Below are 53,949 nucleotides of genomic sequence, written 5' to 3' on the forward strand. Positions count from 1 at the left end.
CTGAGTATCTATGGGTACGTAACTCGGTAATGTTCGGGTATCCCATAATAGGTTATGGAATGAGTTCAGGTACTACTTTTAGTACCCGACTTAGGTTCGAGTATCACCCTTAGGGCACCCTAAACTTGAACCCGATTATATTTATTTCAGATATTAATGGATACTTGGTACCGGTATAACCCAATTATAGTTATATTATATATAATGTTATAAAATTTTGTAACTAGTGAAACTTTAACCTTTGTTCTCTTTATAAGTTAACTATCTCAACTAACTTACTTTTTTATGAATTATTGACAGTAAAATAAATTTATATTACTTGAACTATGCTGAAAACTTAAATATATAAAATTTTTATATTAGCTGAACTTGTAAATTGATAAATGTAAAATAAATTCATATTACTTGAGCTATTATGAAAACTTAAATATATCAAATTTTTATATTAGTTGAACTTGTAAACTGATAAATGTAAAATAAATTTATATTACTTGAACTATAATGCAAACTTTAATATATAAAATTTTTATATTAGTTGAACTTGTAAACTGATAATTCTAAAATAAATTTATATTACTTAAACTATGATGCAAACTTAAATATAAAATTTTTATATTAATGGAATTTGTAGATTAATAAATGTAAAATAAATTTATATTACTTGAACTATGATGCAAACTTAGATATATAAAATTTTTATAGTAGTTAAACTTATAAACTAACAAACGTAAAATTAATTTATATTACTTGAACTATGATGCAAACTTAATATATAAAATTTTTATATTAGTTGAACTTGTAAACTAATAAATGTAAAATAAATTTATATTACTTGAACTATGGTGCAAACTTAAATATATAAAACTTTTATATTAATTGAACTTGAAAACTAATTAATGTAAAATGAATTTATATTACTTGAACTATGATGCAAACTTAAATATGTAAAATCTTTATAGTAGTTGACCATGTAAACTAACAAATGTAAAATTAATTTATATTATTTGAACGATGATGTAAACTTAATATATAAAATTTTTATACTAGTTGAATTTGGAAACTAACAAATGTAAAATAAATTTATATTACTTGAACTATGATGCAAACTTAAATATATAAAATTTTTATAATAGTTAAACTTATAAACTAACAAATGTAAAATTAATTTATAGGAAAAATATACATAGCCCCTCAACTTTCAGTCATTATTTCACGTGGATCCATTAGCTTTCAAAAGGAACACTCCACTCTCAAAAAATATCTCCGTTAGATGCATAAGTCCAACCGTTAATCAGCTCCATTAATTTGATGACATGTCAATAATGAAAGAACAATTTTACGCTTCATTATTTTTAAAAATTACAAAATTATAGTTTTTAAAAAAATTCTTTATATTTGTTGACCAACCACTCTCGTCAAGATGAATGCTCCCTAGGAGGAAATGATCTAGTGTTCCATGGGGAGCACCCATTGTGTAGCTTCTTGGAGAACATCGAGATCTATTGTTCTCTAGTATGTTCCTTAAGGCGTACCAATCTAGTGACCAATCAAGGTAAGTAAACGTTGTTGGCCAACCAAAAAGAAAAAAGTAAAAAATAATGAAAGACATTTTAGATATTTCATGTTTAAGTGTTAACATTGTTTATATGTTTGGGGTTAGGTGTTCATTTTGAAAACTAATGAACCTGTGTAGAATTATGACTAAAAGTTGAGAGCTCTGTGTATTTTACCACAATTTATATTATTTGAACTATGATGCAAACTTAATACATAAAATTTTTATATTAGTTGAACTTGTAAACTAATAAATGTAAAATTAATTTATATTACATGATGCAAACTTAAATATATATAATTTTTATAGTAGTTGAATTTGTAAACTAATAAATGTAAAATTAATTTATATTACTTGAACTATGATGCAAATTTAATAACATATCATTGTTTTGTTTAATAAACAGTTTAACCTTTTGGAAGTAACATATAATATTTTTTCTTAATTTATGTTTAATTTTTGTTAGAGTAACTTGAATTATCTTTTTAACTATTTTAATTTGATTTGGTATCTTATATCTATTTCCTTCCCATTTATGATTTATCTACCATATATAAATAAATACTAGATAATCATATTAGATATAAAAATTTTACAGTATATCTATTGTCTTAATTTTTTATTTTAGATAAGATAAAATAACACTAGGAAATAGATATAGGATAACATAATATAATGAATAATAAATAACACCATAATTCCCTTAAAATGATGCTGTTTTGCACCATTCCTTCCAACAACCCAAACTCTAAATATATACCTTTCCCTTCCCTTTCTCTTTCGACCCTACCTCTCTCTTTAGTCTCTAGCAATTACTATAGTGGCACTTCGGTGCTTCAGTTTTTTAATGTCGAGATAATATCCTGTCATTTCAGGTATATGGCATAATGTTTTTAAAAAAAATTAAGAGAGAATTCTTAATTCTTTTTATGTTCTTTTCTAGAATTTTTTTCCTAGCTGTTTACTTTGATTTTTTCATGCTTTGTTCTAAGTTTTTGAGAAGGAGTTTTCTCTGTGTGAGTTTGTTTTTTTTTTTGGACGTTCTAAGTTTTTGGGTCACTCTTTACAATGATTTTTTTATGAGTCAGTGAATGTCTTTTGGTACTTGTTCTTAACTAAATCCGAAATTCTTAAGAAGAAGTTCATTAGTCCTCAAAGTCATCAGCCATGACTAAGGCTAAAATTCTTAGGAAGAAGTTAGTTAGTCCTTCAGAATCTAAATTGACAAAAAAGGTTGAGTGGGAATTTTGCTAAGGGTTAAGAGCAAAACTAACCTTATAGAATTGAATGTTGTGTATGTGACCTAGTGTTGTAGTTAAGCAAAGAGTAGAGTTATTGCCATTAGTTAGTCATTACAATATAGGCATATACATACATCAACAAGAATTCTGAATTACTCTCAGAACTTAAGTTAAATTAAGTGTTACTTCTATAATTGATTGAATGTGTAAGAGTAGTGGCAACTCTTTAGTTTTCCTGAAGCTACTGTAATAACATTTAATCTCACTAGAGGTTGGATTTTAAATATCAATTAACCTATTTTCAGTTATGAGTTACCAAAAAAAAAGACCTGAGAGATCAAAGAGATTTTGGCAGATCATGTTCACCAAGAAATGACTTGAAATTTTATCTTGGTCTATTTGATATTGTTCTTTTTAATCATAATCAAAGATGTTTTCTTGTCTCTCATTTCTTTTCTAAATATGAAAATTTTTTCATGTTTTATCTTTTCAATTTTTACTCCTTTAATTCTTTTGATCCTTCATGATTTCGTAGCAATAATATCTTGTTAATATCTTATCACTTTTTATTTATTTTTCTTTTGACAATGTATGGATTTTTTGAAGAATATCGACAATCAAAATAAAAGGTGAGAATTATAATGGTTAAAATTATAAGAATGTAGACAATCTATCTTCGATGGATACAAACTTGTCTTGTTTGGAAAACTCACCTATAATAATGAAAACTTCTAATGCAGCATCTACTATGCCTAGCTCAACTAAACCTCTATTAGTTTTTGCTGTTACAAGTGTAAAATGTCATAAGTTAACTTCAACAGTTTGAGGTCACTTTGAAAAGAAAAGCATAAACAGAGTAGATACGGCAATTTGCAATTATTGCAACACTTCTCTTAAGGCTTCTAACAATAATGGAACAACATCTTTGAAAAATCATATGAGTACTTGTCCAAGAAAATTTTTTTAAGCATTCATGAATGCTTTAAAAAGTAAAAGCCACTTAGTGTGGGAATGCAAAATGATGGAAAGTTTCAAGTAAAAATTTTTACCTTTGATCCAATTGTTTCAAGACATGAGTTGGCCTGTGTTATAACTTGATATGAGTATCCTCTTAGTATTATTGAACATGTTGATTTTAAAAGGTATAGTAGTAGTCTTTAACCCCTTGTTAAGTTTATTTCTTGCAATACGACTAAGGGATATTATCAAGGTTTATAACACACAAAAAGGCAAGTTACAAGGTACATTTGAAAAGTTAAAAAGTAGAATAGCAATTACGACATATATGTGGACTTCAAATCAAAAGAAAGGTTACATGTCTGTCATTACTCATTTTATTAATGATTCGTGGGCATTGCAAAGTCGTATCTTGAGGTAAATAATATTTATTTTTAATTATATAATATGTGGTACAAAATTCATTAATGTTTTTATAAACATACTTGTAACAAATATTTATCTCTTAAATATGTAGATTTATTGATGTGCCTACACCTCACACCATGGATGTTCTTACACAAGAGCTATTAGATGTTTTGACTTAGTGGAATACAGAGAGAAAAATCTCTACGATAACTATGGATAATTGCAGCTCAAATGATAGTATGATTTCAATTATAGTTGATAAGTTATATAATAAGCTTTTACTTGATGAGAAAATCCTCCACATAAGATATTGTGCATATATTTTGAATTTGATTGTGATAGATGAGGTCATTGAAAATATTCATAATAGTGTAATTTTTTAAACAACTAGTCCCTCTAGAGTGGCAAAGTTCAAAGATTTAACTCATTACTCAAAACTGTCATATTCTAAAAAGTTAAAACTTGATTGTAAAACAAACGAAATTCGACTTACTTAATGCTTCACACTGTTTTGCTATAAAAAGATATTTTCCCTAAGTTGAAACTTAGAGATAAATATTATGTTTTTATATCTAGTGAGGAAAAATGAGAAAGGCAAAAAAAACTGTTAAAAAGTTAAAATTGTTTTATAATGCCACTGAATTGTTTTTTAAGACAAAGTATCCTATTGCAAATTGTTATTTTGTTCAAGTACGTGAACTTCAAAGTTCAATAGTAAGTTGGATGTGCTCTAATGATGTTACAATTAGTACAATGGCAAAAAATGTTGGACAAGTTTGATAAGTACTAGAAAGTTATTCACATTGTGTTAACTATTGCGGTAATCCTAGATGTAATATAAAGGCAATGGAGTTTTATTTTTTAGAGGTTTATGGTCATTATGCAACTTATGAGATTGAACAAGTTAAGAGAACATTTTATGATCTACTTTTTGTATACCAATCTAGATCATCTAAACCAAAGTCTCATTCTTCTAATATTTCAACTAAGACATCACCATCTATTCAAGCAACAAGTCAAAGAAAATTACCTTTCAATTTATTGCATATGTGAGTTTTTCTTCCAGTGATGGGAATGTGAAATTATAATTGGATCACTATTTAGATGAGGTACTTGCACCATGGATTGAATATTTGATATTTTGAATTTGTAAAGGATAAATGGGTTAAAGTAATGACGGCCAAAGATTTTGATATTGTTCTTATTTTTATGATTGCATCCGAGTCAACTTTTAATACTAACGGGAGAATGGTGAGCAAACATTGAAGTAAGCTTCATCCAGAAACTTTGTAGGCATTAATGAGTAGCCCAAATTGGTTGAGAAATGAAATAAAAGGTAAATAATATACTAGTTTATTTTTTTCTTTTGTTTTATAAAAATATTTATTATATTTCAAATTACACAATTTTTCATCATTTTAATTTGTTGAGGATCTTCACTTGGAAGTGAACTTTGCATAATTGATGATGAGGAAGAAAAGGAATTCAAATGAAATTTATGATGTATTTATGTTGTTGTATGTTACATTAAATATGATGTTTGATGTTACACTTTTATTGTTTTTATGTTGTATTGTTGTTGATTTTGATTGTGGAATAGTTTTTAACTGTTAGTTAATTATATATGAATTAATGTAAAACAATTTTTATTAACGTTTTGGGTTTTTGGTTCAAGTTATTAAATGGTACCTAAATGCTAAAAATTTGCTTTGAATAATCAAGTAATTAACGAATTCGAGAAATTAACGAGTAGTGACATATTAATAGAGTTTGATTTTGAATAGTTATTTTTAGTTTTATCTGAGTTTTTATAAGGTTTGTGTATTTTAGTATTTAAACGGTTTCGGGGTTGAATACCTAAAAAATATCAAGTACCATACCTATTTACATCTCTAATTTCATCCAACCATATATCATGCCAAAAACATTTTGATTTCTCATCATCTACAACAAATCCCGTGTTAGTTGAAACCTACCAAAAGAACTTATTTGTAGGTGATAGAGAAAATAAATGTTTTTCAAATATTAGAGTATTTATGACTCACAACAAGATTAGGCAACAAGGCACGTGGATCGTAGTCATTTTTTGCAATCACAATGCATATCCATAGGTTAGGTAGACTAATCAACACCAACTTTAGTAAAATGACTCTACCTTTTAATGACAACTATTTACACTTTTACCTTTCCAACATTGCCTAAAATTGCTCTAACATTGGTTTCCAAATATTCAATGATACTTAATTAACACCCAATGACAACTCCAACTATATAGATGATAAGACACCTACTTTTACAATGAGTTTTAATAGCCTACATATTCAATTCTATCACATTAGCCAATACCTCTATGAGGTTACTTTTTTGAAAATTGATTTTTAAGACAACCACAATTTGAAACCATGTAATACTCGTTTCATGTTAAGAAAAACTTAAATTTGGTTGATAAAAAAGTAAGGTATCATCTGTATATTATAAGTGAGAAAGGGTTAAACTTCGATCACTAATGGATATATCATTACAGATATTTTCCTCCTTTGGTTCATTCATGAGACAACTAAAAACTTCAGCGACTATACTAAACAAAAAGGAAACAAAAGACACCTCTACCGCATGCCTCTTTACATTTTAATTGTTTTTATACTTGACCAATTCACAAGGACAATTATTGAGGCAGTCGAGATGCATTCCATTCCATTTCTGCCACCTTCACCAAAAACCATTTTCTCCAATGTCAATTCTTGAAAACCCTAACTTACACTATCATATGCCTTCTCATAATCCACCTTTAACAGTAAAACATGAACATTGTTTTTATTTAACATATCCACCATCTTATTTGCTACTAACTCACGATCCATTATTTGTTGACCTTTTACGAAAGCAAATTAATGAATGCCAATTACCTCTTCCATTACTTACTTCAAATGGTTTGCTAAAATTTTGGCAATAATCTTATAAACACAACCCGCCAAGCTGATTGGACGATACTCCTAAATAGCATTTGGATTCTTAATCTTTGGAATCAAAGTAATGAGACTTTTGTTTACTACATGGCCCAGTTGACAAGTATTGTAAAATCCAACAATGAATTTCATGACTTCCCTTTTCAAAACTACCGATTGTAATTTGAAGAAATTAAAATTAAACCCGTTTAGCCCAAGCATGTCACATCCCATTTCTAGGAAAATGATTGACATAAAGACCTAAACAAGTATAGCTCACTAAACCCAAGCACAACTCTTTACTTTCTTAGTTAAGTTGGCATTTCATAATAAATATTTATTATTTCAATAAACATAATGAATATGTTATTTAGTGCCATCATAGCATGTTGGATTTCTACATCACCATGTCTGGAAATGCAATACATTATATATCTCAAATTTACTATTCATAACATCATGCATTTGCATCTTGGTGCTTAATTAGGCCCTTGGGCCATCATAAGCATTCATCTATTTAATATTGTAAAGAAACATGATACTTAAATCAATTTACAAAAACATAAACATGTCTAACAACACATAAACATAACATAGAGACAGATTCATTAGTGGAACATGGCATGACCATTTAAGTTGCAAGCGACTATTAGAACACCTACAAAAAAAAAACAGATCATGTCTCCGTGACACTGGCTGCTAGCTACTCACTGATTTATAAAACAAATACATTTTACATGTTTAAGTCACAAGACTTTGTGAGTGGATACAAGAAAGGGATAAGCCAAAGTAGAGTAGCTTTTGCTTAAATAATGACTTTAACTAAGCATGCATGTGGGAGCTTTAAATACTTTGCCATAAATTTTGAAAGTAGTTTATATCAATCTTGAAAATAGGTATATTCAAAGCCTTTTTTTAAATTTCAAGTCAATCTCGAGTTTTCATAAACTTTAAAACTAAAGCTAAAGTGGAAAACTATTGAAAACTCATAAAAAAAGCTAGAATTATTGTTCTGTACATGAAGTCTCGATACTTCCTTAAAGGTATCGATACATTTTACTTAAGTCTTAATACCACCACTAGGAAGTATTGAGACTTTCAGCACAAAATGCCTTTCATGCATTCTGTTTTCACAGTATCGATACCTTAGGTCAAAGTTCGATACTTTAATCTTATAAACTTAGATTTGGACTATTTTCAGCACATTTTGACACTAAACGTCCTCTTATGCTTAAGATTCATTAAGTTAAACTTTTATTCATATCTAACTAAGAAACATCATTGCTTGTATAATTCTAACACAATTTACATTTCTAACCATATCATAACACTTCAAACATTAACATGTCTAAAAACACTAAACTTATCTATAACTGATTATAATGGAATCATCCTTATTATCCTTATATTACCGTGATAATGGTTTAGTCCCCATTATCCTTAGACTCACTGATGTCAATAGTTTAATCCCCATCATCTTAGGATTTCTGGATTATCCTTAGACTCACTATGAGTGACATTCCTCTTTACTCATATTGGGGACAAGGGTACCTTTCTTATTGTCTTGGATTTTATTGTGTGTGTGGTATATGCCCCACATCTAGCTCTCATATGTATAAAAGATATAACATCCATAATCAATTATATCACAATACATGCTCATACTGTAGTATTTCTCATATTCATAATCATGCTTAACTCATGAGGCATGTGGAACCACATCACATACATGTTCAACTAGCATACAATATATGCTATCTCAATTCAGCTCATGATTTCAACTTATCATGCATGCTTACTATCATTCATGCTCTTAGCAAATACATAATCAATTCTTATAAATGGGTGGGAAACATATGTCCATCTTACTTATTGTCATACTATCATGAATTTCATACTTATCACATCATCACTGAAGATTTTAAATCAAAACATTTCAAAGGACTTGTCCCTTCTTGTTGAAAACTAATACATAGTAGGAGATATATATTGTCAAACTTTCTTAAAACTAGGATTTATACATAAGCACATTTTGTGAGCTTTATAATTGATCTTTTGTTTTAATATGACAAAAGTTAATGATCAAAATATGGAATGCTTAGTGCATTTAGACTTTAAAGAAAACCCCATAACTTTGATTAACAAAGAGGCTGGGTACTTATGTTCAATATTTCTTAAGAGACTAAAACTAATTTAAAGTATCAAGACCTCGAAAGAGGGTATTGAGATTAATTTGTTTATGTATGCCTCAAGAAACAGTCGAAGGAAAAAGGTGTATCCAGACTACTTTGAACAATATCGACACTCCACTCAAGAAAAGTTATATTTTCAGAGAACAAGTATTGAAGTATTGAGAACAAAAGCATCAAGTATCGAGACAACTTCTTAATAGTGTAAAATTTCAAAAAGCAAGGATTTGTGTATCAAGACACATTTTCAGAATTTTGATACTTTGCCTTCAAACTTTATATTCCAAAGAAGTAGTTCAAATGTATCGAGAAGGAAGATCTTCAGTATCAAGACAACACCTTTAGAGAGTAAACAACAGAAAGAAAATGCCTAAGTATCAAGGTACATTATATTTGTATTGAGACCAGAACTTCAAGATTCCAATTTCAAAATGGCCAAGTAAATTGGTATTGAGATTAATTTGCAAGGGTATCGAGATAACATCTCATGAGGAAAATTCCAAAAACCAAATTGAAATGTATCAAGATGGAATATCGTATTGAGACAAGGCTTAGTTAGAATTGTATATGGAAGATAAAAGCATTGAGAAAGGCATTTAGAGTATTGAGCCATCAACAAGCAAGGAACTTAAAGTATCGAGACTCAAATTGCAAGTATTGAAATATCCCTTCAAACAAGCTGGAAAAAAACAAAGACAATGATTAGAATTTTGAAATTCAAAAGTCTAATGGCTAATTTAAAAGCTCTAAGTATAAAAAAAAGGTTTAAACTCCTTTATGAGTTGAGAAAACACGTTAAGAAAAAATCTTAGGCAAAAGTGAATCCTTCAAGAGAAAATTCCTAATTCTCACTTTTCAAACTAAGTGTTCTCATCCTTTGTTGATTGTTGAGTTGAAATCTTACTTCTTCATTAAGCCTTCAAGATCTTTTCTTTAATATTCATTGTTCTATTTTTCCTACTTAAAGGCAAACTCCTTGAGCATCACTTTCATTCATTGTAATATCTTGTAAAGGTTATACTTTACCTTTAAAAAGGTAGAGAGCTCAGAAGTGGTTATACCTTTACCCTTGAAAAGTTAGTTGTATATGTTTTGCTTGATCCTTGAAAAAGAAAGTGATATGTTCTACTTGATCTTTGAAAAAACAAGTGTGTGAGTTGTGTTTGATCTCGTGAGAAGGCAGTTTGGGTTATGCTTAAGCTTGTGAAAAAGCTTTTTGTACAGGCTAGACTTTAACCTTGAAAAAAAAATTTGAGTTAATGGATTTTTAATTTCTTGGTGAGCCAACAGAGAGGCCATAAGCATAGAGGCTGAGCCTCTACAAATCTCATGTCTTTTGTGCTTGCTTGATTTTCTTTTTGTGTTTTTGCTTGCTCATCATTTCAAAACTTTCCAAAAAAAAAAAAACACTCATAACTCTCTTTGCTTCATTTCTAAAGGCTTCTTGTGTTTGATTTGCAAAAGAATTTTTGATATGCAGAAACAAAGAAATTTTTCAAAGAGATTTTAAAATACTCAATTCACCCTATCTTGAGTTTGCTCCTTTAAGCTTAATGATTTTAACATATTTCAATCTCAATCCGCATTAAAATCATGCTATTCGAAGAATTCAATAAATCATGCTTCACTTTACATACTAAAATAATTTTGAAAGTGGTGTATGCACTCACTTGTTTGAGGACTTGACCTTTACCAAAGCCAAGCTCTACTCTAGTGAATTCCTTGGAGTTTGTACAACACCTAAAGCATTCAACAATCATCGTAATCAATACTTAGATTATGAATCACATAAGCTGCATCAATGATCTTGGGTGTTCCCCCTTGATAAGATGCATACGTTTCCCTTTTTCTTGGGTACTAACTAAGGCATGTATATTTTGGCATATGGAGGTTTAATAAGAGCATATCATTGCAAATGAGAGAGTGTAGAATTCATAGTTTTCTGTAAGTTTTTGAACAAAATCAATCAACAGTTCTCAATGATAAACTTACAGTGTGAATGCTCCTAGTGATGGGGTCTTTTTTGTTGAGGGACGAGATGTCTCCCATATGTGTGCAAGACTTTGAACTTGGATATTAACATATTTCTTTGTCTCTTATCACTTTAAATTTAGTACTTTTCTTCATTACCAAGTTATTTACACTTAAATAATAAAGTATGAAATGTCATGGTCTATCTTGACCATGATTAATGTAAGGACCTAACAAGTAAGCCCGTTCATCCAAGAAACCTTCTAATACCAAATCCATGGGATAACCAAACATGACATTTGAGAGAGTGCCTTATCTAAATAAGTATGCATGTATATATAATTAAGTTCAAAGTATATTTCAATTGAAAATTTATAACATTTTCCAAATACATGTATGTGTAAAACCATTCAAAATCATCGTATATTAGCATATAGTATGGCAATCAATAACTAAGTATAAACATTTATTAAAAAATACATTTAATCAAAATAATATATGACTCAATTTTAGTGACTCAACAAAAGATGAGTATCCTCCACAAATGCATAGACGTCCATTTCTAAAATGAATAGACACAAAGCCAATTATGATCAAACATTAAAGTAATAGAGTTATTTGAGCTAATTTTTATTTATCTAACGGTTCTAATTCAATAACCTTCACTTCAAATTTTAGTACCTACTTTGGAACGAGGGAAGGAGCACCGTCAATCCGTGGACATATGGAAGGAAACATGGAAAAGGTGGCAGCAGTAGTGGTCCACTCGGTCTCATCATCAATGATCCAATCCAATAGTAACATAGAAACAGACAGACAGTAGAAGTTTGAGCGGAGAACAGCAAAACCAAATCCACTGATTTCAGATCAGAGAAAATTTGGTTCTCATTTGATCATAATCAATGGACTTAACCCGTTGCACTTTCTGCTTCCAATATGCCCCAAAGCTCATCCCTGCAACATTGCGCCGGCAGACCACTCCAAAACCTAACTCGAGAACAGTCTCCAACAACCATGCAACAACATCAACCATTAGGATGGTGGTTAAAGCGCGAGGAGGAAGGGGTGGAGGAAGAAGAGGAGCGGCAGACGCCGATACTGCAGTTGTTGAGAAGCCAAAGAAAAAGAGATTTCAGGTATCGGAGGGCCATCCTGCGCCATTCGGTGCCACTCTTCGAGACGGTGGCGTCAATTTTGCGATATATTCGGCCAATGCCGTTTCTGCTACTCTCTGCCTCATTACCCTCTCGGATTTGCAGCAGGTTACTTAATTATCGATGTTACGTTTCATTATTTAAGTTCAGCAATTGGTGTGTTAAATGTTGAAACTTCTGGCTGCTTTGGTCGTTCAAGAATAAGCAAATAGTTAAAATGTGCTAATACTCATTCCAACGTAATTACGCCATAAAATAATGCAATTTGATTTTCATCAAAGTTAAATTTTTAATTATTTAAGCATATTAGTTACTTTTGTATCCAAGTCCACTTTTTACTTCCTCTAAAATAACAGCCAAACTGAGTCATATAGCAGGTTTTCCATTTGATTAAGGGAGTTGTTTCTTTTCAGAATTAGCTGCTTTAAATAAATGGATGCTTGATAATGAATTTGTAGAGTTTAAAATTATAATAAAATAAGGTTTGTTTTTGGTGATTGATTTGGATAAAAATGACTGTTTTGGCATCCAGAATAGAGTTACAGAGCAGATATCTCTTGATCCATTGACAAATAAGATTGGAGATGTCTGGCATGTATTTTTGAGAGGAGACTTTAAAGATATGCTATATGGCTACATATTTGATGGCAAGTTCTCTCCCAAAAAAGGTCATTATTATGATTCTTCCAAGATACTCTTGGATCCATATGCGAAGGTAACATGGGCCTTTTACTTATATTCTGTTAGATAAGACTTTATATTGACCAAGTTTCCTTTTTTTCTTTTTTTTTTACTTTGTTGGTTCTCTTGTAATTTCGAACACTGATTTCTTGTCACTTTTCTAGGCAGTTATAAGCAGAGGGGAGTTTGGGGCTTTAGGGCCTGAAGATAATTGCTGGCCCCAAATGGCCTGCATGGTGCCTACTTCTGAAGATGAGGTAATTAATCCGAATTTATTGCTATACTTCAGTGAAATGATGTTGTGAGAGCAAATGTAGGTATATCTTATGATTGTGGGCTTCTTCATGACCTTTGTCTGAATCTTTCAAGCAATTTCTGCCTCATACTTGTTTCTCAAAATTTTGGTTCGGTGAGGGGGTGGTGTACTACCCATTCTTTTTTCATTGTTCTCAACTTATGGCACATTTTAGCACATAATAAAGCGTGGTTTGCTCATTGTAAGGATAACTGCATTGAAATCTCTTTTTAAGTTTACTTCTAGAAACTGGTGAAGAAAAGGAAAAAGCTTTGTGGAAAAACAATAAATAAATCAAAGACCGTAGTCCATAGGTCTTCATCATCCCATAGAGTTTTAATCTCTAAGTTTTATTTGTAATAGATTGCCTTCTTTTCATACTCTCTTCCCTCTGGGGATTTTCTTTTAAATATTTGGATATACCTCTTTCCTTGTGTTTCTTACATAGTAATATGTGGATTTCCAAGCAAGAAATCACATTTTATGGGAATGAAAGAGAAGACTAGTTGTTGGAATGCAGGACTTGGGAGCTGTCATCGAGGGGAGTAATGGGTATGGAAGTGAAAATAATTTTAAAGCTTCTAACTTCTGCAGACAGAAATTTGGAAGAGGAATTATTGTAGCGATGGTCACTACATTAATCAAAGGCAATCTTACAATAAATTGAGTGACCTTCAGAATGAGAATGCGAAATGTTTGCATTGGTTGCAAACAGAGACGTATTCATGGAATCATGTTGTGTGTTCTAGGGAACACATAAGTAGCAAGGAGGGTAGTTTTTTTGTAAAGTTTCAGCTTGAGCCCATAATGCCAAAATCTTCAGCTAAAAGTCTGCAGCAGTGCATCTGCTAGCAACCTACTTTTATTTGTGTAAAGAGTTCCATATTGCCCTCTGTATTTTGTGGTATTCTAAAATGCCTTCAATGTATTAAAGAGTTTCTTCTAGTGTAATCTGAAATGCTTGCTATGAGCTCCAACTGTTACATCTGTGACTTCTTCTCCTAGGTTCGGTTCTTACATCCCTCAAAATTTGATAGCAAATACCCTCATAGCTGGCAGTCACCTACTTTTTATATATTTAAAATACTTCTTTATGCCCGGGTGGGATTATGAAAGGCCTAAAATTTTATCTTATATCTTGTAATATTCTTTACTGTTTTCTTTTGGCAACCTCAACTACTATCTATATACGTAAATATACATACATACACATGTATGTATACACACACACACGTATTTGTTTGTTTGTTTACGTGGATGTAAGTTTATATGTACGTATATATGTATGCATATGTATGTATGTCTGTGTATTTAAATTTTGGAGTTTGACACTTGTCTACTATGGACACAGTTTTGTGCAACTATGACTGATTATCTATGAAAAATTTATAGGAAAATAGAATACCGTGAATTGAAAGAAATAAAGATGCAAACTTATTATTGTTGTTGTTTTTTATTACGTATAAGATATGTATGGTGGTGTCCCCATGCAATCTGTCATGGTTTTTGAATGCTCGACTTTGTGATTCATCGTCGCTTAGGATACTATTTCTAAATCAATATATTTGACTTTTTAATTTGAACTTTGATTTGTGTATTTGGTTATTTGATATTTTCAGTTTGACTGGGAAGGTGATTTGCCTCTGAGGTATTCACAAAGAGACCTCATCATATATGAAATGCACGTTCGAGGATTTACAAGGCATGAATCAAGCAGGACAGAGTTTCCTGGTACTTACCATGGTGTGGTGGAGAAGCTTGATCACTTGAAGGTAGAGATTATAGCATTTTATAGAACAATATGAGGTCCTTTCTCCAAAAGTTTTACTTCACTTCAAATGATGGTTTCTTAGCGATAATTCCTAGATATATTAGTGGTAACAATATCCGTTGGTGCCTTATGAGTATATGCTATGCATAATGGTGGCTATATGAAAGAATCAATGGAGTCAGTCCCAAAAAAAAAAAAAAGGAACAAAGAGAGACATTTTGATAAACTATCATGCATAATTATGTGAAGTTTCAAAAGGGAAATTTTCATTATGCTGTTTTGCCATTAAGACTAAAATTCATATGATTGCTTAAAAACTAAGATGCCGAAAAGAAACAGTTTAGATGAACTGATTGATTGTTGTGTCCTTTTTGCTTTATCACTTTTTTCTTGAATTAAAATCTTCCATATAATTTCTTTTTGAATATATATATTTATGTATATATGTACAGTGTGAGTGTGTGTGTGTGTGTGTATTGTTGGAGGCATTTGAGCGGAAGTGCCTGAGGACAAGATATAGTGCTTCAATGTATTGGAAAGGAAAGAAACTCTTTAAGGCCAAACTGTGTTAGCATTTGGTGATGGTGTCATTCTAAAGAAGGGTTGTTTGGTTTTGCTAGGTGGCTTACAAATTTCCTTACAAGGGAGCAAAAAAGGGTTACAGGCAAGGGCAAGATAGATTGTATTGATTCAATGATTGGTAAAAATTCCTAGAAAGATTATGAAGTGGACTAGGTTAGAAGAAAAAAATAAATATGTAAATAGGTTGGTTATAATTAAGGAAAAAAAGATCTAATTTTTGTTTAATAATTTTTATAGAGGAAATTCTAGTGAGCATATGCCTTTTTTATTTGTCATCTTTTGTGATTCTTAGTGCTTCTAAAAATTTGCAATCTACTGACAAAGATCTAAGGGTGGGAGATAGGAGTGTTAATATTTCATGTTTCTACTTGTTATTGGCTTGGCAAGCCCTTAATGTTAGATGCAATCTTACTTGTGAGGGTAAAATTCCCCTTTCCCCCTTCCCTCCAAAATTCCTAAGGAAGAACTTGGGGTTCTCTTAAAAAAATAAATATGGGTTCTCAAGAGCAAGTGCTGATATGATGCACTTTTCATCCAATTTTTGGTTTTCCATGTCGTTTAGGTAACTGTATTTTGGGATGACCTTTCATAGTATACTCAAGTTTGTTTTTTACATTTTCTTTGGTTGTTGCATGTAAGTTTCTCTATTCAATTAGAAAAGTTAAGGAGGATAAACATTGATGCTTGCTCTATGTAGAGGAGTCAAACGGGCACTCATGACATAGATTGGCCCATCACTTTCTTGGCTGTGCTGGCATGGTGTTGCTACAGCAATGGGTTGTGCTAGGTATGGCCAAAAGGTAGGGCCGAGCTGGGTCAAGGGTCTGTGGCCCTTCAAGCTGGCATGGTGCCTGTGGCACACAGGATTGCACATCATGGCTTGTGGTCCATTTAGGGGCATTACGGTAAGCCTAGTGCAACCCAACACTTCTATAACTTTTTTGCCTCTTTTTGTTTCTAAAATAATTTTTTTTAATAAATAATCGAAAGCAAATTCATAAATAACTAATTTACGGAAGTCTTTTAATTAGAACTTAGGGGGGATCTAAATGCTCATTAATACTTTAAAAACGAACTAAAATCTTATTTAGAAATATTTTAAAGATAAAAAATAAAAATTAGACAGATGGTGCTTGGCCAAGCTTACCCAGACCCTTTGCCTTTTTGGGCTGGGCTAGCACAACCATTAAGATGAGCCATGCCTGGTCATCACTGTAGCGTGCTGGGATGACCCAACACAACTTTTTTGACACCTCTAGTTGTTTATGAAATCTCAAATATTTAACTTGTATTTTTATATGTGCCATATAGCTATATTTTTTTGGACAAATGTTTGAAAACAAAAACTTTCAAAATATATGGCATCCTAGCTTATAAGATCTTAATTTTGAAAGAATTTAAGATAATTTGATCCAAAAGTGAGCTTGACATAGCTAATAAATTCTTAACTATGGCATGTTATAATAGTAAAAATGAAAAAGATGAATCAACTAGATGTGCCAACTTGAAATGGTTTAGTTATTAAAGCATCTTTACCTAAAACAACCCTAAACCCATAGTTTGAGGACATTTTAAGAAATGAAACCTAAATTAGCATGGTCCAACAAGACTTGAGATTCAAAATGACTTTGAGATGTGAAGGGATTGAACTTGAAATTGCTCGGGTTAAAATTATGCAAAAGCTAGAACAACTTGATAGATGAAAGTACTCGAGCTTGAAAATGACTCAACAAGAACATGACAACTCAATAAGACCTATGCCTAAATGAAGTAAACCTGAAATGATCCAGCCTGCCCATATGGCAGCTGCATTGCTGAGTATTAGAATTGCCTTGCATTTGGGTTTCCAAGGATGGCGCTCCCTTGAAATTGGAGTCTATTGATACTATTTTAGGCAGATTAAGATGTAGGTTTGTCATTCGCTTTTTTTTTTTCTTTTTTGATTCTTTTGTTCTTTTGTTCTTCTTGTTTTGTTTTTTAAATTTTTTGAGATTGCTCTAGTATGTGTTCTTTAAATGTGGAGTTATGTTCTGTCTTCTGGTCCCTCATTTAACTTATTTTTGTTCATCTATAAAGGAACATCGGTAGTGTTATGTTTTTATTATTTAAAGGAGTTCAATTATTTAGTTTGCCAAGATTGCAATTTGTTGCTCTTGGGGTTATGAAACAAATGGGACTAAATTGCTTCAAGGCGAAATGATGGCTGAACCTGGGATGTACAAAATAGTAAAGTCTAAAAGATTTTAGGACTTCAAACATTTGAATTGGTTGAGTACATAATGAAACTATAGATGAGGTTTTGTTGAGACAAGTCAATGAAGTAGTTGGTTTCAGATTTTAGAGCTTTGGTCCAGCCAATAATGTTGGGTTTTGGCATTTGGTCAGCTCTCATGGCAGGTACTGCTTAAGAGAATATGGTTATGAAGCATTCTATTTTTGGATAAATTGAGTAAATTGCACTCATAGTCCTCGAACTTTAAGTCACATATCATTTTAAATCTTTGTAGTTCAAAAAGTAACTTATTGGTTCATATATTTCTAATGTTATAACAAAAAGATCCTTCTGCTAGTGAATCTGTCAACCCAATTGGTAATTGCTTGTTGGAAACACGTGGCAGTTGACATGTCAACTGATACTTACAAAATTGCTTTGTTGGACTATTTATTTAATTTCATTGCACCTATAGTCCCTAAAGTTTGAATTGCAGATCAAACTGGTCTCCATATTTCAAAAAAGGATTAGCATTTGGGTTTTCTTATATTAGGTTAATAGTTTTTTAAATTTTATTTTAATTTTTATATTTGGTTTTGTAGTTTTCAAACGTTTTTATTTGGGCTTTCTATATTGGTTTACTTTTTTTTTATATACTCACATTATAATAATAATATACTAGATTTTGTAAAAAAATTTCATGTTATAATTTAAATCGATTTTATCAAAAGATGTTATTATAAATATACTTTACTATTAAACAATTTTAACAAAAAGAAAAAATGGATAATAGTCTTTTAATATTACAATTTAAATTAATTTCCTTAAAAGTATTTTTGTGAGTTATTTTTTTTTACATTTTGGGGTGGTTTTGTGGTTATTTTTGATAAAATAATATTTTTTCCAAGTTCATTTTGGCATTATTAGCAAATTATTATTTATAATAAGATCATTTTATAAAATCATTTCTAATTATAATTTTATTTTTTGTAAAATCTATGCCATTATTGTTATTGTTATTTATATTGGCGTATATAAAAATTTTTAAACTCAATATAAAAAACCGAAGTATGATTAAAAGTTATCAACCAATAGTAAAAAATCCAAATGTTAAAACTAAATCTTTACCATTTTTGAATTAAGGGGCCAATTTGATATATAATGGCAAAGTTTTATAGACTACAGGAGCAATAAAATTAAAAAAATGATTTTCAACAAAGCAATTTTGCATACATCAACTAACATTCCATCTGCCTCTAGTCACCAACTGGCAGTTAACTGCTAGGTTGATAGAAACACTTGCAGAGGGATCTTTTTATTATACTATTGGAAGCATAGGGACCAATAAGTGACTTTTTGAGCTCTAGGAACCAAAATGATACGTGAGTCAAACATTGGGAGCCATGGGTGCAATTACTCAGATAAATGAAGTCCAATATTTCTTTAGAGTTGTAAAAGCAATGACACTGAACTCTTAATGGTAACTGTTTGCATTCACTTTGTATAAATTATTCTTTTATAGGTACACTAGTGCACATATTGAGCTAATGTTATCCAAAGCAGTTGTTACAGCATCTGCTTTTTCCCTGTTCAAGAGAGTGTGCCTACTTCAGTTTACTGAGAACAATGAAATGATTTGTTTGCTCTTAACTGGAGTACAAGTTTTGCTTCAGTAGTTGAGCTAGTAACTACCATACCTTACACTTCATATTTTAGAGTTGCTACAACCAACCAATTGTGAGTCATGTCCTTCAGATGCATTATTACTTAACAGCAGGATGTTTTAGTGGAGACATTATGAAGTAACATAATAAGAATTATTACTTGCTTTGTGTATTTATTGGGTGTTTATTTGGTTTGCAGGAACTCGGAGTCAACTGCATAGAATTAATGCCATGTCATGAATTCAATGAGTTGGAGTACTACAGTTACAATTCTGTCTTGGGTGACTACAAGTATGACATTTCAACCTTTGATTTAGAGCTGTTTTTGGATACTGTGCAAGATTTAATTAAGTAGTGACTGTTTTGGGAAATTTTTTTTTTTATCATTCTGTTCAATTAAACAAGCTCCAAGACCCATGAAATATGATAATTCTTTTTACCTCAAAGTTCCCTGATGGTAAAGTACATTCAAATCTGCTAAATTTTGCGATGTATAACAGAGTCAGGAAATTCTGCCTACTTAGTGTTCATCGTGGGGAAAAATTAGGGATTAAGGGTTCATAACTTTGTAGGAATCTAGGTTAGAATGCATGAATCACTTGTGGATTGATTCAGTTGAGTTTAGATCTGAAAGAGGGCGGAAATTGAAGGAAAGTGATGCTGGAATATCTGGGCTGCGATACTAAGATGAAGAAAGTTTGTGAATGCTATTCCTATGCCGTGAGCTGTATTTCGATGTACTGTAGTAATATAGATATGAAAAGAGAGAAAAATACCTTCTCACGATTTATCTAACAATTCTCAAAATAATTTTATCAAAATTCAACTTCACCGAATTTGGTAGTGCAAAGAGATTTAAATAGACAAATACTAATAACTCTCCTTGGAATACGATTCTGAAGGTCATTAGGGCCCATTTGGTGGGCAGTTAGGATGGCGCCATGTGTTGCCACGCAGAATAGTCCAGAAAATTCAGAAAAGTTTGCTGGCTATGTAGAAATAGAAGACATTTCAGAAACCACAAGTATCAATCTTCTAAACAAGGCAGAATAGTCCCGAAAATTCAGAAACGTTTTAGAAAAAAAATCCAATTCCCCGGGTGATATTAGAAACTGAAACACAGATTGATTTAGGAGAGATGCCTACTATTGAAAAGCCGAGGGACATAAATGGAATGCTGGATTTTTGTTCAGGTTGCCTTAATTGAAAGGAGTAACTATTTGGCCTCTTTGTAAACTTACTAACAAGGTTCTGAAGTATGAAAAGTTGTATGTTGGCATCATTTTGCCATGTTTAATGTAGAAATATCATGTTGCCTGTTGGCAACTTGTTGTCATACTTACACCTAGGTCCTTTTTATTTTCAAGGTTGAACTTTTGGGGATATTCAACAGTCAATTACTTTTCTCCCATGATAAGATATTCATCTTCTGGTATGTGTAACTGTGGTCGTGATGCAATCAACGAATTCAAATATCTTGTTAAAGAAGCACATAAACGAGGAATTGAGGTCAGAGCTGATTCCAATCTCAATAAGCAGTTCCTTTTATGAAACTTTTTAGTGGTTTTCTCATTGGATTTTATTTGAGCAGGTCTTCATGGATGTTGTTTTCAATCACACAGCTGAGGGCAATGAGAATGGTCCCATTCTGTCTTTTAGAGGTGTTGATAACAGTGTCTATTACATGCTGGCGCCTAAGGTATAACTGTTCAATCCCTTGCAAATGCTTTACTGTCAATGTCCCTTGTAAATGCTTTACTGTGTATGTATAATGCACACAAACGCACATATGCTACTGTTGCAGTTGTATCTATGCCTGAATAAGTTAATAAACCTTAATAGGTAATATCAATGGCTACTCCTTTATATAAACACAAGAGAGTAATGTTGCTATCATATTTTCAATTTATTCATTGTTGGTTGTCATTCATTTTGTTGACTTCGTATCATTTTCTAACTCTTATGATGACTATCTCATGATATCTTTGTTAATATTTGATGATTAATATTTCTGTCTCCACCAAATAGAGAGTCATGGAGGGAATTGTCTTTTACATTGTGTCAAGGGAATCGAAGTCGGACATTTATCTTACATTCAAATTAATAATAAAGCTGCTTCTTCCTCTGGGAAAATTCATCAAATTTTTTGTTTGCAAGACTATAATCTTAATGATGGATTTGTCACTTGTCTACATATTAGTCTATTCTATAAGCGTGTAGCATAAAGAGGAAGGAAAAGCAAATTGTTTGTGGTTTCAAGGTTCAGCATAACCCAACTGTTCATATGAAATATAGTTGGTTAGTTATGTTTCTAGGGACCTCTTAGGTTGGGTTTTGTTATATTTCCCCATATTTCACTAAGTTGTTGATCTTATTGATATCTATGTTTAAGTCTGTCATCACTCCTTATTCATCAGCCTTGTCATTTCCTATTTTCTTACCCTCAATTTTAGATGTTAATATTGATTTTACTTTGAATTAGTTAGTTGTTATATTCCATTTAACCATGTCCTGAACATCTATGTAAGTGACCACTGACATTGGTTTCTAATATATATGACAATGTGGTGTTGGTTTGGGGGACAACTAGGCTAGGTTTAGCATTACTTAATGACATCTTCAACAATCTTGTCTAGTTCGGAGGGCAAATTGTTTAAAAATTAAAATCATTATTGGAGAAGGATTAACTTGCACTGGGTTCAAGTGTTTTATATATATATATATATATATATATACGTACACATATGCATACTTACATATGTATGTATGTATGCACACACACACACACACACACACACACACACACATATATATATATATATATATATATAGACACAGAGAGAGAGAGAGAGAGAGAGAGAGAGAGAGATAAAAGGAGGAATTTCACTCCAATCAGGCAAGACAAAAGCAAGAAATGGCCCTCCTCTCCTTCAGCAGCAGGCATCAATTCACATGCTAGAAGAAGGTGAGAATTTTGGCAGCAAAGAAGTCAAAATTCTATTGAAAACATGCAAGAAAGCACGAGCCAAAACATTAAAAAATATTTGCCTAGATGGAGTTGGGTTCTAGTTTTGCCTAACATTGATGGTGCTGACCGATGGAATCACTGCCTACGCAGGTCTTACTACCAGGACAACAACCTCAGCAACTCAACAAACTCAGCAATAAAAATAATTTAAGTTGAATTCAAAATTTTCCCCTAATTCTTCCTTCTTGGCTCTAATGTGGAGAGGATGGGATGGATGATGTTGCAAAGGATATTTGAGAAATAAATTCTTCTAAATTATATTTGAATATTTGAACAAAATTTGAATACAAGAGTTTTAGATCTTGTGCTCAAAGTGACTCTTGTAACCTCTTGAATGAGCTAACGAGAGAGAATTTAAAAAGTGGAAAACCTGGGTTAAAAATGAATTGGGAGCCCTTTATATATAGGAAGGGTCCTTACTATATTGTTTAGGATTGGGAGCTTAGACAATTAATTTTGCAAAACGTAACTTCAATTAAGTGAACAACAAAAACACATATTAAATGAAATGCTGTTAGAAACATCAACTCTAGAATCTGAACAAATTTCAAATTCATAAAATGATTTTCGAATTAATGCCATACAAACAACTTTTGAATCTGAGAAGGTCAAATAAATATCTTAACGAAAGATTAAGAATTTATGCTAGAAATAATAGACAAGATCAAGATCTAAATATTAAAAAGGAATACTTAGAAAATCATAAAACAGAACTCAATCAAACATCAACTCGAGATATTATTTCAACATCTCAATAAATGCACAATATAAACAAATTTTTTAGTTGGCAAATATGAAGACATGAAACCAAAAGAAATAACAAACCAAGACCTGCAAATAGAAGAGAATCAAATTAAAACAGATATAAAAGAACTAGAGAACTTCCAAGTAGAGATACAAAAACTAGAGAAAAACCAAGAGAAAGACCACCAAGAAATTAAAAGATTAAAACAAGCTAAACATGATTCCTCTGACTCATCTTCAGATGAAGAACAAAATCAGGAATATCCATAAGAAAAGTGTCAAGAATATGTGCAAATGATCACTCAAATTTCCATTCAATGATAGTTAATCAAATTATATTATAAACTCCCAGATGCAAAAATCTGCAAGAACAGAATTAAAATAAAAAAATCCATTCATGTTGATCAAAGACATAATGCAAAATATTATCATTGTTGTGTCATTCATAAATATTCTCAACCTTACACAACTTCTGTTGAATGTATATAAACAAATATTTTAGGCACCAAATTATTCTTTGAATTCATAGGAAAACCCAAAAACGAAGCATAAATTTGTTAAAAGCCTTAACGGTCAAATCACAATGCATAAATCACTTTATACAAGATAAGGAAAAACAAATTTCCATTTCTTTAAAAGGGATAGAAAATAAATTACAAACCACACAAATGCAAACGAAAATTGAACCAATCCAAAATGAATAGAAAATGTTTAGATCTCCCAAAATGCATTCTGGTAAAGAAAAAAGCTTATGGTAGATTTACTGTAAGATAAATACTTTGATGAAAAACAAACTCCAGTTAAAACTAGAACAATTCAATGAACCAAGAGTTAGAAGAACTCTGTAGAAAAGAGATTAAAGATTTCTTACAGTAAAAAGTTAATTAGAAAAATGTAGTTCTCCTTCGAGTTGTTCTGCATTCTATGTGATGAAAAATGGTGAACTTGAAAGAGAAGCTCTGATATAATGAGTTTCGAACCTCTCAAGAATGCACTCAAATTGATTCCTACCAAATGCCATATAAAAGCAATTTGTTGTAAAAAATTTATGATGCGAAGATAAATCTGGATTCTGACAAGTCCAAATAACAAGAAATATAGAAAACAGCATTCACGGTCAGAATCTGTCAATTTGTTAAATGACAATACTGAAGTGGAACAAATTCAGGTCAAATATCCACATGGGCTGAAATTTCTGACTTTGAGAGAAAGGAACAAGAAAAAGGAGAAAATGGATATTGTGCATCATCTTCCTCCAAATCAAATGAGAGATTTCTTTTCGGCAAATCACAAGTACAATCCATTACCAAATTTGTGGAATCCTTTTGCCAATGTCAGGAATTAGCCTTGGCCCTTTCCCAAGAAAAGGAGGAAACTCCTATGAAACAGGCTGCTGAACAGCCCTGACATTTCAAAAAGTAAAGAGATCGTAGTGTAGATGTTTTTACACTATTTCCCCAAAAACAGAAGTGGTAATTTCTGGATCCACTTCCAAATTAAAGCCAGTCCAAAATGTTTCCCTAAAAGAACTTTACAAACTGTTATATTGGTAGAAGAAAGATTCTTCCATGAAAATCCAAATGTTGCTATAAAATTGTTTTCAAATGATGGCAATTTAGATAATGGGATGCCTAGAACCCTCAAGAATATTATGAAAGCATCAAAATATTGAATAGAATCTAATGCCTTTTGGTTTGAAATGTGCTCCATCAAAATTGCAAAGAATAATTAATGAAATATCCAATTCTTATTCCCAATGCACTGCTCTATACATAGATGATGTATTAGTGTTTTTGACATGTCTTGAATAACATTTCAAACGCTTAAATACATTCAATCAAATTATCCCAAGAAATGGCTTAGTGGTATCTAACTTCAACCTTAGCCTTTTGTAAATAAATTTATATATATTGGAGATGCATACTTTTGCCACATCAATTGTTTCAATAAATATTTTATTTTTGTTGATCATGCATGTCAGATTTTCAAGCATTGAATTTTCTAATGTTCTCATTGGTGTCATAAGACTTTTACTTGCAAACAGAACAAAAGCAAGCTTCTTTGATGGAATGGTTATAGATATCTTATTGGCTGCAAATTTGGCTATGACATACATGAACTAACTCCAATAGTTGTGTTGTTGTTACAAAAAAATGAAAATAAAGGAAAAAAAAAAGGTCTTGTGGAAAATGAACTAAACGAAGAACTATACTAGTAAGAGTTGCTAGATCTAACATTTCAGTGTCAATTGATCCTGCCTTTACTGTGTTTGGTTCCTTATTATGATTCTCAGGTCAATGATCACTATGACGTCAATCTCATTTTATGGTTTTTCAGGGAGAATACTATAATTATTCAGGTTGTGGAAACACATTCAATTGTAACCATCCTGTGGTGCGTCAATTTATATTAGACTGCTTAAGGTAGATGAACCAAAATTGTTTGTGCCATGCTATTTCAATTCTTGCAACTTCTTCATATTGGTCTTATCTTTTTGGGCATAAATTTTTTGTTCATTTATTCCTGGAAATTTTTTTATATGATAGTCTTCACTTTCAAGTGGAAAGAGCAATAGAAACAAATATTGGGGATACTAGAAACATTTGGGCAGCCTCTTGTATTTATTTAAATGCAAAAGACAGGACTACCCTTTTGCATAAGACACCAATAACACTCCCTCTCAAGCATTTCGGATATAAATCAGTCTTGGATGTCCTAAAGGACTGCAAAGCAAGTCCACTAACTGACCTGCTGATTTCATTAGTCTTGTGCAATGTCATTTTGTTAAAGTCTCTGTCTAGCTTTATGAAAATCAACTTCAATATGTTTGGTTCATTGAGGGAAACTTAGGATTAGATGCAATATTTTGAGGTGCTTGCTTGTTAAAATCCAAAATCCATGGGCTTGAATATTCAAATCATAGCTTCTCTATCATTTCTTTTAACCAATCTAATTCACAAGTAGTTAGAGCAATAACACTGTACTTAGATTCAGAACTTAATCTCACAACTGTTGCACTTCTTGCTTTTCCACAACCCTAAATTTCCACCATATAAACTAAATCCTGTAATAGATTTTCAATCATCAGGAGATCTGACCTACTCTGCATTGCAGTTATCCTCAATATAAGTATGGCCATGGATCTTATAAAGTATACCTCTACCTATGGTGCCAGTTAGATAACTCAAACTGGTGCATCATAGCACGCCAATGACTATAGTCCTGGAGCATCAAGAAACTAATTACACTTGCTGCAAAAGAGACATTTGCCGTGTAACTGTCAAACAGTTCAACTTCCCAACTAAAACCTCCTATACTATTTCATAAAACTAGCTATGATCTGCTACAAGTTTAGTATTAGGGTCCATAGCGATATCCATAGGTTAGACTCCATAATCGTTGTCTGAGTCAAGAACATATTTTCTTTGACACAAGTATACTCCCAAGGGAGACCTAGCCACTTCAATGTCCAAGAATTTTCAGTTGTCCCAAATCCTTCCGGATTTTACCAAGCAAGTATAATTTCAGCTCTTGTATTTCCAACACCATTGTCGCTTGTGATGACAAATCTTTAACATAACTATTATTTTACTTGTGGTGTAACAATAAAAATGACAATGACTTCCCATCTTCTTTTAAGTCCAAACTCAAGCACTACATAAAAAAGAATGCATTCTTTTTACATCTAACTGGTGTAATGGCCAATTGAACATGGGTTACATGGCAGACAAGAAAAATAAACAAACTGAACGAAGTTTAACCATAAGAGAGCATGTCTCTGACTAATCCTATGTTATACTTGAGATTAGCCTTTAGTAACTAAGTGAGCTTTATGTCAGCGTATTGTTTGGTTTCTATGTTTGTTAGGCGCACACAACCAGTATCGACCATCCAGTTGCTAGCAAGGAGTGCAACAAGTTCCTAGCAAAGCATTAATTTCCTCTTCAACAGCAGCTCTACTAGAATGAGTCAAAGTTTCACTAGCAAACTTAAAACAGCAACTGTTTCTAATGATTCATGAAGAAATAATAAGTAGGTGAAAAGTAATCATCATTGAAAATTCTCTACCATTACGAAGAGCACTAGGAAGATCTTGATCATTAGAAATGAATAAGATGGAAAAGAAGCCATTGCTGTGGTACCTGCATCCACTAGTAATGCCTCAATTGTCTCAACTCCTTGATGTGGTCAACAGGTTTGCTGTATACCTACCAATTAGGATGATACAAGTGACTGGTGGAGACTCAGAATTCAGTGGAGTAGATAATGGTGGTTGAGAAACTAGCGGTAAGAGGTAAAGACAAGGAGTTCATAATATTTGAGGATTGACAATATCCGGTTCTAGAGATTTGATAAAAACAAAGAAAGTAACACTGAACAGGTAAAGATCCTAATTAGAGTAATGACTGCAATATTTGTAACCTTTTTGTAACTGAGAATATCCCAAAATGAAAAACTTAGAGGTACAAGGATTCAATTAATCATGTCTCGGAATAAGTTGGGGAACAAATTATTACGCCCAATGATATGAAGAAGGAAAACAAAAGAAGGGTCTTGCAGAAATAGGACTGAATGAGGAAATTACCTGTAAGAATGGAGGAAGGTATTTGATTAACAAGATAACACCCACATGATATCCAATCTTTTTCTTTTTCCTTTTGAAAACTGCATCTTTTTGTGAATAATTCTAGATCTGGTTTTAAGAGTGTTGGAGGGCTTGGAACTTATTCTTCAATATCATACTACATAACATGTGAATGTAGATTGAGGTTTTGCTATGGAACACAAAAGCATGAAAAATTGAACAATTTAGAACAATTTTTAATTACATTGAGCCATGTCTTTCTTAATGAAACCACAGTTTTGAGGTTAGATGATGCCATTCACAAATATCATAGTGAACAAGCTGTAAAGAATCTACAACCTGTTTGTTTACTGGGAATCAAAAGGAATTTAATGATGCTTTCCCTGTTGACAAGACTCATTGTCCAATCACATGACCATGGGGACTAACTTCTTCAATTTTTTTTCAAGGAGGGATGACCTAGCTGAAGCTAGGATTTCTATGTCCCCGTTTGCTCAGAGAAACCCATTGCTGATAAGAAAATAAAAATTCTACGGTATTAAATTTTTGCCTACTCCATTAATTGATATTCAGAAAAGATAATTCAATGAATCTAAATAGGATTATTATTGTTTGACAATGTTTAAAATTTTTGTAATGTTTTAATTCTTGGTTACACGATTTTCTTTTTCATTTTTGCACCTTGTAAATTTTATGATCAGAAAGTCCTAATGCTATGTTTCATAAGAGGGAAATGTTGGGGAAGTTGTGAACTGAAGGAAAAAGGCTGGAAGGAGAAAGAGATTTACTTTTACACTTGACCGTTAGATTGAATGTTACAAGAAAAATGAATGCATAATGTAAATTGAAAGATTAGGATCAAATGATCTATTTTTAGTTAGTTCTAGTTTCTCCTTTTTCCTTTATCTTTACAAGGATTGGATTTTGTGGTCTGGAAAGATGTGGACCCCTCTGTTTACCTTAACCCTAGTTTCCTCCTTAGTGAACAGAAGTGGTTCTCTTCTTTTTCTCTTTCATGCATTCTTCATTCGTCCTTTTCCTCATCCTACCAGACAAATGTTATAGAGCAGCAGTTTGCTGAAGAAAGTTAAACATAGATAAGACAGTGCTCAAATATAGAATAAGAATATGACCAAGTTTGATTAAATATTTACCTTTCTTGACTGTTGGCTGTGTTGGTGAAAGTAATTTGCTTTTTTTTTTTCTCTGAAGTTACTTACAGAAAATTATTGAGCATTAGCATAGCATTTAGCCTACTATTTAGACTCTAATCCATTATGTTGTTTCCTTTGAACCCTTCCTTACAAAAGCTAAGGTTCATTATCTTTTTGATTCTTTTCTATCACTGATTTGTTTGTAACAACCCATCATCTTGGAGATCTTAGTGTTTCGTAATTATGCAACAGATATTGGGTGACAGAAATGCACGTGGATGGCTTTCGCTTCGACCTTGCTTCAATTATGACCAGGAGTAGCAGGTTAATCTAAACAAAAAATCAGTACACTTTTACTTCAGTTTGTAAAGGGTCTAATATGCTTTCTGGTGTTCTTTATCCTTCTCTGTTAATAGTCTCTGGGATTTGGTTAATGTATTTGGAAATCCTTTAGAAGGCGACTTGATAACAACCGGTACCCCTCTCAACAGTCCCCCATTGATTGATATGATGAGTAATGATCCTGTACTTCGTGGAGTGAAGGTATACCCTGTATATTGTTTCCTCATTTCCCCTTGTTAAACCTATCCTATCCTCTTATTGCTAACTATTCATCCTTCATGGCGATAGTTTTGAATTGCTTAGGATATCTTGGGATCCAACTAGTCACAAGGGAATGAATTTGCCTTAGGGTTTGGTCAAAATACTTGGTCAGAAAGACTAGTAACACATAGTTGCCTCTTAGTCCATATGCTAATGGAAAGAGCTGTTTCCAATGTTAAGTATATTCCCCTAACATGCTATAAATACTGAGTGAAGTGGAATGAGCTTTTCTTCCCTGGTGAGACATTATGAACATTAAAATCTAAGGAGGCCTAATAATTGCTGGGCCAATTTTGGATTGTTACTACCTAGGATAATGTGAATAATGATGTGAACTCAGATCAAGTGAGACATTTAACTAACTGAGCTAGATATCAAGGTATTTGAATAACTCAATTTGAAACATTTTTGACTACATGGTAAAAAGGAAAAAAACGAAAAGAAAAAAAAAACCTTTTATCAATGAGAATGTCAACTAAGCACCCGCACCCCTCTGCTATTCAATTTAATTGAGTTCTTAACCAATTATTTATACTCAATTAAGTCCTTATTTGGATGGAAACTGGTCTAGTGATGCACATGATCCTAATGTCGGTTAATACTTTGCTAGTGTGGACATATTTAGCATGTTGGTAGTTGTTTACATTGAGCTGAATCATGTTCAAGAATTTTGTTTGCTAACCCCATAAAATAATTTAAGTAAAAGGCTCTAGCACATTGGCAAACTGACCTTGATGTATCTTTCTTCCACTTTCACTATTACATCTCTGATTCATTTATTTCCTTTTGCCCCCTTATTCTCTATTTCTTCTTCCTTTGTTTTTCCATCTGTTTTCATGGCATTACTTAAAGAAAAACTAACCAAATTTCCTTTTGTTTTCCATTTAGCTTATAGCTGAAGCATGGGATACAGGTGGCCTGTATCAAGTTGGCTCATTTCCTCACTGGGGTATTTGGTCAGAATGGAATGGGAAGGTTGGTGCTAATGCTAACGCTTCTTTCTATCACTTCGATTGATCTTTGTGAATATGTGATTCAATAACACCAAACAGTTTAAAGTTTATAGCATCATATTGTGGCCTTTTCTCTATTTCTTTTCTTTTAAGGAAAGTGCTCAATATTTGTTGACTTTTGAGGCTGATGCTTTAACTTTTGAAAAGCAAAGATGTATTTTGTAGTTCAGTGCATGAACCAGAACCTGATTATAGCTTCCTTTCAGCTTCTAAGCATTGAGGAGGTTAATAAATTTTTATCTGGTTCTTGTTCCTACTTAAAGGCATTAGATTTTGTAATGGGCTGAGGGCTGATCATGTACCATTTTCACTATTCTAGCGGTTCTTTGAGCTGATAATCCCTAGCTGAATCCTAAAGTTTTACTTCCACCCACAGTTTATCTTTACAAACCATATTTGGGTACTTGTTTGTCAGATATTGATTTCATTCCTTTCTTAGGTCCAAATATAGCTGAAAATGATAAATCCAAAATCCAAGTAACTCATAGAAGGGGTGGCCTTACCTTTCTCTTTCCATCTAAATTCTTCTGTTTTTCCTGTCTTCCCAGACACACTGCAATTCCTAGTTTAGCTATTCACATTGGACCTACTAGCAAATCCAGCTGACATTAGTAGATGCATCTGTATTTTATTTTCTGGAAATTGTTGTTCTGGAATTGATATGCATATTCCTTTTCATTTCAGTATCGAGACATAGTACGGCAGTTTATCAAGGGTACAGATGGATTTTCTGGAGCTTTTGCGGAATGCCTTTGTGGAAGCCCTAACTTATATCAGGTTTGTCTTCTATGTTCTGCCGTAAGTACACCCTTGGTCATCTATTCAAGTGGATGATTATGGTCTCATTATCTTTCTTATAAGAGCTTTCAATTTTTTAAAAAATATTTTTGAGCTTTAAATTAAAATTTTGCAATTTTTTTTATACTTTTCCCTGATGTCATAGAATCGTCTAAGTTATTAGCCATTTCTTGGAGCAATCTAGCCATACATATGCTCATAGGCAATATTTTTGAACTCCAGAGAGAAGCTCTGTTTTATTGACAGAGTTCTCATTTCCTTGTGTCCTCACTCTTTTGTGAATCAGGAAGGAGGAAGGAAACCATGGAACAGTATCAACTTTGTATGTGCACATGATGGTTTTTCTTTGGCAGATTTAGTTACCTATAATAACAAACACAACTTAGCAAACGGGGAAGACAACAATGATGGAGAAAGTCATAATAATAGCTGGAACTGTGGACAGGTAGGTATTGACTTAGCTGTAAACTCTTGCTTGTATTTGGATGCTTGAGTTTAAGAGTGCAATGAGGTCACCAACATGGCCGATGATTATATGAAATTAACAGAGGATAGAAGGTTTCCAGCTCAGTGACATTATGGCTTGTATGGAGATGTACAAACATTATGGTGGCCTGTGTACTTGGTGGATCTTTATTGACATGCATCTAATAATGACATATTGCTTTGGTTTTTCTAGCTTTGCTCCTCCATTTACACAGTACCATATTATTGGATACATTCTGTGATGTAACTGACTCTATACTGGCTCATATACCTGATGCACATATTTTTATCTGCATCTTAGAATAATAAGGGAAACATCAGAACATTTTATAGTTGCTTCCTAGCATTTCTCATCCACCTTACGAGATATATTGAATCTTGAAACCATTGTATGCACAAATCATATTTTTGGCTTTTGATGCTTCTTTCTTTGCATACATATTTTCCTATTTCTTTCCATATCTGTCAGTTTTGCAAAATGAAAAAAGCATCTTTTGATTTTTTATTCATGATGTGAAGAGACCATATTTGCTTATCGAAAATAAAAGAAGAAAGAAGAAGAAGAAGATAGAAAGATATCATGTGCTTCTTCTACTTCGCTACCTTTTAACACAGATTTGAGCAGAGCAAAATTTGGAGCATAAAGCAAGTGACCTTTTACCCAAAAAAGTCCAAAAGAGAAACAAATGCTTTTGATGGTTTAAAATGCTTGAAGAAGAAATATCGTGAGAGAAAGCATGCCATGTCAAACTAATTATTTCTTTATAGCGTTTTATTAGTTGATCAATCTCTGACAATTTTGACGTTAGATGTGTTGAGGAAAAACAAAATGAAGAAAAAAATTGAAGCTAGTGAAAATTTACATTCCATATCATGGTCTTCATTAGTTAATTTGGAGTTCATCAATATTGTGATTGGTAATTGGAAATACAACTAGATGGAAATGCTATGAAACACCGCAAAAGGAGATCTTATGGGGGGGGGGGGGGGGGTTGGTTTATTCAAAGTTGATTCAGTCAGTCATTTTTTACATGATTTGTATCTATAACTTTGTGCTTTTAAGCGAACTAAACTGGCGATCATAAAGCATAACACCATTAATTTGGTAATTTTACGAAGTTACCTTTTTATGCATTCAAGCTCATATGAAAAACTTTTCTGCAACTGTCATGCATGACATTCCTGCTACTGTCATGCATTTTATTCCTGCTACCTAATGTTCTTACTTGGCATGTAGCTTTATTTACTCTATTAACTTGTAGACATGGTTAATTAGGAGGGTGAGTTTGCAAGAATTTCAGTGAAGAAACTGAGGAAACGCCAAATGCGGAATTTCTTCCTCTGCCTTATGGTTTCCCAAGTAAGGTTATTACTCACATTGGATTATTCTTTTTCTGTTTGGAACAATAATTATTAGTATATGAATTGGATTAGAAACCAGGATTTGAAATTTTGCTTAATTTTGTTATATGTGCAAACTTCATTTGTAATACGAATCAATAAAAAGGTTTTAATTGATAATTTCAAAAAATGATCTCAAGTTTGAGCTAAGCTAACAATCAAGATTCAATTTTTGTTGTAAATACTTGAGCTTCAGGTCCAAAATTTGGGCTTAATTAAAAATCAAGCTTAAATATCCTTTTATAAATGAGCTTGCGTTCAATAGTACGAGCGTTGGGTCTTCATCTGAGCTTGAGCTCAGTAAAAACATAATTGAAAGCTGGCCTCTAAAGATCCTTATCATAGAGTTTGAGGTTCAAGTGAAAAATCTTCAATCCAAGAGTCCCATTTTGTAGTGAATAGAAACATAGATAATCAAAATAATCTATGCTCCCTTTGAAACTTTGGGCTAAAATTTTAAGTCTGGGTTACACGTTGGAGACAAAGACCACAATTTGGCTGTCTGTTCACCTCCCATTTAAAGCTGATATCGCATAATGTGAAAATTGCAATCAGTTTGATTGGCACAGCCTAAACAAATGACCATGAAACATTTGCAGGGTCCAATTTGAAAATTGAAGTCAGAGGATGATTTAAAGATTGGTTCAAACTTTGGAGCCATTTGTGTGTAGTACTTGTCACCTATGAAGCATAGAGATGTCATCTACTGTGATGTACTGATGTCAGACACACACACCTCTGACAGAGCGGGATACATGTTGGACATCCCAAAAAAATTTTAAAAAGAAAAGATTGGACACACAAGTCACGTTTGGACATGTTATGGAGGTTTTTTTTCTTTTGCATTTTCCTTCCTAAATTTGGAGTCAAATTTAGAGCAAAAAACCCAGATCAACCCATCATTAAAATCAAGATTTTTGAACCCTGTAAAAGATATTAATATGTTTATGGTCATGGAACGTTGACCTTCCCATACATATCTACTTTATTCTTTTTGGTATAGTTTTTACATACATTTTTGTGATTATTTTTCGTATACTTTTAACATACAATTTTGTTTAATTAAATTTGCAAGACAAGAGAGCTCTGTGAAGAAATTGATTATATTTGAATAAAAGGAATCAATATTTATATTTACATGGAATAATTTTCATTGTCGTGTCTTGCCATGCCCCTGTCTCAATTTTAAGAAATTGCCGTATCACCATGTACATATTGTGTTATACCCATATTGTGTGTCCATGTCCATGCTTCCTAGCTTTTCACTAAATTATTTATTCCTTTAGCTTGTGGTGGGAATTTAATCACCCTTGATTATTTGCTGCTAACTAAGATCTTCATCTAACCAGGGTATCCCAATGATTTGCATGGGTGACGAATATGGTCACACAAAAGGGGGAAACAACAATACATACTGCCATGATAATTATGTAATCCTCTATACCATCATGACCTCCGTAGATTATGTCAACCCTGATTGTTGATTATGTTTTCTAATTATTAGTCATAATACAGATTAACTACTTCCGTTGGGATAAAAAGAAAGAGTCTTCATCAGACTTCTTCAGGTTCTGCTGTCTCATGACCAATTTCCGCCGGTAAGCACCTATTTTGAGTCAGTGAACTTGCCTCCCTAATTTTCTTTCTTGCTGTACTCGTTTCACTTATTTATTTTGTGTTGCAATCATTCAGTGAATGTGAGTCACTTGGCTTAAATGACTTCCCAACAGCAGAGAGACTGCAGTGGCATGGTCATACTCCTGGAATGCCAGACTGGTCTGACAAAAGCCGTTTTGTGGCTTTTACACTGGTACCTTTCTTATCGGTCCTTCTTGTCGTATACTCATTTTTTGTACTTCTATTCACTGGTAATTGAGCTTGTCTGACAGGATAAAGAATATAAGAATCATAAGAGCCAGTGTAAAGGATAACAAGCTCTAGAAACACAGTGGTCTCATCTCTAGCTTTCTAGTTTTAACAACAAGCAGATAACTCCATTTTAATGTTTCCACATGCTACAGAGCATGTTAACCTGCATGAGGTAGCTGTAATGAAATATGACAGAAAATATGTACAAATATAACCAGTTAGATCTGCAACTAGAATACTTCATTTTACCATGTCTATATGTTAAGCGAATGAAGTAAGTGTAATGGAACATAGCACAGAACAAATATAGAAGTATAGAATGTGCTGGACAATCCTTTGATTTGGGCATGCTTAATGGGCAAGTTCAGAAAAGAAGGGACTACTATATTTATAGCTTTATTACCATGTTACATTGGGATTCTGAGTAAGTTAAGAATTAGGGCAAAGGTCTGCTATAATGTCAAGCCTGGTAAGAAAGAATGAAAGTGAATGCTATAATTATTAAATTGTCCCCATGAGCAGAACCAATCTCAAACAGAATAACAAGGAAACTAAAAACTGTTATAACAATTCTGGTGAAAGTGAATACATGATCTGAAATAGCAAAAGCCTAAAGCTTATCTCCAGTCTTGATATCAACATTCAACGTCTGAATATTTTAATCACCAGAAATTTTAATAATAAAAATTTCCTGGAAACTGAAATAACATTGATACATATAGGTTACTTCCTAAATCCTAACATGGCAAAAAATACCAAACGTAACTCGCCAGAATAGATTCCTTGAATAATGAAAATTACAATTTGAACCCATAATATGCAATCAAAAAAATTATCTCTAGATAATTTTTATCCTTCACAAACACGCTCCTTCCCCACATCATTCTCCTCTCGTGAGAGTAAACTAGATTCGAGGTTTAAAGTATTGGAGTGGAAGAAAATGACCAACAAAATCGTTCAATTGCAATGTAAATCATAGATTTCTTGACTTTCATCTACACTGTTAAAAGAGCTGCTTTTGCCTAATTGTTGAACACTAAGAAGAAGGAAGTTGATGGAAAAACTTTAACCAAATAGCACATTATTAGACTCCTCTTTTGCATGGAATGTCACATTTATTCTCTAGAAGATGATAATGTTAATGGGAGGATTTCCATTGGGTAGGCAATAGAAATAATCTTCACTTACAGGGACCTCCTCGGATTTGATGTGTAATTCTTCAGATCAACTTGCATGATCTCAGCATTCTGACTTCAAAAACCTTGCTGCTTTTGTGTTCAACTATCCAGATAGATCACTTTGCAGTGTTCCATCATAATTACCTTTTTCCTTCACATTTTAGTTCCTCAAAACTTGTTTGTTCTTCAATGTGGTTGTTCTCTTTCAACTCAATAATTAAGGATGTATGAACAACTTTAAGACCAATTGATCAGTCATCTAACCTTGTTTGCAGGCACATTAGAGGAACACTATTGAGATCATAAGACCAATTGATCATCCATATATAGTATTAACCATTCTTATATATTTTCTCCCCTTGCAGTATATATTTGAAATGACAGTACTCATAAAATACTGAATGATGAAGTTCATAGGACCAACCTATTTCTGAAAGAAATCAACTCTTTCAAGTGCAGAATGCATATAGGCTTGATAAGTATCATCTTCCAAAATATGAGATTTTGAAATATATGGTGAAAGAATTTATGTGGTGTAAGTGATGACGTTGCACTGACACCTGGTGTTGAATTGCGGCTTTGAATTATGATGCGGTGCTGACATGTTAGTTGACATGGCATTGGGCGGCACGGGTGTGCCAATGGTGTAACCAATGCCAACTTGATGGTGATAGAGATGACACCAAAATTCTGGAGGTAGAGGTGCATGGAGACATGTTTGGCTAGGCCTGTGGTGCAACTAGCAATGGGGCCACGTGAGATGATTGAGAGTGTGGAATTTCTTATGCAACCAGATCAGAGTTTGGCAATTTCAATGGTAGTGGTATTTTTCTGATACGGTTGCTTGAAAGAGGAATTTTTATTTTCTGGTGAATAGTGGAGGAAACAAGTGACAGAGTTCACTGGTTAGGACTTGGCTTTCAATGTTTTTGGTTAGACCGCCAAAAACTAGAGAAAATGATTTTTGTTTATGGACAGCGATCCTTTTTTCCTTTTCTCGGGTAGTGGGGATGGAGAACCTTTCAGAAAAAAATGATAGATTTGGCTGGATGCTATCTTGCTTGGTTTTCTTTTTTGATCGTCAGTGGTAAGAACTACTAACATAAGGCCAATAAAAGCTCTACTACGCTTTGATGCTGATTAAATATGATGCAAAATCAACAATCTCAAAATAGAAATATGAAATACCAAAAATAACCTTAATTGGCTCCCCAATAATTCCTTAAATACTAAAAAGTACTACTGAATCCATAAAAATATATAAGATCAACACAACAAATATCTAGGTAATTTAGCTCTTAATATCATCACCTCGCTTCCAACATTTGGAATGAATGGCTCTTCTTACACTCACTCAATGACTTGCTTGATAATTCAAATTTTTAGGGTAAACATAAGTAATGGCATCTGGCCATAACATTACCACTTTCTCGTCAATTCCAGTCCCTAGTAAACAGCTCTCGTGAAGTTAATCATCATGCCAGAGATAACTACCACTTGCTCATCAATTCCAGTCCCTATTAAACAGATCTTAGTGAAGTTAATCATCATGCCAGAGATAAGTTACATTAACAAGTAGTTTTAAGTCAGCTTTACAAAGAATAATAGCGTTATCCACATTTTGCAAGTGTGAAACATTAAGGCTGTTAAAACATCTGTATCCCCTCCCTTCTGTCCCTCTGCTCTCTTTTGTGTTTCCATTTCTCTTTCTTCTCATTTCTGTTTCGGTACTCTGAGTGTCTTGAATTTTTTGTCATTTGCTTCTACCCAGATTGATTCTGTGAAGGGAGAAATCTATGTTGCTTTCAACACCAGTTATTTGCCTGTTACGATTACATTGCCGGAGCGCCCAGGATATAGATGGGAGCCATTGGTGGACACCAGTAAGCCTGCACCATTTGATTTTCTCTCCAATGAACTCAAAGAAAGAGATATTGCCATCAAACAATATGCTCAATTCCTTGATGTCAATCTGTACCCCATGCTCAGTTATTCTTCTATTATTCTGCTCCTTTCACCAGATGAAAATGCTTAGATTAAAATCTGTATCATAAGCTCAAGGCTTGAAACGCTAGTTTCATGAAGTTGTTATGTGCTTTGGAGCAAGCCATGAAAATGAAAATATTCTCAGATCTATGCGTTATATTCCTAAAGCCTGCAGCAAGTAACAGCTCTTGTTGGCTGCAGATACTTGTTTTATATCATAGGTTCGTGCAGAAGAAAAGTTTTTGTTAGTCACGTCATGTAAATTCATCAGGTAAAGATTGTGTGAATAATAATATGATGCTTCCATAAAATTCCTGAGATTGAAATTCTGTAACCACTGCATCAAGCAAAAATCATTGTAAATTTATTCTTCTATTTAGTTTGGTCCTCAAGTTGTACCTGTCCTTAGACTCGTGCAAATTGAATTCTGTACTCCGTGCTTTTGTTCAATATCAATCTAATAATAATGGAAAAAACCTTATATAGAATATTTTATCAAAATTCATTTCTTTTTTTTTTTTTGATCCACTATGGCGACGAACTATATATTATGACCAATTTTGTTTTAAATTAAAGTCTGATGTTAAAATTGTATTCGTGTAAAGATAGATGGTAAAATTTGACTATCAAATTAAATAAATTAGAATTGGTCCTGTGTGTTGCACACAGGTCAAATAAAATACATGAAAGTAAGTGTGGATGATAATATGTTCTTGAATTTATAATGCATGGTTTTATTGGCAGTATTTCAAACAAATGTCAATGGTTATTTGAAGGTATCTGTTTTTTTAACAAAAGTCAACATTTTGATGTTGAATTCATGATATTGCCTACAAAAATATAAGGTAGTTTTTGTAATTTGTGTACATCCATTGTTATGCAATTAACCAAAAATCAATGTCCTAGAATCATATGAGGATTGTAACGACTTTCTTTCTGATCGTTACTGACGTCCGAGACTTGTGAGTGAACCCGTCAAATCCTGAACAAGCCTTTGTTAAGATTTATGTGAATTAAATCGAACATTCTAATGCATATATAAATCAACTTAGATTTCATTATGACATTCCACTTGTGACGTCCATTAAAGATTCTGCCGACTTGCACTCACACTATCGTTTACTTAAACCAAATAAACAGCTGTAATTAAGACGTGGCAAGTAAATACAATATCCAATTCTCATAGGTTTTAAGATAAATCTAAACATCACACTTAGAATCTATTACACAGCCTCGAGGCTTTTAGCGATACAATCCGATAAACTAATGATCTTTATAAGTCTAACTGTTTTACACAACATGACCCCTATGCAGCATAGCGACTTGGAGTGGTGGTCTAATAGATGCCATTACCTACATCGCAGTGAGTCAAAATATGTTGGGCAATACACTTGAACTGATCACTTATCTGCAAAAAGAGAAAGATAAATGGGGTGAGTTTCATAGATTTAGTGATTATCTGCTTCGTTAGCAGGACATAGATAGGGAACAGGCCAGGGACAGGAAATTTGAATATTAAAAACATAAGAATATATATAAACAATTTAAACTCAAATGGAACATTTGTGCCTTACATATAAACTCAAGAATTGTGATGCAAAATAATCATTTCAAGTGATGTATTAAAACTAGTGCAAGTGCAAGATTTCTACCATCGAAATCATTCAATGTCCTTTACTTAAAATCAGAATATAATAAGCAGGCACGCTCCATGAAATCAAACCTTATCAAAGCTTATACACAAGCTTGTAGACCATCTCATCCTTGAGGTATTAAACACAAAGTCATAGTATAAATAAAGGAGCCGTGAAAAAACTTGTATTTCTCACCATGCGATAGTAATCATGTTTGAAAACCCAAAGAGATATCACTCTCGAGTAGGTAATTGTAGAATCAACTCGTGGACCAGCTTCCACGTAATAACGTCTGGAAGGTCATCCTCTACCAGAATCCAACAGCCATGGCAGTCTCGACGATGTTGGTTGACATCAAAGAAATCATGTAATCGCAACCACGTATATCAACTCGTGGCCAAGCCATCATCTCGTGGCCTTGCCACATATATATATATATTACAAACCATAGCCTAGCCACGTCTGACGGTCCGTCGGTGGCCCAAAGGTTCTTTAGTTAGAACTCACTTGTTCACAAGGGTCACACTATCCCAGTGTGACATTCGGCCTACTCTTGAATCTCATGGTTTGACAAAACCATTTACAAGCAAATTGGGTTCTCAAAAGCTCATTTTAAATCTATTTCCAAAATATCAATCATGGTGACATGATAAACTCGTTTGTAAGACTTTATAATGTAAAACCTTTGCATAAGGTTTAAATATTAAATCAGCATGGTGAATATATATAATTTATTCATGAATGCACATCACACAAACAAATAAGGCACATTTTGACATAAACCGTGGTAAAGAGCTTGTTCCCCTATTTTTAATGTGCCAGAAATTGTAATGTGCCATTGTCGATTTTCTAAGTTAGCAGAGTCAAACATTTTATAGTTGGCAATGGCCATTCTAATTCCCCTATTTGTTAAGCCCACGGTAAAGATTTTCTTTTGGCTGATCAATGCTTCGAGTGGTCTAGGGAATGTCATTCAGTCGATAAGTTAAAGCATTGCAAGTTTTGTGATTGTTGCACTAACCAATTTTTCTGCTGGTCTACCAAATGCCACCAAACCCATTTGCACAATGCGGTCTTCAACAATAAATTGTTTGCAGTACCTCAAATCAATCATGTATAATTTATCATTTCAATGAAAGTTTATAATAATAATGGTTGATTTTAAATGAATGGGGGAATGTATATATATATATATATGTTCTATGTATAAACCAAAATTTCAATAATATTTAATGTTGAAGACATTTGGCAGTAACATATTTGCAGACAATTATCTGCAATAAATGTTAATAGTAAGATTAAAAGAAATTTCTTAAGGATATCAAGGTAAGGTTAGCTTGTGCAACTATTTATGATTAAGAGATTTGAGTTATGTTAATCATATGGTTTGATATGGGTTGATTGTATTAAATATATAAGACATGTAAAAAGATATTTATTTGCTTACATTGGTAACAATGTCTTTTCTTCATGTTGGGAGCACCAATATTTGCCAACGCAGAATCAAAGTGTCATCCCACATTCGTTACAGCAATTGTAGTACCGGTCATTTGAGCAATCAATGTTAGCAATTGTTGCTTTGATTTTGTACTTGGTTTCTTGCAGTGTATGTGAGTTGTCAATATATTTTTTATTTTACACTTCAGGTTAGAGTGGTCAGAGGAATATTCTTTTTACCAAAACTTTTGTTGGGTCAACAGCCTTGATTTCTCCTATGATTAAGTTTTTTTATTTCACTTCATTTTGTTGAGGGTTGGTGGGGTGACATCTGCATATCAATGATTTGGACACTGAACGGTTTTTTTTTCATAACTATATGTTAATTTGTCATTGGATAATACTAGAGTAATAATTCAGCAGCAATCGTTTTATATGTAAGTATTACATCTGTATTTGAAGTATGGTTTCTAGAATGTCAAGATCTACATAAAATTTCATAGCTAAGTAGGAAGTAAGGTAAATTGTATTTGCATTAATAAAAAAAAAAAGAAATGTTCATCAAGGTAAATGAATTTAATTTTTGGTATATATCATATATTGACTCATGTATTTTTTTGACAGTTGTTGTAGCCGCAATTACAATCAAACTTATGAAATTGTCAAGCTACTGATCTTGATCAATTGCTTTAGCTTGATCTCCATAGAAAACAACTTTCAAGGTGTTGCTAATGGAATTTAAATGAACAATTTATCAAACATTGCATAATTTGGGGTGTTTTGATTATGAAAAAAAAAGTGTTGGTCTTTTTTTTATTCCTAAGGTCTTCAATCTAAAGGTTGCGTCTCTTGACATTATTTGTTAGATTTTGTAAATGGACCTTTCCAAGGGTGGTCATTGATGTAAGAGCTCCAATAAAGTTTGGCAGAAACAAAAGAGTCAAAAAGAGAAACAAAAAATGGTTATTGATAAAGTGAAGACAATAAAAAGTCAAAGTAAGTATTTTTGAATATGATGTTCCCATTAAAACTTTGTCTTTTCGTATTCGAGCATTGAGTTGATCAATAAATACAAAACAAAAATACAATACAGGTATGGACTTAAATCTTCTTGGATTGAATGGATGACAATGTTCCTCATAAACATACCCATCATATTCGAGGGAAAAGGATTGACAGAGATTTTTTTGTCATTAATTTGGAATTTCTAGATTGGGTAAAATGCTCTTTCCTTCTTAAGTTTTGATTGAAATTATATGAAGGTCCATTAGTTTTTAAAATGGAAACTTTGTCCCAAGAGTGCAAACACCATTAACAGAGATTATGAAAAGATTAAAATACTTTTTATTTTTTTATTAATTTAAAAAATTATTATTATATTTTTTAAAAAAAATAAAAATTCTTAACTCTTCAAGAGTGGGGAACACTAATGCTTGAGGCTCCCTAAGGGAGTATCGAGTTCCCCAAAGGAAGCACCAAGTGCTCAGGGGAGATCGGTGCTCCTTTAGAAGCCTTGATCAGGCTCTCAAGGGGATCGTCGATGCTCATTTTCTGAGAACTTGATGCTCCCCAATGAGGATTTTTTTTAATTAACAAAAAATAATAATAAATTAATAAAATTATATAATAGTAATTTTAAAAATTAATTAAGGGTAAAATTATCTTTACACTTGCCACATCATCAAATTGAAGAAAATACTAACGATTGACTAATGGTTGGGCCTACGTGTCTAGCGGAAAATATTTTTTTTAGGATGGAGTGTCCATTTCAGAAACTAATAGACCTTTGTATAATTTTGATCACAACTTGGGAAAGTAAGGGTATTTTACCCTTTTGGATTTGATAGAGGCATCCTTCTTTGAGTTGATATCGAAATTGTGGTGCATCTAAAGTTCTAAACATGAACTACATCGCATTTTTTTGCTCAAGAATTTCATAATCATGAAGAAATTCAATAATGAGTCAATAATAAAAAAAATTAAATATTCATTTAACAAAGAATTAGATAAAATATTGAGCATGTAGTGTTGTATGTGATAAATATGAGAAGAGCAAAAGCAAAATTAACTATGTTCTGTTATTTAAGATTACACGAAGTTATGTTAAATTTTGAAGAACTTTTCAATCACTAAGATTGTTAATTTTGAACATAAAGGTACGTAATACTATTGTACTGTAAAAGTAAAATGTTTAATTAAGTATGATATAGATGGTATTCTTGAGCATCAGTAGCTAGGAAATCATGGCTTAGCAATTTGTCAGGTCGAGAAGGATCAATCGATTCCCAAATACAAGCAATCCTGACTTTGACTGATATACCTTGCTGAAATGAATGTAAAAATATTAGTCTTCCATTTTTAGCTTGCAACACAATTAATTAGTGATGTACTGAAATTATTGAAAGAATTGTTGGAGTTTTAGTAGTGACTGGTTTAGAGGAGTAACACATGATAAGCATTGGACAAGAGAAAAAAAGAATAACGTTTGATACTTCATAAGCTTAGTAAGAAAAATAAGGATTGTAAAACAAAAATAAGCAATAAGTTATAGATAAATAGCATCACAAATCTATAACTAAATTATGAAATATTTCTCTAAACACTTTTTTTATTTTAGTGATAGTTGAGTCATTTTCATCTGTTGCTAAAATATGTAATCTATTTCGAGATGTTACTCTAGAACGGATGATGTATAATTGACCATGTGTGCAAACAAGTTTGGCTAGGTATATACTAATTTTCTAGAGGGTTTATCCTTGGTTTTTATTAATTGTCATGGCATAAGATAGTTTAATGGGCAATTGTTTCCTTGTGAATACAAATGGCCATTTACGATGCTTTGTTGTCAAAAGGATTCATGGAATGAAATACTTGTTTGTTTGAGACAAGAATAAAATTTTTCTTTCAATAATATTAAGAGCTAATTGTGTAATAATGAGTCTTTTTCCATTACACAAACTAGAATTTTGGTTAATGTTTCTAAGTAACATGACTACAACACCAAATTTCAAATGTAAAGAATGATCTAGTAAACCTGAGAATTTTAATAAGTTAAAGAATTCTATCGGGTATAATACTAATGATTTGAGACCTAATCAGTTGCCTAAGAAATGAAGTCATGGCTAAAATATGTTTTTGTATCACCTGGTATTAAAGCCAGTGCATATGTGTGGACTAAGTTGACTCTTTCATTATAAGGTGTGACTATAGCTCTTGACTTAAGATATTTTTGGTTTACATAGAATTTGTCGAATCCATCATAAACAGTGGAAAGGATATCTTTGATTGAGTCATTTATTATAGAGACTAACAAATCATTCGATAATGGTATATAATCAGAGTCATCATCATTTTCTAGTATTGTTGATGACCGCATATTTCCATCACCAACACCTAATAACCATTGTGCAAAGGTTTCAATTTCTTTTTTTGATTCTTCATTTATGTCAAGCCTTAACCTCATATTAGTTTTTAACCTAAATACTTTATATTTAGACCATAATGTTGACTGGTTGATTGTGGCATTGATAATATTTGTTTTATGGCCAACTTCAACAACAAGAAGTATTTATTTAAAGTCTCCTCCTAATAGAATGATTTTTCCCCAAAAGGTTTGTCAATAGTCTCATTACAATCATGGCTGAGCACATCTCTTAAAGTTTTGTCTAAAACTTCAAAACAATATCTATGGACCATAGACACCTCATCCCATTCTACTAAACTACAAGCCTTAACTAATCTTGCTGGTTAGGTTCCTTTTTTTATTTGATATGTAGAACATCTATTTATATTGAGAGGTATTTTGAATCTAGAGTGAACAATTTTACCTTTAGGTAATAATAAAAATGCAATACCAGAAGATGCAACTATTAAAATTATTTTTCCTATTGATCTTATGGTTAACATGATTGCATTCCATAAATAAGTTTTCCTTGTACCACCATGTCCATATATAAATATCATTTGGCTTTCGTTATTTTCTACTTGTTGTTTTACACATTGATAAATTATCTTCTGTTCAATATTAAAGTTCGCCATTAATTGTAAATGTAACTGTTGAAGGTCAAATAAGTTATAATTCATTTCTTCATGTAGGAGTTTATCTTGGTCATGAATGGTATTTCTTTAGTTAGGCATAGGTGACGCAAATTCAGATAATGAACTACAATTTTTGTTGAAGAAATCTTCCAAGGTAGTTAGTACATAATTTTTAAGATCATCTTCTAAAATTGTCTAATCTAAGTTTCCAAAAGTATGTTTTATCCTATATTCTACATCTTTAGAAAAAAATTTACAGTTAGTTTGCCAAAGGTTAAAAGGATTTGCTATTTAACAAAACATAATAATGGTCATGAATAATTGCCTTAATTGTTCGCTAGAAGCCTATTGAGAGGCTTGAACTAAAGCATTATTCCTTTCTTGCTCATTTCCTAACAATCATAATGCTTGATAGGCTTCTTGATAAGTTTAGTAAGTGATTCCTTCTATTGCTCTAATATGTGTAAAGGTAGTGTCTCCTCTACTAACATTTAATAATATACGCAAGTAATATAGTTCTCTTGCTGCTAGGTGCATATAATTGATTCTACCTATGCATTTACCTTGCTTTCTCCTTTTCCATGCAAATTTTTATTGGTGACAAACATATTCAATAGGAAAATTGGCATATAGAAGGTGTTTACCATTTTCGTTAATTTGGTTGCAAACCATTTATTTAGTGAAAGTTATTTTATTAATATATGGTCTATGTATAACTCTTAATATACTTTCATTATCATGAAAATAAATGTTTTGTTGTTCAAGTAAATGGATCATTAACCTTTGAAAAGCTAGTTCTCTATGGTTTATTGAAAAAGTAAAAAGCATCCAACATGCTTCATATGTAGACAAATATCTACAATCCACGTAAGTTTTGATTTCATCTATTTCAGCAAGTGTTTGTTGTCTATTTTGAGAAGTAGTTGATGAAATACCCAGGTTTGGTTGACCATTTAAGTGACTATTTTTGAAGATGACTCAAGCTTTATCTGGTCTTTTATTTTTATACTGGAATAGGTATTTTATAGCTCTAGATTGACTACAAATATTTACATTGATGTGTGCCAGATATTTGACAACCAAATCAATATTATGAGGTACCACATATTTAATATCTAACTCAATATTGTTTTTGGTTGTTATACAATTAGGAATATTCCTCCTTCGATATATTGTGTGAATCCATTTTCATTAACTATAGTTATTGTTTGAAAGTCTTTTGGATAGTATTTTGAACAATATCCTTTTACCATGCAGGGGGAATTTGGTTGTGTTGGGCCATAAAGTCAATGGACCATGAATTCTGTCACAACTTGATAAGCAATAGGATCAACATCTTTTTGAAGCAATTTGGCTGAAATGATTTTGTCTAGGTCTTCAAGTGATGAAACTTATTGTCATGGTGGAGCCAATAGAGGACGTACATGCGACAACCTTCATTTTTGGAATTCGATGGTATAAGTCACTAGAGGATGAGAGTTTATAATAATTCATCAGCTTTGAGAAGTTTCTAAGTTCTTTAAACAATGGGCAATGTATCGCTTAATATAAAATAAAAGACAAAAGGTGATTAGCAATTGCTTATCAGCCATGGCAACACCAAAGTATTTGTTCTTCATCAAATCATCTATTAGATAATGAAGTTTAATCTGGAAAACTCTAGATGTTATATCAGGCCTATCTTCTAGCTTTTGGTTTGGTATTAAGCTCAATGTAACTTGAATTTCTTATCATTTAGAATTGCATGTGAATGTGATAAAAAGATCAAGACAACTGCAACACCTATAGATTTCCATGGAATGGTAATCGTTTTGTAATAAATATCTAGGGTTACCAGTAAAAGTTGAAGGCAGGACTACTGTATGCTTTCTTATAGAGCTAGCATTATTGTCCCTTCTTGCATAAACATCTTTTAAACCTTTATATAATTTAGCTCTTAATTTTTTTGATTGTTTCTTATAAATAATAATTTCTCTTTTTCGATAATTACATATGCATCAATTATGAATGGCTAAAATAGCCTACCACCTCTTAACAATGTATTTTTAAAAATCAATCATTATTGAATTATGTATGCACAATATTCTCACATTGTTACATTTCTTCGTTTTGGTTTTCTTCTCACTAGTGAATGAACATAACTTTTATTAAGAGTATAATCATCTTCTCCTTATGGGAAAAGAAAAGGATATTGCATGGGCATAAATGATGTAGTTCACTAATTCATTTTAAACCTTTAGTAACATATTCAACTATAATATCTTTATGGACATCATATTCTCCTAAATCACTTACTATTAGTGCAACTGTTTCAGATGCGGTAGGTAGCCTATAATTCAATCGTGAATGATCTCAAGACTTTATAAGTCTTACTCGAAAGGAAACAAATTTCATAGTTGTTAATCTATCTTTTACAATTCTAAATACCTTAAAAATTTAATTATTATCATTTAGCATTTTCATCAAACCTTCAACAATTGATCTACCAACATAATCAGTGCTTGGATCATTGCAGTAAATTCCTAATCTATTTGAGATTTCATTCTAGGTATCATAAATGTAAAGTTAAGCAAAATTTTTTTTGTTTCCAGCTGTGAGTAGCAAAGAATCCATCTTATGATGAATTTGGCCATTGATTTTGAATATATAAAGGCTTGGCCTATAGTTGATTGACATGTCAATTTGAGCCCTTAATGAAGTGAATTGAATATGTTGTTATACTTTTTCATGTTATGTTTAAACTTTTGACCTCTATTATTGGCATTATTTGTAAGTTATCTAGGAAGGGAGGTGTTTCTTTAAAACTAGCTATTTGTACTATACCTTCTTGACAACAAAGGCTAAAAGTAGGATTCCTATTTTCTTTTGATACATCAGACCTTTCTTCATACCACATGTAAGGCAGATAAAAAAGGCATATATAATCAAGAACTCTGAAGGACAAAGTGTTGCATCAATTTCTTATTATATGTATGATAAACAAAAATAAACATGTGTTAATTAAATCTTAATTAAAGATTACATGTATCTTAATTGCATATTTTTAACAATATTATTCATGAATCGTAGGATAATAAAGTTTATAACATATAATAGCAAAAGTTTACCAATATTGTTGCCATTAAAAGGATTGTTACAAAAATCTTGCGGAACCCGATCATTAGTAAACTGATGATTTGAAAAAAAAACTGTTAGCCAACAACCTAGCATTTCTTGCAAGATAATTAGGCCATTTGGCTAGAGGGAAACTTGGAATATTAGTGCTTGTTGTGTGAGCAACAATATTTGGAAAACCACAAGAAGAGAGACCAGTAATAGGTTAAACTAAAGTTGTTTCTAGCTCACCATCAACATTCACAATCAAATGAACTGTGACATGCCCCCCAACAGGCACATGAATAACATTGAATGCATGATCCCATTATTGGACAGGGGTAGGTAATTGAAAGTTTTGATATATAATAGAATATTTAATTAATTGTGATATTGAGTGTTAATTGTTAGAGATAAACAGTTGGTTATTAATTTTTTTAAGCCTAGCTAATTTTTTAATCCTTAATATTTTTAACCTTTTATGTCTATTCTGTTTTATAGATAATTAGTGTATCCATGACTAAGCGTGCAAACAAAACTATAGATAAGGCACACAGCAAGCATATATATTTATAATATAGAAATAGCAACTTTCACTTATAATAACTTACTTAAGCAATATCTGTAATCGTACAATCACGACTACATACATATGAGATGCAATGAATGACCCTAAAGTCTAATAAAAAAATTACAATTCTATAATCTCATTTTTTTTGGTTATGTTAATATTAGTTATGTTATCACGAGATAGGCAAATTTCGAAAAAAGGAAAAATCTTCCTCATTACTAAAGGAAGGAAAACTCATACACATCTCTCTAACCTTCTTTAATGACGTATCTTGCTTTTAATAGATAAAAGGACTCATATCTCTTAAAAATTAGGTAATCAATGATAGCCCAAACCATTGCCATTGCTTACTCAGGAGAAAAAAAGACCATAATCGAAAAAATCATCAAACATGCATTGAAGATACAACAACACCAACAAAAATACTTGCAAAATAATTGGCAATTAGAAGGTTAACAAAATTTTCTAATCATCATAAATCAATAAATATGATCCTTTAATTAATAACAAATCATTATAAAATCTATGATATTCAATTAATGCTTGGGTTACAAACTTTACCTTATGTTGTAGCCAGTTAGGTTCTAATTAAAAATTATGTTCAACATATATGTCCCAAAATTAAAACAAAATAGCATGAAAGCTAAAATTAATCATCGTTGTCATCACTGAAAGAAGGAAAAGTCATTTGTAACTTTCTCACCTTGCTTAATAACTAATTTTCAGTTAATTGTGATTTAAGTGTTATTGTTAGAAATAGACAAATGACCTTTAAAATTGATTTTAGGTCTAGCTAAGTTTTTAGGCTTTAATATTTTTAATCTTTTTATGTCTATTTTGTATGTCCATTCTATTTATAGATAGTTTATCCACGATTAAGTGTGGAAGAAAAAAATATAGATAACGCACACAGTAAACATATATTTTATAATAGAGAAATATTACACGAAACTTATGATAACTTACCCAAGTAGTATCTATAAACACTTAGTTTTAGAAAAACAAATGAATAAATAAACACAACAGATTAGAAAATAAAATGCTATAATCAAAAAGTCAATTAAATTAAAATACATGATAGTTTTTCCTAGTGCCTTATGGCAATAAATAGTTTTATATTCACGGAAACACTACAAAACCAAAAAAAAAATATTAAATTTCAGTTACCATTACAATTTAAGTAGAATTGATAACATGCGAAAGAGTCAGAAACATAATCCCTACAGGAACGATTACATGCATATAGGATACAATCAATAACCCTAAAGTCCAATAAAAAATTTTAATTCTATAACCTCATTTGTTCTTATTATATTAACAACAATTTTGTTATCATAAGATATGCCACATTTCGATTAGAGAAAAATAATTCCAATGAAGAGAGTGATTGTTTTCTCACAAAAATAGGACCATGAATTCAATATAAAAACCAAAATGTCTTTCCTACAATTAAAATAGGATAATGTAGCTATTTGTTTTTTAAATTCCATTATATTATTTGTTTTGGTTAAGTCAGCAATGATCGTATTATCATAGGATAGGTTAAATTCCTGAGAAGGAAAAAATCCTTCTCATTACTATAGAAAAGAAAGGTCATACGTATATGCACCTTGTTAATTTTGTTGATGACAAATTGTTCACTTAACAGCAAGAAGGATTCATTTCTCGAAAAAATTGGACCATCAATGACAACTCACATTATTGCTAAACAGTATAAAATAATAACTCAAAAATTTATGTGTAAACTAAGACAACAAACAAATACTAAAAAGCATATACATGAACATAGTAGTATGTAGCTTAACAAAAAGAACATAAATAATATATAACAGCAAAAAAAAATATGAAATCAAGTTTTTTGAACATACAACAAATCAATTACTTATAATGTTTATGACTATTGAAACAATGACTCAAACACAACCTTTGAAAAAGAATAAGACAAACAGTGTTAAATGTTCAATTGGCATTTGCTTTCTAAGTTCTTGCTTACCAAATCTTTAGAAGGATAAGCAAATTATTTTTGTTTTGCACAACAACCATTAGGTTATTAGTTATCCAAGCAACCAAATAAAACCATACTCTAAATTGTCTATCATTTTTCACTCGGACTTAAATGATGAAGATCTTGAGGGATAAGTAGGTGCTGGGCTTTATGACAGGTTTTTTCTAAACTAAATTTTGGATAATGTTTTCTAAACAAAAAAAGGAGTATAAGTAGTTATTTATTTATAGACTAATATGATCAAATATTGGATTATCATCGCTTATGTCTTGTATTCATAGTATTCTCCAAATAAAATAATTCTAACCATCAATCCAACTTGTCATCAAAATGACTGATCATGATGGTATATTTGGTGATCAAGATCTCATCAAATGTTCCTTGACCTAGGTTTTATTTAGGCGTAGATATAGAGCTCTGTATTTTTTTCTTTGAAAAATAACTTTGTAATTTGTATTTCTTAAATATGTCAGTGTACTTATGGACGAAAAGGAAAGCATGGTTTTGGATTACTCCATCGATCCAATGATTGTTAACAAATTTTTTCAAATGTGACTTTGCTAAGAAGTTGTAAAGGAAGGGAAAATTATAGAAATCTTTTAAAGTTGTTCCCAAGACATTGAAGGAGTAATAAAAGATGTAGTTGTTTATGTTCGTTCAAGCAAGACAACTCACACTATTACTACTCTTAATGTTAAATAGTATTAAAAATAACTAAAAAACTTCTTGAATAAACCAAGACAATAAACAAATACCAAATAACATGTACATGAACATAGTAGCAAATAGCTTAACGAAAGGAATGTAAATAATATATAACAACAAAAAAAGAACATCAAATCAAGTTTTTTACTCATATAACAACTTAATTGCTTACAACGTTTATGATTACTAAAACAATAAGTCAAACACAGCCTTTGGAAAAGAATAGGATCAATGAAGAAATTTATAAGGATAAATAGTGTTAAAGGAAGGATAAACTAATGGTACAAATTTAAAAACATCAAATATGTAAACCAAAGTAATGTTCTAATGATTAAAAAAATTCAACTATAAAATTAACCGTTATTTCAAAATCAAGAAACGTCACGCTTTTTATCAATAACAAATCATAACAATACTCTATTAAATAGCATAATCGATTAAGACTTTATTGGCTTGCAACTAGTTGTTTTTCAACTAATAATAAATATATATTCAACATCATTGTCGAACAAACTCAATATGAAAACGGAAAACATCATTATTTTATCAATAACAAACCATAACAGCATTTTATGAAAAATATAATCATAACAACATTCTTTTAATTTAGGGAAAAATTCTCCCACCTTTCAAAGTTTTAATGAAAATTCGAAATTGGTCCATTAGTTTTTGAAATAGACACTTCTCCTCAAGAGTGCAAACACCGTTAACAGAGATTATGAAAACACCAAAATGCCCTTTCATTCTTTATTAATTTAGGGCTGTTTGGCCTAGCTTTTTTCTAACTTAAAAGCTATTATGAAGCTCTTATGAAAAATAATATCTTTTAGAATTAAGCTGAAGTTGTTTGGTAAATTTTTTTTATAAGTTATTTTTTATAAATTATAATTTTAGTTAAAATTATTGTAAAGGGTATTTCTTTTTTTGAGAGAGTTATATTGTAATTATTTTTAACAGATGAGGATATTTTTGAAACAAAAATAAAAATTTTCTTGTATTTTTTAAAAAAGAGAAGAAAAGGCTCCTTATAGGAGCTTTTCTTAAAGCTCTTATTTTTAAAAAATTTTATTCTTTAAAAAAAAGCTACTTTTTTTTTAGAGTTTTTCAAAATTTATATTTGGCCTGACTTTTGCTTTTAAAAGATAGATAAGCTGAAAAAAAGCCATGTAAAACAAGCACTTAAAAATTTATTATTATATTTTTAAAAAAAATAAAAGAAAAGGGAGCCTTAATCCGTGCTCCTTAATTCCCCAAGAAAGTGGAGCACCAATTGGGAAAGGAGCACTAGATCAGTGCTCCCTAGATGAGAGCTTTTTTTAATTAATAAAAAATAAATAAAATTATATAATAATAATTTTAAAAATTAATCAAGAGTAAAATTATCTTTTTTTAGCTTTCCATGTCATTAAGTTGACGAAAATACTAATGGTTGACTAACGGCTGAACTTACGTGTCTAGCAAAAAATATTTTTTAGGACAGAGTGTCCATTTTCAAAATTAATGGACTTTTATGTAATTTTGATCAAAACTTAAGAAAGTAAGAGTATTTTAACCTTTAATTTAAGTTTGTTCCAATGATGACCTCAATAGTATTTGTCACATTTTCCACATTGACACTATTATGGTAATTAAAATATATATTTCAATTAAGAAAATATATTTTCAACATTTTAAAGAAACTCCAATTTTTCATTAGTCAACTCATAATGCAAAAAGATAAAGGAAGTGACAATGTGACACAATCACAATGGGTTTATGAGAGATAGGCAAATGTGCTCAAGCCAAATTGTTACCAATATGATTTTGAAAAAAAATAAAAGTCAAAATTCATAACTAGTAGTTGCCTATACATCCATCAAAAGGCATACCAAAACTGATTATGAGGGCTCACTTGGAAACTATACAGTCCTTAATAGTTAATGTTCTATTTTGAAGTTTTCTAGTCATAAATTTCATTGTTGTGGGCAATTAATCAATCCTTCCACTATATTCTTTA

General features: G+C 31.7%; 1 protein-coding gene across 2 annotated transcripts; it reads left to right on the top strand.

The window, feature by feature from the left end:
• Window positions 1–11,940: 11,940 nt before the first annotated feature.
• Window positions 11,941–38,946, top strand: ISA1 (isoamylase 1). 2 transcript variants are annotated; one of them, XM_021421349.2, is made up of 18 exons: window positions 11,941–12,528; window positions 12,953–13,135; window positions 13,266–13,358; window positions 15,016–15,168; window positions 19,825–19,916; window positions 20,993–21,134; window positions 21,217–21,324; window positions 25,735–25,820; window positions 29,389–29,460; window positions 29,553–29,679; window positions 30,628–30,714; window positions 31,437–31,529; window positions 31,837–31,995; window positions 33,313–33,396; window positions 34,787–34,867; window positions 34,953–35,035; window positions 35,130–35,247; window positions 38,256–38,946. In XM_021421349.2, the coding sequence occupies exons 1-18, from the start codon at window positions 12,169–12,171 to the stop codon at window positions 38,517–38,519; spliced, it is 2,385 nt and encodes a 794-aa protein (XP_021277024.1). In that variant the 5' UTR covers window positions 11,941–12,168; the 3' UTR covers window positions 38,520–38,946. The 2 variants fall into 2 exon arrangements, with proteins under 2 accessions (XP_021277024.1, XP_021277026.1); XM_021421351.2 differs by lacking the exons at window positions 25,735–25,820; window positions 29,389–29,460; window positions 29,553–29,679.
• The last annotated feature ends 15,003 nt before the right edge of the window (window positions 38,947–53,949 follow it).

Source organism: Theobroma umbraticum, unplaced genomic scaffold (assembly GCF_002168275.2).
Source record: "Theobroma umbraticum cultivar Fairchild unplaced genomic scaffold, ASM216827v3 scaffold_56.0, whole genome shotgun sequence".
Classification (NCBI taxonomy): Eukaryota; Viridiplantae; Streptophyta; class Magnoliopsida; order Malvales; family Malvaceae; genus Theobroma; species Theobroma umbraticum.

Excerpts from the sequence above, each read along its gene's own strand:
- ISA1 (XM_021421349.2), top strand. The coding sequence starts at position 12,169 with ATGGACTTAACCCGTTGCACTTTCTGCTTCCAATATGCCCCAAAGCTC. Across the intron at positions 21,135-21,216 it reads CACATAAACGAGGAATTGAG|GTCTTCATGGATGTTGTTTT; the intron begins GTCAGAGCTGAT and ends TTATTTGAGCAG. Across the intron at positions 31,530-31,836 it reads GAAGCCCTAACTTATATCAG|GAAGGAGGAAGGAAACCATG; the intron begins GTTTGTCTTCTA and ends TTTGTGAATCAG.